Source organism: Anopheles merus, chromosome X (genome assembly GCF_017562075.2).
Source record: "Anopheles merus strain MAF chromosome X, AmerM5.1, whole genome shotgun sequence".
NCBI classification, from domain to species: Eukaryota; Metazoa; Arthropoda; class Insecta; order Diptera; family Culicidae; genus Anopheles; species Anopheles merus.
The window spans coordinates 21,636,209-21,708,297 of record NC_054081.1 but is presented as its reverse complement, the minus strand read 5'-3'; the positions used below and the strand labels follow the sequence as shown (position 1 = coordinate 21,708,297).

General features: G+C 41.6%; 3 protein-coding genes and 3 long non-coding RNA genes across 6 annotated transcripts in view; 4 read left to right on the top strand and 2 right to left on the bottom strand.

Moving 5' to 3' along the window:
• The window catches only part of LOC121592225, an 819-nt gene extending 434 nt beyond the window's left edge, over positions 1–385 (top strand). Inside the window, exon 3 of the long non-coding RNA XR_006004659.1 lies at positions 54–385. This is a non-coding gene — a long non-coding RNA (uncharacterized LOC121592225). The remainder of the gene's footprint in view (positions 1–53) is intronic.
• The window catches only part of LOC121592217 (putative fatty acyl-CoA reductase CG5065), a 141,752-nt gene extending 137,531 nt beyond the window's left edge, over positions 1–4,221 (top strand). Inside the window, exons 5-6 of the mRNA XM_041913631.1 lie at positions 3,468–3,593; positions 3,665–4,221. Coding sequence (XP_041769565.1) covers positions 3,468–3,593; positions 3,665–3,944 — 406 coding nt within the window. The 3' untranslated portion in view covers positions 3,945–4,221. The remainder of the gene's footprint in view (positions 1–3,467; positions 3,594–3,664) is intronic.
• Positions 4,222–31,938: 27,717 nt separating this feature from the next.
• LOC121599137 lies at positions 31,939–32,409 on the top strand. Its single transcript, XR_006005642.1, has 3 exons — positions 31,939–32,016; positions 32,110–32,173; positions 32,247–32,409. It is a non-coding gene; the product is annotated as an uncharacterized LOC121599137 (long non-coding RNA).
• A 557-nt stretch (positions 32,410–32,966) lies between these two features.
• On the bottom strand, positions 32,967–33,423 carry LOC121599437. The gene is made up of 3 exons (XR_006005675.1): positions 33,281–33,423; positions 33,124–33,187; positions 32,967–33,050 (listed from the first exon to the last, which is right to left on the bottom strand). It is a non-coding gene; the product is annotated as an uncharacterized LOC121599437 (long non-coding RNA).
• Positions 33,424–36,506: 3,083 nt separating this feature from the next.
• On the bottom strand, positions 36,507–38,959 carry LOC121590863. The gene is made up of 3 exons (XM_041910973.1): positions 38,585–38,959; positions 38,077–38,269; positions 36,507–38,014 (listed from the first exon to the last, which is right to left on the bottom strand). The coding sequence occupies exons 1-3, from the start codon at positions 38,957–38,959 to the stop codon at positions 36,507–36,509; spliced, it is 2,076 nt and encodes a 691-aa protein (XP_041766907.1).
• Positions 38,960–42,148: 3,189 nt separating this feature from the next.
• On the top strand, positions 42,149–42,861 carry LOC121592637. The gene is made up of 3 exons (XM_041914272.1): positions 42,149–42,169; positions 42,244–42,551; positions 42,623–42,861. The coding sequence occupies exons 1-3, from the start codon at positions 42,156–42,158 to the stop codon at positions 42,658–42,660; spliced, it is 360 nt and encodes a 119-aa protein (XP_041770206.1). The 5' UTR covers positions 42,149–42,155; the 3' UTR covers positions 42,661–42,861.
• Positions 42,862–72,089: the final 29,228 nt, after the last annotated feature.

Genomic DNA, 72,089 nt, shown 5'->3' with positions numbered 1-72,089 from the left:
TGAAATTTTGTATCATGTAAAAAACACATTTTAATACTACTGTTTATATTCAGGAGATGCTGGATATCCCTCAGAACCTTGGATAGTAAGACCTCATCGTGATCCGGATGAGGGTTCTGTGGAAGCACAAGAAAACTCAAAAATATCGTCGGGAAGAATGACTGTGGAGCAAAGTATAGGAATCCTAAAATCACGGTTCAGATGTCTGTTAGGAGCTGAAAGATCCCTGAATTACGATCCAAGAAAGGCAGGACTAATAATCAATACGTGTTGTGCGTTACACAACATGTGTATTGAACACAATATAGAGTGGCAACAGACGTTCAATAGTATTATACGTGGTATAGAAGATTCATAGAAGAAAACAGGAAAAAAGAAAAAGTAACAGTGAAATTCAATAAATTTATGAAATTTTCAATTTTAATGTAGTTTTCGAAAATTGAATCAATACAATCAATTGAATCAAATTGAATCAAGAAATTCAATACTGAGTGCCATCGCAACAACTTACTAAGCTAAACGTTTTTTCTCTAATTCTAGTTTTAACATTTGAACCTCAATTTGCTTATTAGCTATTGCTTTTTTTAATTCTAACTGGCTATTTGATATTTGTAATTTTAAATCTAACTCTTTTGATGACAAAATTTGCCTTAATTCTAATTCCTTAATTGCTAATTCAACCTTAAAATCGAATATTTTTTGTTTCAAATCCAAATCTCTTTCTGCTACCGCGCGTTTAGCATTAATGTATTCTTTTATAACACTCAAAAATGCTTTTTTTAATTCTAATTCTTCCTGTTTTATGACTGCCAGTTTTTCTGTTGTCCTATTGTACCTTTTAAATTCTAGCAACTGTAGTTCAGCAACACTTCTCTTTTTAAAGCGATGAAATTGTGTACCATGCACATTTGCTTCATCTTCATCTTCATGTTGCTGTTGTTGTAATTGTTGTTGCTGTTGTGATTGTTGTTGCTCTTGAAGCTGATGTTGAGTTCGCTGCTGCTGTTGTGAAGTTTGTTGCTGCTGTAGCAAAGGTTGTTGCTGCTGCTGAGAAGTGTGCTGCTGCTGTTGCGAAGTTAGTTGCTGCTGTTGCGGGTTTTGTTGACTTTGTTTTTGTTGTTGTGGTTGTTTTTGAAGTTGTGATGACGGCCCGGGTTGAGGCTCATATTGTAGTGAATCTACACCTAACATAGGCAGATCGGGTGTGCCTACTATGGACTGTCTTAAATCTAACAGTTCGATCACATGTTTCTCCATCATAGAGAAACTACTCAAATTACATGGACCTCCACCTGTAGCCCTATACTCTCTGTTATTGTGGGCGAGCTTTTTTTTTAACCCTGATTTATAATCTGCCCAGACCTGACAATAAATAGGATGAACATTGATATAAAAATACTAGTTCAGAAATTATAATTTACGATGTAAACTTACTTTTTTCCAGCCTGAGCCATCTTTCATAGGTGGTCCTAATAAATTTAATTGGTTGGAAACTTCCTCCCAAAATGCGGTGCTCCCCTTACTCCTATCACCCACAACATCGCTATTCTGCTCGATTAACGAAATAAGTCGCTCGAACTGAGACTTATTGGTAGTTTTTCTTTTGTCCTACAATATGTATCATACAAGATTAGAAACGATATGAAGAGATTTGCATGTGATTAGCCTTACTTACAGCCATATTCATTGAAATCACTACACTTCTTGTTTTAACAAGTGTTCCACTGCAACTAGTCAACAAAACGGCTGCTCTGGTTTGGCTATACCGTGTACCAATACGCCAAAATATTTCGTAGTATTAATAAGAGGTTCAACCAACACAAAACCCATCCGCATGGAACAGAGTACGACGGTTTGAAACGGCATGGTCAAGTGGCATTGTTTTGTTTTTCTAGGAAATTTTCAGCACGAGCTTTGCACTGTTGGTGATTTTATGAGGTTGGACCAAAATAGTAAAATATCTATCTTAAAATATCAGAAGTTAACAAAAAACGTACAGATAACCTGTTGGTTTGTTGTTGTATTGCAAAATGATATAAATTGTATAATCTGTTTGTATTATATTATACGAACATTATAACATTCTAATTTATAAATGTAATGAAAAACGTTTTGACCACACTAAAGGCCATAGTGCAGTTTCACATCGATTCTGCTCAGCGGATTGCCAGAACAAAATTGGGTAAATTATTTGAGGAGTAATTTGAGCAAATTTATTTTTTGTTCATTTAGTAATATAATATATATATATATATATGCATGCAGCATATATATATATATATATATATATATATATATATATATATATATATATATATATATATATATATATATATATATATATATAATATATATATATATATATATATATATATATATATATATATATATATATATATATATATGTGTGTGTGTGTATATATATATATATATATATATATCTATATTTAATTTATTTATATGATTACATTATTTTACCCGATATATTTTATGTTTTTTATATACATTTTCAAAACTGATGAAAACTTTTTTTTATTGGAAATAGATAACAAAACATTTCCTAAATGTTACATACCTCTAAGTTCCAATCACTTCAATCATTTAAAGCAAAATTTAAAGCAAAACGTTACATTGAAAACAACATTCGTTCCAAATCCGCAGCGCAAAACCTCGCGGATTTCTCCCCATACAAACGGGAACGTTCGACCCCGGCAGGTAAAACTCATTCTTTCGCGCGCTTCTTACGGTCTCTCAATGGTACGTTATTTTAAAATTGAGCGCCAAGTGAGCGCCTTCTGACAACCGCGGCGAACGGATCTCGTCGTTCGAAGCCTATAGTCGCCCCGATAATGATGCTAAAATTGACGGTTTAATGATTTTATCTAATCTAAATACGTATTCTTCTTGTCCTTTGGCACAACAACCGCTGTCAAGGCCTGCCAGTACCCGCTAATGAAGTGAGCTTGGCTTTCATTGACTTATTGTTACCATAGCAGGATAGTCAGTCCTACGTATAGGGGCACGGTCTATTCGGGACTTGAACCCATGACGGGAATGTTGTTACGTCGTACGAGTTGACGACTGTACCACCAGACCGGCCCAAATACGTATTCTTACCCACCCGTCAATTTGACGGATGCTCGTAGAGACAGGTATCTGAGATATGCCTAAAAACCTATGGTTAAAGTGATCCACTTATAAAAAGAGCAAATGAAAAGCGTAACTAAAGGAACCATTTTTGAACATGCGTTCCGCGTTCTCTTTTTTCCAGATCGGCAGTTTCGATTCGTACCTCAATTTTTGGAACTATTCCCATCACTTTTCTAATTGCTTCTTAAAACCCTGCTTGCTTCTTGGTTAACCCTGGACCTAAGACAGTTTAAATTACTTTTATAAACGTTATCTCCCTTTTCTCATCCAATCACGATTTTTAACGTCTTACCATCTTACCATCTCTTTGTTTTAAGCTTGGCGAAATTACAGCGGAAAATCTACACGGCGAATATTGCCCTCGAGTATTTTATTTTGAATAACTGGGACTTCAAAAATGGCAACTTTATACGCCTAGCATCGGAAATAAAACCAGAGGACAAGTAACTTTCTAAATAATCCTGTGTATCATAGCTAATATTAATTATTTTTCCTGTTTTATGTTTTATTACAGCAAAGATTTCTACTATCGCGATTTTATCGAGTTTGATGTAACACTGTACTTTCGTAATTGCATTCTCGGTGCTAGACGATATTTGCTCAAAGAAAAAGATGAAAATATTCCACGTGCGCTTACGCATCTGAAACGGATGAAAATATTGGATAAATTATGTAAATACATTATCTTATTTATCTTTCTATACGTTATTTTAATACAGTTTGATGTGCTTGGAATGATACTCTTCGTAATTTCGTACAAACCTTCTTATATTATTGATAACGAATGTACATAACTTACAGTCACGTGTGGTAAAAAGATTACGAACAAGAATCAGGTAGATTTGGCGATACTATCAGAACTATTATAAAATATTTTGTTGTGAATTAAGGCCCAGCTATAACTCTATTTTAAGAATTTTATCCGCACACAAACTTATAATTCAGGGTTGAATCTTCTGGACTGAAATAGTAGAATATTATTTCATGTAAGGTGTTTCAGGTGTTGTAGAAGGTTTCAAATAAATGGTGATCTTAATAAACATAGAATAGCAAATCATGTGGGCAACAATTATTCAACATGAATAATAGACTTTGGTGATTCATTTCGTGGCGACTCATTGTGCTTTTGAGGAAAAAATGGTGCTTTTGAAAAATATCGATAACATTATCCTAAAGCTACAATAATCAAGTTATTTTTGACAATGTCAAAGTTTCATTTCAAAACTAAAAGGTATAAAAGGCCCGGAGATGGTTAATAATATTATCACTCCGTTACTATATAATAGTCTCTACTACACTATACAAAACCGCACTGATAACAATTGAGGTGACATGATGACGTGGAGGTTTTTGCCATTAAGGCCGGGATAACGGATTGGCACACGAAAGCGCTAGACCGTGAGCGGTTTCGGACACTCCTGAGGCAGAGCAAGACATTAAGCGGTTCTAGCGCCGGATAATTAAGTACATAAGAAAGTCGGCCTCAGCACAATTTCTGGCTGTCGATCGATCTGGTTGTCATGTCGGTGTCATTTGACATTAATTTCGCCGCAAAGGTTCATTTGCTTTTTTTGCTGGTTCATTTTACTTTTTTTTTTAACTGATACAGTGGCCGGCAAAATAAAGTGGCCACTACATACAATTTAACATGTTTAAATTGTTTTCCGTGAAAAATGAAGTTATTCGGCCTCAGCACAATTTTTCGATCGAAAAAATTCGATCGATCCGGCTGTCATTTTGGTGTCATTTGACACTCATTTCGCCGCCAAGGTGTTCATTTTACTGGTCTTTTTGAAAACTGGTATACCATGACACTCACGAGCAAAATGAACTATGCTACAAAAATTCGATCGTTCTGCTTTGTATGGCGAAAAATCCGCAACTCATTGAGCTGCGGAAATTTTCGAATATTAGAAAAATGCCATAAATCAAGGTTAATGGTTTTGAAAAACGTTATGTGAAAGCAAGTGGGTAATTGTTTTGGTTCTTTTTCAATATTTTGGGTGATAAAAATTATTTGTTAGATATTTAAAAAAAATGGTTAGCCTACAATAAATACTGAACTCGATGGGAATCGACTTCATATAGGAGTATGAAAGAAATAGTTATACTGTCAGTTTTACGTGAGCGCCTATCGAATTTTTTCGATCGAAAAATGGTGCTGAGGCCGATTGTACTGGTTTATTTTTTAAAACATTGTTCTCCATATGCTTAAGAATGCTCAGTACCATGACAAAAATGAGAAGTTTGATTCAAGAAAAAATATATATATATATATATATATATATATATATATATATATATATATATATATATATATATATATATATATATATATATATATATATATACAGGCGGTCCCCGAGATACACGGTACCTCTTATACGCGGATTCGGAGATACACGGTTTTCCAAATTTGACAGTTCTTTGAGCAAATTGTACTAATTTGACAGATCCATTGTGAAATACCAAATAATTTCCGTATTGATCGAATGTGAAATACCATTTCAAAAGGTTTAAAACTGTTCAAATCAGTAGAAACATATCAAATAATTAATTTGGTGGCTTAAACTACCCCGTGCTTGCAAAATTGCACGAAAATTAGTGATATTTTGGCTGGAAATCACGAGATTCGACTTACGCGGAAACTCGAGATAAGCGGTATTTTGCGACCGTTTTCGGTCCCCATTAACCGTGTTTCTCGGGGACCGCCTGTATTAAATATCATCTCAATGACATCTTTAAACTGTCAAAATCAAAATCGTCGTACAGTCTGTTCTCGAGTTACACGGTTCTCGACTTACGCGGATTTGGAGATAGGGTAACTGTACCAGTTTTCGTCACGCTAGTGCAGCAGTTTCACAAAAACTGCTCACAAATAAACATTTTTTATTATTTTTCATGAAAGTGATGTTATTCTGGTTGATAAACTATCATAATATGTTACACTATTTTTTATTTGCCGGTTCAAAGCCCTTTTTCATAACTATTCGTGAAAATGCAAACATTGATTTTGCTCCTATTTTCGGCAGTTTGTTCCTATTTTCGGCAGGCTGTGTTCCTATTTTCGGCAGCGCGAATACGGGTCAGAAAATGTTTTTATCAATGTAAATATGTACAAAAAAATGTTTAAAGCAACTTAACACTCTTACTTTCCTAAGATTGGTGTTAAAAAGCACTTTAATTATTAATTAAATGTTGCTTATTTTGGTCCGTTTTGACAGCCATTTTGATGCGACGTTTAAACAGAGCAGCCATTGACAGTTTGATGGTTATAGCGTACGATGCGAACTGGCTTACAAATATTTGTTTTTCTCTTAATTTAGAGCATTATTTGTCGTAAAATTGGTGATATTTGGTATAAGAAAGGTCATTTTATGTGTCTACATACGCATTGTAGTGTTCTGATCAAGTTTAAAAGGAATATTCAGCCAAATCCAAGGTGTGTTATTGTTCCGAGTTTCGGCAGCAGCCCACAACATTGAGCTGTCAAAAATGAACATTTACTGTGTACCTATTTTCGGCAGCATTTAAAGTGAAAAATAACTTATTTATCGTGATTTTAAAATTCCGAGCAAGTTCGAATGAATTAAATAAGCATAAAATCTTTAATATACACCACTTTTTCATTGTTTTACTGTTCTGATTCTCTTAATCACAAAACCTGCCGAACCATTGGCTGACAGCAAAGCTGCCAAAAAAAAGCACAATTTATTTGATATTTTGAAAAATACGTAATGAAATGGTGTGAAACTTCGTATGTGAATATCAAATAATTACACTTTACTACAAAATTGTGTTTTGTGAAATTTTTTACCACATTTGTGCAGAATTTCACGTTTTTAGCTACCCTGCCGAAAATAGGTACACTGCCGAAAACTGGTACAGTTACCCTACGCGGTTTTCTAAATTTGACAGATTTAAGTGCCGATTATGTGACTCAACTGCTTGAGAAAAAGTATCAAAAATGCTCATTTTCTATTATGATCCGTATTAGAGCACTCGATTTGTCTCTGGTTTGATACATCGAACTGACCGAAGGTCATTAGCATTACCTGACTCAAACGGAGACTGTTTTTTTGTCCAACAGCTTTCCGCCAGGTTAAAGCTATGGAAAGCGGTTTTGTTTTATGGTTTGACTACTAAATTCATATTTTTAAACCACACGAATTGAATGTAATTACATTCAAAAGGGATTTTTTTGTAATTATTCACTGGAAAAAGGATGGGAACAACAGAATAAACAGAAATAAGAAAATCATACCACAAGCGCAACTTTTCATGACATTGCTAAACACATTTAAAGAACAATAATATGCCACACGTAGAAATAATTATAAATTGGTACGATACTTCCTGCGTTACGCGTTGCTGTTTGTTTTAACAAACATAGCCATTTCAGATCAATTTGGTAGCAATGTCTCGAGTGAACGAAAGAAGTCTCTAACAAGCTTGTATAATATTGATTTCATTTCAGTTCGTGTAGCGCGGTTTTGTTTGATACTTTTCCGTTTGAATCAGATAATCGACACTTTTATGTCAAATCGTTACAATTTGTTTCAAGTTCGTTATAAATTGCATTTTGGCTAACAAATTGAAACCGCTTAAAAGCCAGAAATATTAGAATTTTCTGCACGAATCATATCAAATAAATTATAAAGTGTATAAAAGTACAAAATAAAATTAAAAAAGTAAAAAAAAAGTGAAATTCGACATACGCGGATGTTCGAGTTACGCGGATTCATCGGGAACGCAGAAACCGCGTAATTCGGGAACAGACAGTATTTGCGAATCGTCGAAACTCGGGGGACGCCTGAATTTGATTTAAGTTTTTCTAGTAAATTGTGTGTAATCATTTATTAATTTATACATCAAGAACAACCGAATTAATGTATGAAAAGATGAAATAAAGTTATATTATAATATATGTGGGGAAAAGTAAGGCTCAGCCCTCTACGTTACGCTAGCGTTACGCGAGTTAGCACATCGGCATCAAACTGCTGATGCGGCGGGTTGAATAACTTGGGTATCGATATGCTGATCGATATATGCATATCGATACCGTAAGCCAACCGGTCACATTAAGCGTTGGTAACAATAATGGAAAATAAAGTCAGTTGGTTTCTAGCATTCGAAGAAACCCGCTGTGCAAAGCGACGGAAGGCGTTATGGCGTTCTGAGAATTTTATCATGCCTTCCTTTTCTCTCCAACGGCAAATTTGTCGAGCAGCTCGTCGAGCTGCCCGTCCCTGGCTCCGCCTCATTCCCCTCGCCTGAGCGCGCTGCCGAAGGTTTGGATGTGTTGGTGTGTCAGACGGCCAATCGTTGTCAGCCATCGTCCGTGCTCTTTCCCTCCCTAGCGCTATCTCTTTCTCGCGTGTGGTCAATGCTCGCGAGCTGTTGTGGCGCCAAAAATGCCGTTAACAAACATTGCGGCGATGAAGTTGTACTTTCACAAATCAAACCAAAAAAGCGCAATAAGTTCAATTGCTGCAATGTAAAAATGACTAAGGAAACGCTAGCTCACGATGGAGGGTTTGCTGTGCAATGTGCAGAATCCTAATTCGCATTAACACGTTCATCCCGGCGCTGATTTTCATCAACTTTCCTTTCCACCAGCACCTAGAACGCAGGCTGGAAAGTTCACTGGCAGGCAGTGGGGCCTGCCATCGGTCTGAACGTGTTAAGCATTAAGAATAACTATGTTACACTAAGCTTTTGCTTTCGTATGTTGTAGATTACACAGATATGCTGAGCCGTCTGCGCAAGGGTATGAGCGTGCGTGTGTGTGCAAAACTGTCGCCAAATGTGTTTTCTTCCGAAATGTTATGATCCATCGGTCAAAGAAAGGAAGGTGTTCATGAAAGGCGGAAAGACGAATTGAGGCCCCTGTCAATGGTAACTGATGACAGGTAGGAGGGGGTAGTGGCACACAGCTGTTGGGAGATTGAACAGTATACTTAAATTGCCGGCGGGAAGGGGGGTGGCCATGGGACCCCTACGATAATCGGTCACAGGCCCTAAAATTGTAGTCGCCATGGGGGGAGGGGAGGTGCAAATGGTTTTCTCCAGCCACGGAGCCCTAAAGACCATCTTTCCGGGGGCCCTTGTTGCTAATAATCTGTCCACTTGTAGACATACGGCATACTACAGACCAGAGATCTTCGGCGACCGCCTAGTCCGCCTATCGTTAGGTCTGCCGCTGGTTCATGGCCGTGTTTTTTTATCGTGGAGGTGCATCCTTCCCCCTGCCTGCAGCGTATGCATCGAGCAGGAGACAGTGTGGCAGTATGCAAGTTGCACGCTGGATAGGAGCGGGCCCGCGACACCGCCATCATTCCGCACATCTGCATGCCCGTCGTGGGTTCTAACCGCGTATGAACCGTCCGCCGTAGCAAGGGGAGACTATCCGGCTACGCGGTACTCAAGTCCTGAAAAGGCCGGCATGATCGCGTAGGCCGTAATTACAAGAATAATAATAAGAAAAAGAACTTTGAAGCGCCATCCTTACCGGGGACGAGTTTGTCATGACTTTGTTGCTGCCGGGTGTCCCGCTGTGGCGCGACATATCAACGGAATGCACTCGACCAAAACAAGAACCTACCAATCCGAACCCATTCCAAGGCATTGCCGGTCAATCGGCGTCATGATAACTACTCCAAACCAACAAGCCACCAGATTCTGGACGGACAGGTGCAGCACCATACGCGCACCGTAAAAAACAAATCCAGAATCCTCGTTTGTATGGATTCAATTCAAAATGTTGTTTCCACTTGCGTCCGCTAGCTGAATTAGAAATAAATGTGCAACATATCACACGCACGTTTACTTAGATCGTGTGTCTTTTTAATACCCCCAACAGCATAGCCGATCGCAAAGATGGTGGTGCCAATGGTTGTGTTGTATCTCAGATAGCGAGATCGAAAACAATTGAGGTGACATGATGACGTGGAGGTTTTTGCCATTAAGGCCGGGATAACGGATTGGCACACGAAAGCGCTAGACCGTGAGCGGTTTCGGACACTCCTGAGGCAGAGCAAGACATTAAGCGGTTCTAGCGCCGGATAATTAAGTACATAAGAAAGTCGGCCTCAGCACAATTTCTGGCTGTCGATCGATCTGGTTGTCATGTCGGTGTCATTTGACATTAATTTCGCCGCAAAGGTTCATTTGCTTTTTTTGCTGGTTCATTTTACTTTTTTTTTTTAACTGATACAGTGGCCGGCAAAATAAAGTGGCCACTACATACAATTTAACATGTTTAAATTGTTTTCCGTGAAAAATGAAGTTATTCGGCCTCAGCACAATTTTTCGATCGAAAAAATTCGATCGATCCGGCTGTCATTTTGGTGTCATTTGACACTCATTTCGCCGCCAAGGTGTTCATTTTACTGGTCTTTTTGAAAACTGGTATACCATGACACTCACGAGCAAAATGAACTATGCTACAAAAATTCGATCGTTCTGCTTTGTATGGCGAAAAATCCGCAACTCATTGAGCTGCGGAAATTTTCGAATATTAGAAAAATGCCATAAATCAAGGTTAATGGTTTTGAAAAACGTTATGTGAAAGCAAGTGGGTAATTGTTTTGGTTCTTTTTCAATATTTTGGGTGATAAAAATTATTTGTTAGATATTTAAAAAAAATGGTTAGCCTACAATAAATACTGAACTCGATGGGAATCGACTTCATATAGGAGTATGAAAGAAATAGTTATACTGTCAGTTTTACGTGAGCGCCTATCGAATTTTTTCGATCGAAAAATGGTGCTGAGGCCGATTGTACTGGTTTATTTTTTAAAACATTGTTCTCCATATGCTTAAGAATGCTCAGTACCATGACAAAAATGAGAAGTTTGATTCAAGAAAAAAAAAATATATATAAATATATATATATATTTACGTAGGACTGACTATCCTGCTATGGGGGGAAATCAATAAGTCACTGAAAGCCAACCCCACAAGTGGGGTTGGTAGGCCTTGACCGGCATCGGTTGTTGAGCCAAAGAAGAAGAAGAAGATATATATATATATATATATATATATATATATATATATATATATATATATATATATATATATATATATACAGGCGGTCCCCGAGATACACGGTACCTCTTATACGCGGATTCGGAGATACACGGTTTTCCAAATTTGACAGTTCTTTGAGCAAATTGTACTAATTTGACAGATCCATTGTGAAATACCAAATAATTTCCGTATTGATCGAATGTGAAATACCATTTCAAAAGGTTTAAAACTGTTCAAATCAGTAGAAACATATCAAATAATTAATTTGGTGGCTTAAAATACCCCGTGCTTGCAAAATTGCACGAAAATTAGTGATATTTTGGCTGGAAATCACGAGATTCGACTTACGCGGAAACTCGAGATAAGCGGTATTTTGCGACCGTTTTCGGTCCCCATTAACCGTGTTTCTCGGGGACCGCCTGTATTAAATATCATCTCAATGACATCTTTAAACTGTCAAAATCAAAATCGTCGTACAGTCTGTTCTCGAGTTACACGGTTCTCGACTTACGCGGATTTGGAGATAGGGTAACTGTACCAGTTTTCGTCACGCTAGTGCAGCAGTTTCACAAAAACTGCTCACAAATAAACATTTTTTATTATTTTTCATGAAAGTGATGTTATTCTGGTTGATAAACTATCATAATATGTTACACTATTTTTTATTTGCCGGTTCAAAGCCCTTTTTCATAACTATTCGTGAAAATGCAAACATTGATTTTGCTCCTATTTTCGGCAGTTTGTTCCTATTTTCGGCAGGCTGTGTTCCTATTTTCGGCAGCGCGAATACGGGTCAGAAAATGTTTTTATCAATGTAAATATGTACAAAAAAATGTTTAAAGCAACTTAACACTCTTACTTTCCTAAGATTGGTGTTAAAAAGCACTTTAATTATTAATTAAATGTTGCTTATTTTGGTCCGTTTTGACAGCCATTTTGATGCGACGTTTAAACAGAGCAGCCATTGACAGTTTGATGGTTATAGCGTACGATGCGAACTGGCTTACAAATATTTGTTTTTCTCTTAATTTAGAGCATTATTTGTCGTAAAATTGGTGATATTTGGTATAAGAAAGGTCATTTTATGTGTCTACATACGCATTGTAGTGTTCTGATCAAGTTTAAAAGGAATATTCAGCCAAATCCAAGGTGTGTTATTGTTCCGAGTTTCGGCAGCAGCCCACAACATTGAGCTGTCAAAAATGAACATTTACTGTGTACCTATTTTCGGCAGCATTTAAAGTGAAAAATAACTTATTTATCGTGATTTTAAAATTCCGAGCAAGTTCGAATGAATTAAATAAGCATAAAATCTTTAATATACACCACTTTTTCATTGTTTTACTGTTCTGATTCTCTTAATCACAAAACCTGCCGAACCACTGGCTGACAGCAAAGCTGCCAAAAAAAAGCACAATTTATTTGATATTTTGAAAAATACGTAATGAAATGGTGTGAAACTTCGTATGTGAATATCAAATAATTACACTTTACTACAAAATTGTGTTTTGTGAAATTTTTTACCACATTTGTGCAGAATTTCACGTTTTTAGCTACCCTGCCGAAAATAGGTACACTGCCGAAAACTGGTACAGTTACCCTACGCGGTTTTCTAAATTTGACAGATTTAAGTGCCGATTATGTGACTCAACTGCTTGAGAAAAAGTATCAAAAATGCTCATTTTATATTATGATCCGTATTAGAGCACTCGATTTGTCTCTGGTTTGATACATCGAACTGACCGAAGGTCATTAGCATTACCTGACTCAAACGGAGACTGTTTTTTTGTCCAACAGCTTTCCGCCAGGTTAAAGCTATGGAAAGCGGTTTTGTTTTATGGTTTGACTACTAAATTCATATTTTTAAACCACACGAATTGAATGTAATTACATTCAAAAGGGATTTTTTTGTAATTATTCACTGGAAAAAGGATGGGAACAACAGAATAAACAGAAATAAGAAAATCATACCACAAGCGCAACTTTTCATGACATTGCTAAACACATTTAAAGAACAATAATATGCCACACGTAGAAATAATTATAAATTGGTACGATACTTCCTGCGTTACGCGTTGCTGTTTGTTTTAACAAACATAGCCATTTCAGATCAATTTGGTAGCAATGTCTCGAGTGAACGAAAGAAGTCTCTAACAAGCTTGTATAATATTGATTTCATTTCAGTTCGTGTAGCGCGGTTTTGTTTGATACTTTTCCGTTTGAATCAGATAATCGACACTTTTATGTCAAATCGTTACAATTTGTTTCAAGTTCGTTATAAATTGCATTTTGGCTAACAAATTGAAACCGCTTAAAAGCCAGAAATATTAGAATTTTCTGCACGAATCATATCAAATAAATTATAAAGTGTATAAAAGTACAAAATAAAATTAAAAAAGTAAAAAAAAAGTGAAATTCGACATACGCGGATGTTCGAGTTACGCGGATTCATCGGGAACGCAGAAACCGCGTAATTCGGGAACAGACAGTATTTGCGAATCGTCGAAACTCGGGGGACGCCTGAATTTGATTTAAGTTTTTCTAGTAAATTGTGTGTAATCATTTATTAATTTATACATCAAGAACAACCGAATTAATGTATGAAAAGATGAAATAAAGTTATATTATAATATATGTGGGGAAAAGTAAGGCTCAGCCCTCTACGTTACGCTAGCGTTACGCGAGTTAGCACATCGGCATCAAACTGCTGATGCGGCGGGTTGAATAACTTGGGTATCGATATGCTGATCGATATATGCATATCGATACCGTAAGCCAACCGGTCACATTAAGCGTTGGTAACAATAATGGAAAATAAAGTCAGTTGGTTTCTAGCATTCGAAGAAACCCGCTGTGCAAAGCGACGGAAGGCGTTATGGCGTTCTGAGAATTTTATCATGCCTTCCTTTTCTCTCCAACGGCAAATTTGTCGAGCAGCTCGTCGAGCTGCCCGTCCCTGGCTCCGCCTCATTCCCCTCGCCTGAGCGCGCTGCCGAAGGTTTGGATGTGTTGGTGTGTCAGACGGCCAATCGTTGTCAGCCATCGTCCGTGCTCTTTCCCTCCCTAGCGCTATCTCTTTCTCGCGTGTGGTCAATGCTCGCGAGCTGTTGTGGCGCCAAAAATGCCGTTAACAAACATTGCGGCGATGAAGTTGTACTTTCACAAATCAAACCAAAAAAGCGCAATAAGTTCAATTGCTGCAATGTAAAAATGACTAAGGAAACGCTAGCTCACGATGGAGGGTTTGCTGTGCAATGTGCAGAATCCTAATTCGCATTAACACGTTCATCCCGGCGCTGATTTTCATCAACTTTCCTTTCCACCAGCACCTAGAACGCAGGCTGGAAAGTTCACTGGCAGGCAGTGGGGCCTGCCATCGGTCTGAACGTGTTAAGCATTAAGAATAACTATGTTACACTAAGCTTTTGCTTTCGTATGTTGTAGATTACACAGATATGCTGAGCCGTCTGCGCAAGGGTATGAGCGTGCGTGTGTGTGCAAAACTGTCGCCAAATGTGTTTTCTTCCGAAATGTTATGATCCATCGGTCAAAGAAAGGAAGGTGTTCATGAAAGGCGGAAAGACGAATTGAGGCCCCTGTCAATGGTAACTGATGACAGGTAGGAGGGGGTAGTGGCACACAGCTGTTGGGAGATTGAACAGTATACTTAAATTGCCGGCGGGAAGGGGGGTGGCCATGGGACCCCTACGATAATCGGTCACAGGCCCTAAAATTGTAGTCGCCATGGGGGGAGGGGAGGTGCAAATGGTTTTCTCCAGCCACGGAGCCCTAAAGACCATCTTTCCGGGGGCCCTTGTCGCTAATAATCTGTCCACTTGTAGACATACGGCATACTACAGACCAGAGATCTTCGGCGACCGCCTAGTCCGCCTATCGTTAGGTCTGCCGCTGGTTCATGGCCGTGTTTTTTTTATCGTGGAGGTGCATCCTTCCCCCTGCCTGCAGCGTATGCATCGAGCAGGAGACAGTGTGGCAGTATGCAAGTTGCACGCTGGATAGGAGCGGGCCCGCGACACCGCCATCATTCCGCACATCTGCATGCCCGTCGTGGGTTCTAACCGCGTATGAACCGTCCGCCGTAGCAAGGGGAGACTATCCGGCTACGCGGTACTCAAGTCCTGAAAAGGCCGGCATGATCGCGTAGGCCGTAATTACAAGAATAATAATAAGAAAAAGAACTTTGAAGCGCCATCCTTACCGGGGACGAGTTTGTCATGACTTTGTTGCTGCCGGGTGTCCCGCTGTGGCGCGACATATCAACGGAATGCACTCGACCAAAACAAGAACCTACCAATCCGAACCCATTCCAAGGCATTGCCGGTCAATCGGCGTCATGATAACTACTCCAAACCAACAAGCCACCAGATTCTGGACGGACAGGTGCAGCACCATACGCGCACCGTAAAAAACAAATCCAGAATCCTCGTTTGTATGGATTCAATTCAAAATGTTGTTTCCACTTGCGTCCGCTAGCTGAATTAGAAATAAATGTGCAACATATCACACGCACGTTTACTTAGATCGTGTGTCTTTTTAATACCCCCAACAGCATAGCCGATCGCAAAGATGGTGGTGCCAATGGTTGTGTTGTATCTCAGATAGCGAGATCGAAAATGCATGGACTTTGTAGCCTTAGCGGATGGAAATGTACGCATCAGAATCAAATAGTTTTGGGGTTTCCAAACGCACACAAACACGCGCGCGCAAACTCACACAGACACACAGACACAGACACACACACACACACACACACACACACACACACACACACACACACACACACACACACACACACACACACACACACACACACACACACACACACACACACACACACACACACACACACACACACACACACACACGCACACACACACACGCACACACACATGCACGTACGCGCGAACGCGAGCACGCACCCACGAAAGCGCGCTCGCGAGCACGCACCCCCGAAGCCGCGCACGCGAGCACGCACCCGCCACAAATCTCCCCCCCCCCCTCCCGAACGAGCGAGTACGGCTACCTTATCGGAAGAAAGGCTGGTTCAGCTATCATGTAGCGCATCCTCATCCCTAGCGCCGGGCGGGGTGGGGAATCGCGACATGATAGAGTGAACGGTCACTTTCCCCGCGCTGTGTGCGTGTGTGTGTGTGTCGAGACCCAAAAACTGGAGACAGATTTCGGCACATTAAAAAAATAAAATTTATTGCCACTATACATCGTGCTACATGATGCTTAGAAGGTCGTTGAAGCATCAAACATGTTCAAATTAAAAAAATATTAGATTAGTGTTAGACGTTCTCCTACGCTTGTTTTAAATAGGCTTCTTCACCCTCAATTGGCAGGGGCATCGAATGGTCTCATCAGCAGCGGCACGAAATAAAATAAACCATCAATACACCGATAACACTTTAAATCCCAATCCAGCTTCTCCCACAGCGTCTCAAGGTCACACACTAATTAATAAATGCTAATAAACACCCACCAATAACAATACATAACCGCAATGCACATATAAGTATCAACGCATACACCACAACACCCAATCAGCTGGCGGCGGAAGGCACGGGCTGAAGCTCAAGTAAGGCAAGCCAGGGTGAAGGATGGAGAGGAGAGGAAGAAGCGGACGAAAAAATGGGCGCCATTATATTTTTTTAAATTTTTTTACCGTTTTTATTCTTTTGCTCCGCCGCCGCCCGAACTGCCCGAACTGCCCGAATTGCGCGACCCAGCGCAGGAATCGCTGAAGTCCAGCGCGTGAGACCTGCCAAAATCTGCGCTGGCCAGCGCAAATTTTGGTACATTTTCTGCGCTGGAAACTGCTCGAATTTGCGCAGCGGGAAGAAAAATAACTCGCGTAACGCCTGTTTATCGCAAACCCATGGGCGCAAAATGTTTAGCGCAAACCCGCAAAATTCTGCAAGCAGAATTTTTGAACGCCTCCCGCCGTGCAAAGCGACGGAAGGCGTTATGGCGTTCTGACAATTTTATCATGCCTTCTTTTTCTCTCCAACGGCAAATTTGTTGAGCAGCTCGTCGAGCTGCCCGTCCCTGGCTCCGCCTCATTCCCCTCGCCTGAGCGCGCTGCCGAAGGTTTGGATGTGTTGGTGCGTCAGACGGCCAATCGCTGTCAGCCGTCTTTTTCCCTCCGTGCTTTTTCCCGTGCGTGCGTGTGTGTGCAAAACTGTCGCCAAATGTGTTTTCTTCAACCCCTACGATCATCGGTCACATGTCCTAAAATTGTTGCCGGCGGGGGGGGGGGGGAGTGCAGAAGGTTCTCCAGCGACGGGGCTCCAACGACCATCTTTCCGGCGGCCCTTGTCGCTAATACTCTGTCCACTTGTAGACATACGGCATACTACAGACTAGCGATATTCGGCGACCGCCTAGTCCGTCTACCGTTATATCCGCCGCTGGTTCATGACGGTGTTTTTTTTTTTTGTTGTGGAGGTGCATCCTTCCTCCTGCCTGCAGCGTATGCATCGAGCAGGAGACAGTGTGGCAGTATGCAAGTTGCACGCTGGATAGGAGCGGGCCCGCGACACCGCCATCATTCCTCACATCTGCATGCCCGTCGTGGGTTCTAACCGCGTGGGTTCTAACCGTCCGCCGTAGCAAGAGGTGGCCATCCGGCTACGTGGTATTCAAGTCCTGAAAAGGCCGGCATGATCGCGTAGGCCGTAATTACAAGAATAATAATAATAAAAAGAACTTTGAATCGCCATCCGTACCGGGGAAGGTTTTTGTTTTGACTTTGGTGCTACCGGGTCTACTGCTGTGGCGCGACAAATCAACGGAATGCAATCGACCAAAACATGAACCTACCGATCCGAACCCATTACAAGGCATTGCCGGCAATCGGCGTCATGATAACGAATACAAACCAACAAGCCGCCAGACTCTGGACGGGCAGGTGCAGCACCATACGCGCACCGTAATAAATAAATCCAGAATCCTCTTTTGTATGAATTCAATTCAAGTTTTGTTTCCAGTTGCGTCCGCTAGCTGAATTAGAAATAAATGTGCAATATATCACACGCACGTTTGCTTAGATCGTGTGTCTTTTTAATACCCCCAACAGCAGAGCCGATCGCAAAGATGTAGACATACGGCATACTACAGACTAGCGATATTCGGCGACCGCCTAGTCCGTCTACCGTTATACCCGCCGCTGGTTCATGACGGTGTTTTTTTTTTTGTTGTGGAGGTGCATCCTTCCTCCTGCCTGCAGCGTATGCATCGAGCAGGAGACAGTGTGGCAGTATGCAAGTTGCACGCTGGATAGGAGCGGGCCCGCGACACCGCCATCATTCCTCACATCTGCATGCCCGTCGTGGGTTCTAACCGCGTGGGTTCTAACCGTCCGCCGTAGCAAGAGGTGGCCATCCGGCTACGTGGTATTCAAGTCCTGAAAAGGCCGGCATGATCGCGTAGGCCGTAATTACAAGAATAATAATAATAAAAAGAACTTTGAATCGCCATCCGTACCGGGGAAGGTTTTTGTTTTGACTTTGGTGCTACCGGGTCTACTGCTGTGGCGCGACAAATCAACGGAATGCAATCGACCAAAACATGAACCTACCGATCCGAACCCATTACAAGGCATTGCCGGCAATCGGCGTCATGATAACGAATACAAACCAACAAGCCGCCAGACTCTGGACGGGCAGGTGCAGCACCATACGCGCACCGTAATAAATAAATCCAGAATCCTCTTTTGTATGAATTCAATTCAAGTTTTGTTTCCAGTTGCGTCCGCTAGCTGAATTAGAAATAAATGTGCAATATATCACACGCACGTTTGCTTAGATCGTGTGTCTTTTTAATACCCCCAACAGCAGAGCCGATCGCAAAGATGCCAATGCCAATGGTTGTGTTGTCTTTCAGGTAGCGAGATCGAAAATGCATGGACTTTGTAGCCGCAGCGGATGAAAATGTACGCATCAGAATCAAATAGTTTTGGGGTTTCCACACGCACGCACACACACACACACACACACACACACACACACAAAAACACACACACGCACGCACGCACGCACGCACACACACACGCACACATGCACGTACGCGTGTACGCGGGCAGGCACCCGCGAAAGCGCAAACGCAAGCACGCACCCACGAAAGCGCGAACGCAAGCACGCACTCCCCCCACCCCACCAGACAACCCCCCCCCCCTCTCAGCATGATCGATTACGGCTACCGTATCGGTAGAACGGCTGGTTCAGCTTTCTTGTATCGCATCCTCATCCAAAGCGCCGGGCGAGGTGGAGGATCGCGGCATGATAGAGTGAACGGTCACTTTCCCCGCGCTGTGTGCGTGTGTGTGTGTGTCGAGACCCAAAAACTGGAGACAGATTTCGGCAAATTAAAAAAAATATATAACCTAGTGGTGTGCTGCATCACTGTGCTACATGATGCATAGAAGGTCGTTGAAGCATCAAACATGTTCAAATTAACAAATATTAGATTAGTGTTAGACGTTCTCCTACGCTTGTTTTAAATAGGCTTCTTCACCCTCAATTGGCAGGGGCATCGAATGGTCTCATCAGCAGCGGCACGAAATAAAATAAACCATCAATACACCGATAACACTTTAAATCCCAATCCAGCTTCTCCCACAGCGTCTCAAGGCCACGCACAAATTAATAAATGCTAACACCCACCAATAACAATACACAACCGCAATGCACATATGAGTATCAACGCATACACCACAACAGCCAATCAGCTGGCGGCGGAAGGCACGGGCTGAAGCGCAAGTAAGGCAAGGCAGGGTGAGGGAGGGAGAAGAAGCGGACGAGAAAATGGGCACCAATAATTTTAAATTTTTGGACCGTTTTTTTGCTCCACCGCCATAAATAGTTCGTCCATTTCGCCAACAGATGGCGCTAAACTTGCTCGACCCAGCGCAGGAATCGCTGAAGTCCAGCGCGGGAGACGGGCCAAAATCTGCGCTGGCCAGCGCAGATTTTTGTACATTTCCTGCGCTGGAAACTGCTCGAATTCGCGCAGCGGGCTATTTTTACCGCCGTGGATTGTCAAATCAATGGATAATCATATCCTAATATTGATTATTTTTATATGATAATGAGAATAGCAACAATTTTTGAACAAACATAATGTACTTTTTATTAAAGACAAAACTCATAAACTCATTCATGAGTATAAATAAATTGTAATATTATTATTAGGCTATAATTTTGAACAGCAATCAGAGTTGTAACAACTTGAAGAATTATAATTATAACATTCTCATACATAAAAAAAGTTTAAGAAAAAAAAAAAGATTATTTATTTATTCACCAAGTTATTAATAAATTAGGATGATGAAATACATGCAAGTATTAATTAATTTCATTTACCTCTTTTTAAAAAAAAGCTTTCGCACCTATAGTAATGTTTATTCAAAATGGCCGGAATAGGCTATAATTATATTTCATTTATTTCATGTATTTATAAATATTTTTAATATTTTATATTTTCGGGTTTTATCAACTTTATTTTATACGGGTTTTATTTATTTTACTCCTACGTTGTGTAACACATCACATGTTTTAGTGACCCGCTGCGCAAATTCGAGCAGTTTCCAGCGCAGGAAATATACCAAAATCTGCGCTGGCCAGCGCAGATTTTGGCTGGTCTCCCGCGCTGGACTTCAGCGATTCCTGCGCTGGGTCGAGCTAGTTTAGCGCCATCTGTTGGCGAAATGGACGAACTATTTGTGGCGGTGGAGCAAAAAAAAACGGTCAAAAAATTTAAAAATATTGGCGCCCATTTTTTCGTCCGCTGCTTCTACCTCCCTCACCCTGCCTTGCCTTACTTGCGCTTCTGCCCGTGCCTTCCTGCCGCCAGCTGATTGGGTGTTTGTGGTGTATGCGTTGATTCTCATATGTGCATTGCGGTTGTGTATTGTTATTGGTGGGTGTTAGCATTTATTAATTTGTGTGTGGCCTTGAGACGCTGTGGGAGAAGCTGGATTGGGATTCAAAGTGTTATCGGTGTATTGATGGTTTATTTTATTTCGTGCCGTTGCTGATGAGACCATTCGATGCCCGTGGCAATCGAGGGTGACGAAGCCTATTTAAAACAAGTATAGGAGAACGTCTAACACTAATCTAATATATTTTTAATTTGAACATGTTTGATGCTTCAACGACCTTCTAAGCATCATGTAGCACAATATATAGTGGCAAAAAAATATTTTTTTTTAAATGTGCCGAAATTTGTCACAAGTTTTCGGGTCTTGACACACACATGCACACAGCGCGGGGAAAGTGACCGTTCACTCTATCATGTCGCGATCCCCCAACCCGCCCGGCGCTTTGAATGAGGATGCGCTACAAGATAGCTGAACCAGCCGTTCTACCGATAAGGTAGCCGTACTCGCTCGTGCGGGAGGGGGGGGGAGGGTTTGGTGGAGGGTGCGTGATCGCGTGCGCGACTTCGGGGGCGCGTGCTCGTGCGCGAGCTTTCGTGGGTGCGTGCTGGCGTGCGCGCGTACGTGCATGTGTGCGTGCGTGCGTGCGTGTGTGTGTGCGTGCGTGAGTGCGTGCGTGCTGGCGTCCGCGCGTTCATGCATGTGTGCGTGTGTGTGTGTGTGTGTGTGAGTTTGCGCGCGCATGTTTGTGTGTTTGTGTGTGTGCGTGCGTTTGGATACCCCAAAACTATTTGATTCTTATGGGTACATATTCATCCGCTGCGGCTACAAAGTCCATGCATTTTCGATCTCGCTACCTGAGAGACAACACAACCATTGGCATTGGCATCTTTGTGATCGGCTCTGCTATTGGGGGTATTAAAAAGACACATGATTTAAGCAAACGTGCGTGTCATTTGTTGCACATTTATTTCTAATTCAGCTAGCGGACGCAAGTGGAAACAACATTTTGAATTGAATCCATAGAGGATTCTGGATTTGTTTATTACGGTGCGCGTATGGTGCTGCACCTGTCCGTCCAGAATCTGGTGGCTTGTTGGTTTGGAGTAGTTATCATGACGCCGGTTGACCGGCAATGCCTTGGAATGGGTTCGGATCGGTAGGTTCATGTTTTGGTCGAGTGCATTCCGTGTATTTGTCTCGTCACAGCGGTAGCCCGGCAGCAACAAAGTCAAGACAAACTCTTACCCGAGTGTGGACTGCTATGCTTAGTTCTTTTTATTCTTATTATTATTATTATTATTATTATTATTATTATTGGCGTAATAGCCAACGCCCGGTCGTCGTAGAGCCGGTCTGGTGGTGCAGTCGTCAACTCGTACGACGTAACAACATGCCCGTCATGGGTTCAAGTCCCGAATAGACCGTGCTCCCATACGCAGAACTGACTATCCTGCTATGGTAACAATAAGTCACTGAAAGCCAAGCTCACTTTACTATTGGGTACTGGCAGGCCTTGACCGACAGCGGTTGTTGCGCCAAAGAAGAAGAAGAAGAATAGCCAACGCGATCATGCCGGCCTTTTCAGGACTTGAGTACCACGTAGCCGGAGCCGGTGACTAATCCCTTGCTATGACGGACGGTTCATACGCGATTAGAACCCACGACGGGCATGCAGATGTGCGGAATGATGGCGGTGCTGCGGGCCCGCTCCTATCCGGTGTGCAACTTTCATACTGCCACACTGTCTCCTGCCCGGTGCATACGCAGCAGGCAGGGGGAAGGATGCACCTCCACAGTAAAAAAAAAAAACACCGTCATGAACCAGCGGCGGATCTAACGGTAGGCGGACTAGGCGGTCACCGAAGATCTCTAGTCTGTAGTATGCCGTATGTCTACAAGTGGACAGAGTGTTAGCGACAAGGGCCCCCGGAAAGATGGTCATTGGGGCTCCGTGGCAGGAGAACCATTTGCACCCCCCCCCCCCCCCCCCATGGCGACTACAATTTTAGGGCCTGTGACCGATGATCGTAGGGGTTCCATCGCCAATCCCCCCCCCCCACCACGCCAGCAATTTAAGTATAATGTTCAATCTCTTAACAGCTGTATGCCAGTACCCCCTCCTCCCGGTCATCAGCTATCATTTACAGGGGTCTCAATTTGTCTTTCCGCCTTTCATGAACACCTTCCTTTCCGATGGATCATAACATTCCGGAAAAGCATACATTCGGCGACAGTTTTGCACACACACGCACACTCACACCCTTGCGCAGACGGCTCAGCATATCTGTGTAATCTACACCATACGAAAGCAAAAAAGCTTAGTGTAGCAAAGTTATGCTTAATGCTTAACACGTTAAGTTCGATGGCAGGCCCCAGGGACTGCCAGTGAACTTTCCAGTATACCGGTTTCACAATCAGCTTGCGTTCTAGATGCCGGGGGAACGGTAAGCTCATGAAATTCAGCGCCGGGCTGAATGTGTTAATGCGAATTAGGGTTCTGCGCGTTGCACAGCAAACCCTCTATCGTGCTAGCGATTCCTTAGTCATTTTTATATTGCAGCAATTGAACTCATTGCGCTTTTTTTGTTTGATTTGTGAAAATGCAACTTCATCGCCGCAATGTTTGTTAACGGCATTTTTAGGCGCCACAACAACTCGCAAGCATTGACCACACGCGAGAAAGAGATGGCGCTATGGAGGGAAAAAGCACGGACGACGGCTGACAGCGATTGGCCGTCTGACGCACCAACACATCCAAACCTTCGGCAGCGTGCTCAGGCGAGGGGTATGAGGCGGAGCCAGGGACGGGTAGCTCGACGAGCTGCTCGACAAATTTGCCTTTGGAGAGAAAAGGAAGGCATGATAAAATTCTCAGAACGCCATAACGCCTTCCGTCGCTTTGCACAGCGGGGAGGTTAAAGAAAAATGGCTGAACCAAATCCGTGGTGTTTTAAGTGTTGCGCACAAGTACGTCTTTCTCTTCGCAAGTTCACGAAGCGTCTGTCTTCTCCTTACAAAAAAGTGGTAGTGACGAGCGTCACAGCAGAATCGATCATTCCGTGCAAATCGGAACTTTATCCCTCACTAAACTGTCAAAATATGACCCAACCCAAGGTATAATATAGAGGAGTTGTCTTCTTAGCGTTTGGCATGTTGCCATTTTGAGATTCAGTTTGACAACAGCCGTCGATATTTGTTTACAGGCAGCAGCCCCAATATCATTCATTCACTCTCTCCGCTTGGTGACGCACAGACGTGGTTTTGATCGCTCCTGCTTATTCCAGTGTTTTAACGCGGCTTGATTAATCGCCCTGTGGCTGGCAAAATATTTTATCGCTTGTGACTTTTGCACACATCTGCTTTGCGATATCACTCGTTGTGTGCCTGCTTTCCAGTGTAACAGTGTCATCATAATGACTATCTGTGCAATTTGCGCTACGGCAATTAATCCAAATGGTGATCCATTACACTTGTCGTGTTCGGGGGTGTGTGGCCGTTTGTTCCATGCTCACTGTGCCGGTGTCTCTGAATCCACGTTAAGTGAATTGTTGGCAGATTGTGGTCTGTGCTGGCTATGCAAACAATGTGATGCCTTGCGTAAATCGAAAAAGCCTGTATTGTTTCCGGAGATTGAGGTCGCCTTGGTCAATTCAATGGATGGCATTTTCTCGTCTCTAGGAAACGCCATTAACTCGATAAGAGCGGATCTGCTTCACCGTCTTAAGCAGGATCTATTTAGTGAGAGTACCTCGTTTGATTCTGCATATGGTAAGAGAGACGCACGGTGCCCTCTCCGAACATCACTACCCCTCGATCTACCATCTCGTCACCTCCCTCCGGCTCCCTGGCCGGCAGTGCCTCCTGCGCCTGCAATGCAACAAGGAACGGGATCGGGGAGTACATATGATCCAGTATTTGTGGCTCCAAGGCCACAGTCATTGTCGTGGATTTTTATGTCGCGCTTCGACACATCTGTAACGGATAAGCATGTCATTACCATGGTTACAAATCGACTTGCGCTTGCTCCATCGGACGTTGTGGTGCGTCGTCTCGTAAAACTTGGCGCCAACGTCGAAACGATGTCATTCGTATCGTTTAAGGTCGGTGTACCTTCCAGCAAGCGCGAAGAAGCTCTCTCTCCGGCCACTTGGCCTCCGTCTCTCGTGTTCCGAGAATTCATCGATTACCAAAATCGTCATCTCCCTGTAGTGTCAGTGAACGACACGCTTACAGATGAGTCGGCCATAAATATCGATAGTGCAAGCAACACTAACACCGTTAAATCTATCGTCGCCCGATTGGATGCTCCCGTAAACGATCCATCTAACTTCGGCTCTCTGAGTACACCACGCTTGGCCAGCATGCCTTCTCAGAGTGCTTCTCTGCCTTCGGCTCTCTCTCATCCACTGAGTGACACCTGTTCCGAGCCTACTTCCGTGCTTCCTGCTCTTCAATCAACCTCGTCGATTCCGTCATCGTCTTCATCGGTGTTCATTCCTGCGAGAACGACTGGATCCTCTCGTAAACCTTCGGATCGGTCGCCTCCAGACAACCTGCCTGCCCCTGTTAAGCGTACCCGTGGTGATTACGCCAGACAACCGTCGTTGTCAAATGAACCAAATGAATAGCTAAGTATTTACTATCAGAACACTCGTGGGTTACGATCAAAATGTACTGATTTGAGGCTAGCGGCCGATGCTGCTGATTTTAATGTGATTGTTTTCACTGAAACCTGGGCTGATGATTCTTTACCCAATAGTATGCTCTTTAGTAGTGATAAATTTATCGTTTACCGTTGTGATCGTAACATAAATAATAGTTCTCGTACTCGCGGTGGCGGTGTTCTCATTGCTGTTTCGACCAGTTTAGCATCAGCGCCTATTTCTGTAAATGCCGCGCCGCTTGAGTGTGTGTGGGTTGTGATTAAAAATGAGTGCTTTAATATATATATAGGTGTTATCTATGTCCCACCCTACTTAGCAGCTGATATGCGTACGTTTGAAAAACTTTTAGAATGCGTTCACGATGTCAAAGCCCGCTTGCGTAACAAGGATCAACTTATTCTTCTTGGTGATTTTAATCAAACTTCTCTGCAGTGGATAAATTCTGTTAATTTAACGACACCTTTCCAGCACTATACACCTCATAATGCGTTGCTATGTCATGCACCTTTTGTCGATTTATTAACGTTATGGAATTGTGTCAACTAAACAATATTCCAAACCATAATGGTCGTGTGCTTGACCTTATACTATTGTTTTCTCTTAACTTCACGCCGTGTTCCGTTTATGAGGCAGATCTTCCTCTTGTAAAAATTGATAACCACCATCCTCCGTTTGTTTTTGAAATTGAATATCTATCCACTGCCAACTTACCTGTTTCTGTGCAAAGTGTTAATCTTAGTCCTATTTATAATTATAAGAAGGCTGACTATGCTAGGCTGCGTGTAATTTTGTCCTCTATTGATTGGTCATTTTTGTTTGAATGTACGTCCATCAATGAGGCTGTAACACAGTTCAATGCTATCCTTATCACTTCCTTAAACTCCTGTTCTCCTCTCTTCAGACCACCTCCTTCCCCACTATGGTCCGACCGCCATCTGCGCTCTCTGCTTAGGGATCGAAATCGGGCTACACGTGCTTACCGGACTTGGCGTTCACCGTACACGCGTAGGTTATTTAAATATGCAGCATCCGCTTACAGATCATATAACAGATATCGCCATAAATTATATGTTTTGCGTCTTCAATCTCGCTTCCGTTCAAACCCTCGAGCGTTTTGGAATTACATAAACTCTATGAGAAACAATAATGGCCTCCCTACTAGTATGTCACTTGGTGATGTGCTTGCTACGTGCCCGAATGACATTCGTTCGCTTTTTGCTGATCATTTCTCGAGTGTCTATGAAAATGGTGTAGATAACTCTGCAAGCTTTGAGGCCAGTCTTTCATTCACCCCTCTCAATGTCCTGAATGTTGAATTTGTTTCTGTAAGCACTGCATCTGTTTTACGTGCGTTAGGTAACCTTAAACCATCCTCAGTGCCGGGTCCCGATGGTATTCCTGCTGCTTTACTCGTTCATTGTCGTGAAGCACTAGCCCTTCCTGTGTCTTTCCTTTTTAATCTTTCTTTGTCCACGGCTACTTTTCCGAATATTTGGAAACAAGCATGGATAAGGCCAGTTTTTAAAAAGGGTGATCGTGGTTGCGTCTCTAACTATCGTGGCATATCTATTTTATCGGCGTTCAGCAAAGTTTTTGAATCTGTTATTCGTTTACCTCTAATGGAAATGGTGAAATCGTGGATTATTCCAAATCAACATGGCTTTATGGCTGGCCGCTCCACCACTACTAATCTTATGGAATTTGTTTCCTCAGCACTCTTAAATCTGGACTCTGGCATGCAGGTTGATGCTGTGTATACCGATTTCAAAGCTGCGTTCGATAAAATCCCCCATTCTCTGCTCATTGCTAAATTCAAGAAACTTGGCTTCTCTCCTTTCTTTCTTGAATGGCTACAATCAGTTTTATCGAATCGTTTTTGCTGTGTTAAATTGAATGACGGTTTTTCTTATGAGTTTCATTGTTCGTCGGGTGTACCCCAGGGTAGTGTCTTGAGTCCTTTACTTTTTATTTTATTTGTCAATGATGTGTGCTCTGTTCTTCCATCCGATTCCTTCCTTATGTTTGCAGATGATTTAAAAATATTTTGTCCTATCACTGACTCTAATTCATGTGTCTCTCTTCAATGTCTGTTAGACTCCTTCTCCTTTTGATGTTCTGCTAACTTTCTCTCCCTGTGTATCGATAAATGTGCTTGTATATCTTTCTCTCGGAGCTTAAATGTGTTGTCTCATAATTATTCACTAAACTCTGTTGTATTAAATCGGGTTAATGTCATTCGTGATCTTGGGGTTCACCTTGATGCAAAGCTGTCATTCAATCATCATATTGAGCGTACCATTAACCATGCCAATAGTGTACTAGGAATGATTTGTGCTATGGCAAATGATGTGCGTGACCCTATATGCCTTAAAGCCCTTTTCTGTAGCTTAGTCCGCCCTATTTTAGAATATGCTAGCACTGTGTGGTGCCCAGTCAGCTCGGTATGGATTGAAAGGGTTGAAAGTGTTCAACGCAGATTCACCCGTATTGCCATTAGGCGTCTTTTAGGGCAATCGGGTGCTTCTCTTCCCCCTTATGTAGCCCGATGTCGTATGCTTGGATTGATGACACTGCATGATCGTCGCTCTGCTTCTCAAGCTTTGCTTATCAGTGGTTTGCTTCGGAACGAGATTGATTGTCCTTCACTTCTCAACAGAATACCGCTGTACGCGCCTGCTCGCTTTCTTCGACGCCGCGATTTCCTTCAAATCCCGTCGAGAAGAACGCTGTATGGCACCAATGATCCGTTTTTTTTCGATCCCTCCATCGCTTCAACAGTGCCTCTGGTGTGTTTGATTTTCATATTCCCCCTCAATCCCTTCGCCCCCTCTTCCTTCAGTTCTTTGACTCCCTTTTTGTATCCCCATCCTAATTCTTTCATTTTACTTGTGTTGGCTGTGTTACAAATTGCTTGCTGTCTAGTATATGTTTGTCTAGTTAGATTTAAGTATTTGTTTGTTATCATTAATTTTAAGTTTTAGTCAGTAAGTTTCCCTATATTTAGCCCTCTGAGGCAGATATTTGTATCGTAATAAATAAATAAATAAATAAATAAAATATCACGTTGGAAATGCCGATTTAAAAAGTATGTATGCAAAATACAAGTTTTTTGTGCTATACAAATATTTATTAAACGAAAACAATTCATTTATCATACCCGTGTACCAGCAACATTAGCCGCATTTGACAACTGCCGTCGATCCTGGTTTTGTGCTTTCTTCTAAAACCTTGATGGCCTAATGTTCTGTATGACGTCACCTCCTTTCTACTCACTTTGGACGCAACCCAAATGACAATGGGACCCCCTAAAAAATGGCCAAAAAATGTAAATTTTTTGACAGGATCGGATTTTCGATCGGATTGAATAGAAAATCCGATCTTCTGCCAGTGAGGCGAACCAATGAGTGAGAAGTGAAGAGTAAGTAGTGGGAGAATGTATGTCAGTTGCACCTCGATCTGGGTCAATACCGTTGTCATCTCAGGACAAGAAAGTCTCAGGTTGCCCAGCACCTTCCGCAGGATCCGCTTAGCAGACTTTAAGGCCACCTCCTTTAAACCATCGAATTTCGGAGCATATGGCGGGATGAAGTGCAACTCGATGTCTTCTTGGAGAGCTGCATTCTGGATACGCTGTTGATTCTCTGGTTCGTTCAGGAGTTCATACAACTCTTTCAGATCACTGCTGGCGCCACGAAAGTTGAGTCCATTATTCGAGTACACCTTGGATGGAAGACACGCTGGGAAACAAACCAACGAAACGCTGCCATAAACGCTGCCGTCGATAAGTCCTACACTTACTCCAGATGTATCCAGATGTATGGAAAAGCAAACGAAGACTGCCATGTAACTCTTTTGCGCCGCCGTCCGCCGATGCACTGGTCGCAAATAGAATGATCCACAATAGTCCATGCCAACTACGGATAACGGTCGAGAAGGTTGTGGCGTTAGTGGCGCATTACGGCGCGGTTCCGGTAGCTGTCCTGAAGGTTGTGTCATTATTGTGGGTACCGCTTTGAAACAAATAACACAGGTTCTGCAAACGCCGTTCACCACGCTCCTCCCGTTGATTGGCCAAAATTTCCGTCTCATAGCTGCCAACGTTGCTCTCGGACCACCATGCATAGCTCGTAGGTGGTACACACGTGCCAGTAACTTCGTCTGCTGTGCGCTGCCAGGTAGAATCAGAGGATGCTTCTCCGTATAAGGCATTGCTAGTTGTGACAAACGTCCATTTAGAGCTCGGTGGAATGACACGGCCACTCGTTAGCTCCTTTATCTCCGCTACGAACTGTTCTTGTTGAAGCATCTTCACTAAAGCCATCTTAGCTGCAACGATTTCAAACATAGTTAGACACTTACTTGGATACACTTCGCCGGGCTTTCTGCATCCTTTTATAAATCTGAGGCAGTAGGCTGTTACTTTGAGGCATCTTCAAAACTGCGAAAACCTCTCAGCCCATTCCTCAGTCCTTTCGCTGCTAACTGCTACCAAGATATTTCGCTTCCTTTCTAGGTTGCCTTCGTCAGAGGGATACAACGGCATCGACTTCATCCACTTGTCCTCTGAAGACATCAACCAAGAAGGACCGTGGAACCAAGAAACTGATGCAATCATTGCACTCGGAAGCGCTCCACCAGAAACGATGTCCTCCGGATTCTCATTGCCTCTGACGTGTAACCATGTATAGCCCTTTCCATTTTCCTGTACCGCCGAGACGCGGTTTGCCACAAATGTAGCCCACGTGTAAGAAGGTGATCGCAGCGACTGTAAAACAATTGTGGAGTCCGTCCGCATGAAGGTTTCAGCCTCATCCATCTTGAGCGCTCTGCCGACACACTTTCTCTAGTTCGTAGCTAATACTGCTCTACACTGCTCTAGTCTGGCATAACTACTTTTCTTCAAAGGGGCTGGCCTGGATTTCGCTGCTATTAGTTCCACTTTGACGTTACTATCGCCGTCCATCGATCGAAGGTACACACAGGCACCATACGCCGCCTCTGAAGCATCAGAAAACAATGAAATTGTGAGCCCGTCCGCATGAAGGTTTCAGCCTCATCCATCTTGAGCGCTCTGCCGACACACTTTCTCTAGTTCGTAGCTAATACTGCTCTACACAGCTCTAGTCTGGCATAACTACTTTTCTTCAAAGGGCTGGCCTGGATTTCGCTGCTATTAGTTCCACTTTGACGTTACTATCGCCGTCCATCGATCGAAGGTACACACAGGCACCATACGCCGCCTCTGAAGCATCAGAAAACAATGAAATTGGACACTCACCGGATTGCTGATAACCACATGCCGCGCAAATTTGATTTCCTTCAAACGGGGTAGCTGATCCTGGAGATAGTTCCACAGGAGCTCTATTTGCGTCGGTATTGGTTCGTCCCAATCGTCGGTAGCTATCCACAAAGCCTGCATCTGGATCTTCGTCCATGCGGTAACTGATGCTAGAAGGCCAAGAAGGTCGAACAATCTAGCCACCATGGAGTATACCCCAACTGGCATTATCGCGCGATTTATATGTGTATCTATCATTTTTCTCATTCTAACATTCACAAAATTTTTCATTCTGCCTCGCTCTTCTGGGTGTTGGTCTGTATTTGCTTGCAACTTGGCTGTGTCGCATCAACGATTCCCATGTTTCATTTAGCTCAACCCATTCCATCGTTACAGAGAAACTCTTGCGTCTCGCTTTTCTGGACTTGTCCAATTTCGCTTGCTACATCAATCGTTCACGCAAGCGTTCTCCTCTTGCCCGCTCTTTGTATCATTGTACAGGTACTCCCCGATATACGCTATCAATGTGGACCGGAGGCAATAGCGTATCTCGAATATTAGCGTAAGTCAAATTTCGAGGTTTTCAGTCAAACTATTGCTAATTTTCGTATAATTTTGCATGAAGTGGTAGGTTTTAGCCACTAAATTAGTTATTTGAAATGATTTCAACTGAAAATTACAATTGTACACCTTTAAAAATGGTTTTTAATATTCAACCAAAAGGCAATTTATTTTGCATTTGACATTCGATTTCTAAAATTAGTACAATTTCCTCAAAGAACTTTCAAATTTAGAAAAAAAGCGTACAACAAAATTGCGTATATTGAGTATGGCGTATATCGGGGAGTACCTGTATAGCCACCCGAGGAAGGCGCTGCTTCGCGTTCACATGAAAAAGTGGTAGTGTAAAATCAAGTTTGCAAGCGGAAGCACGCGTCGATGCGTGCTCGTTTTTCCTCTCGTGAAACCAGCACGGAAAAAACTATCTGGTAAGTACAGCTTTTAATAAAGGTTATATCAATCTGTATCAAACTGAATGGTATTAATAATTGATGATATAAAATCAATTTCGTTTTCTATAGCAAATCGTAACACACGCACAAACGGAAGTGAGCACGGACCACGATAGAATTAATCAAGTGGTTGGTAAGTATTATTCTTCGCGTTGAATGGAACAGCGGTTTTCAAAATAGATAATATTTTCCTCTGTCACCAGCAGTGCCAAAAACAAAAGGACAGGAGAGGCAGGAACGATCATTCAACGCGTTAGCGCCGGATGCAGGAGAAACGGCAGGAAGGCAGGAACGATCATTCAACGTGCTAGCGCCTGGTAGCGGAGAGGCGGCAGGAAAGTAGGGACGATCATCCAGCACGCTAGCGCAGCATACGGGAGCAGCGAGAGGGAGGCAAGCTGGAACCGACCAACCGACATTGTTACGTTGCAACCGGTTTTTTTTTGTATTGAAAAAGTGTTCTCTATAGTGCGGTCAAATCGTTCTCGATAGCAGAACTATAGAGAAGGTTTTTGCAACGGTGCGACATCTTGTATCATACATGGATTTCTGTATGCTACATTATTGTTCAATTTCTTTCATTCTCTCCTTTCTCCCAAAATAAACTCAGACTCTCTGTCATTTTTCTATTCCACACATTCGCTCTTTATTTTTACCTCTTTACTCGCACATACACTTTTCATTACTCACACAATTCACACTGCCGAAAACTGGTGCGGGATATACACGTACCCGTCGTGCCTGTCTTCTCTCCTCGTTTCTCCTTTCATCCAGCGTTGTCTTCGTCGAATGGTCTGCGCACGTTATCAATTCTTCCTGCTTGCCTCCCTCTCGCTGCTCCCGTATGCTGCGCTAGCGTGCTGGATGATCGTCCCTACTTTCCTGCCGCCTCTCCGCTACCAGCGCTAGCACGTTGAATGATCGTTCCTGCCTTCCTGCCGTTTCTCCTGCATCCGGCGCTAACGCGTTGAATGATCGTTCCTGCCTCTCCTGTCCTTTTGTTTTTGGCACTGCTGGTGACAGAGGAAAATATTATCTATTTTGAAAACCGCTGTTCCATTCAACGCGAAGAATAATACTTACCAACCACTTGATTAATTCTATCGTGGTCCGTGCTCACTTCCGTTTGTGCGTGTGTTACGATTTGCTATAGAAAACGAAATTGATTTTATATCACCAATTATTAATACCATTCAGTTTGATACAGATTGATATAACCTTTATTAAAAGCTGTACTTACCAGATAGTTTTTTCCGTGCTGGTTTCACGAGAGGAAAAACGAGCACGCATCGACGCGTGCTTCCGCTTGCAAACTTGATTTTACACTACCACTTTTTCATGTGAACGCGAAGCAGCGCCTTCCTCGGGTGGCTATACAGGTACTCCCCGATATACGCCATACTCAATATACGCGATTTTGTTGTACGCTTTTTTTCTAAATTTGAAAGTTCTTTGAGGAAATTGTACTAATTTAGAAATCGAATGTCAAATGCAAAATAAATTGCCTTTTGGTTGAATATTAAAAACCATTTTTAAAGGTGTACAATTGTAATTTTCAGTTGAAATCATTTCAAATAACTAATTTAGTGGCTAAAACCTACCACTTCATGCAAAATTATACGAAAATTAGCAATAGTTTGACTGAAAACCTCGAAATTTGACTTACGCTAATCTTCGAGATACGCTATTGCCTCCGGTCCACATTGATAGCGTATATCGGGGAGTACCTGTACAATGATACAAAGAGCGGGCAAGAGGAGAACGCTTGCGTGAACGATTGATGTAACAAGCGAAATTGGACAAGTCCCAGAAAAGCGAGACGCAAGAGTTTCTCTGTAACGATGGAAAGAGAAGAGCCATATGAAACATGAGGATGTTTGGTGTGACACAGCCAAGTTGCAAGCAAAACCAGACCAACACCCAGAAGAGCGAGACAGAGAGAAAAAATTTGTGAATGTTAGAATGAGAAAAATGATAGATACACATACAAATCGCTCGATAATGCCGGTTGGGTAGAGAACACTTTTTCAATACAAAAAAACCGGTTGCAACGTGACAATGTCGGTTGGGACGCGTCACCGGGTCCATCCAGGTCCATGACAAAATGTCGCGCGACATCCATGCTTGAACCCTCTTGGCAGAAATCGCCTGTACAGTCTGCCTCTCGCTACCCCCGCTCTACACTTGCGAGCAATCTTACGACACACTCGCACACTTCCATACGTCTCCACCCCTCAACGCTCCCATCGTTGAGATGTTAAGCAAAAATTTGCTCTGAGCTTGAGAGACACACTCGCACTCCACCAACCCCCCATGACCGATTGCTCCCTTCATTGCGATGATGGGTTATTGTTACATTTGTGTGTGAGATCCTCGCTCGCACTCCGCCATGCCTTACCAACCTACTTCATGCCGCAATGCTTCCACATTTGTGGTGTTGGTAAAATTTTCAATCTGATGAGAGAGCGAAAGAAACTATGGGCGGATCATAGTTCTAATTGGCAAAACAGAAATAAAACTGATAAGCATAATTTAATGATATTTACTACAACACACAATAATTTACAATTAGTTTAAAAGTTATAATGATTCAATAAACGTGTGTTGTTTTTTCCTGGCAGTTTAAAGTAGTACACAAAACTATTCTAAAAATTTGGACAAGTATTGAAGCTGTCCCAAAGTGATAATAGTTGTTTTTCTTCATCTGTGGTTCGCCTCCCTCGTTTGACAGATATCAGTGTTGACAAAAATTGGCTTGGTTTGGTTCGGTGAAATTCTGGAGTTATTTATGATGTTAAACTAATATTATTTCAATAAAGTATAGTTTAAATTGTTTGTGCTTACCGCGTATATAAGTTCAGTTAACCTTAATAGGTCTTATTAAGACTTATAGTGTGAGAGTGTGCGCAAGCGTAAGGGCGTTAAATTGGTTTAAACTAGCAGGTAAGTTGTGTAAAGTGTGATGATTGCTGGTGTTTTTTTCTTTTTCAGTTTATAAACCGTATATTGTTATAGGATCCAGATATGGCCTCGAAAAAAATGCGTCGAGATGGCACTCTCTCGAAAAGAAGCAGGAAAATTATGGAAGAATTGGACCGCGAAGCTGAAGAGGAGTGGCGGCAAGCTCAAATTGCTGGTCCAAGTGGAATATCTGCTATGCTGAATCTAAACGTTGAAGGAAAGTTACTTATTTATACATAAATTAGTGATAAGTTCCCCAAATCGTACCGAGGACTGCGAAGCGCTCCCGAACGTTTCCATTTCGGCCCTGATTCCCGCTTTATCAAACTGACAGTTCCGGTCTGAGCCGGCTGAAGCCGCTAGTGGGCAGCTATGCCGGTAGACTGTAGCTGTCGCCGTCAGAACCGTGGGAGCTGTCTAAAGTCGTTTGGAGCCATTTGGAACCGTTCGGAGCCGTTTGTCGGCTGTTGCGGCTGGTTCTGAACTACGACGACTCCCAATAACCCATGCGGTTGTTCTTGAATCTACCCGTCAATAATATTATACTGTTTTGCAAACATATTATGAAATTCATAATATTTCACAGACAAACCATCAAGCAACAGCCCAGCTCAAATAGATTCTAACAGCTTTGCCGAAAAAGATCATCAATCTCAAGATGCATTCCGTGGTGGTGAAGATGTTGGCCATAGTGATGCAGTATTGGATGCAAATGCTGAGAATTGTTTGCTGGATGATAACTGTAAACACAGTTTTGAGAGCGAGAGCGAACAGCCACAAGGTGAAAGTTTTAGTTTTAACTATTTATTCTCCTGAAGACAAATACAAATAAATCCAAATAAAATAGCAAATAACTTTAAAACGGTGTCACCTGCTGCTCGCTTCGTTCGCTACTGCCCTGAAGCGCGTGCAACCGTTTCCCTGTCATTTCAACTGTCACTTTCCTTAGCTGTCATTTCACTTCATTTCGTTTATACGTCCGGTTGGACTCATCTATAGCACTGCCTTTCCTAACATTCCCCCGCCCGTGACCAACCACATTTGGTCACCCTAAGTTGCTATGTGCTAGCTTAGCTACTGGCCTCCTAACTGCTCCTGTATTGGTGCGTACCCACGCTGGCCTTATATGACCATCAGGTCCTGCCATAATTCGCTCAACTATTCCTTTCTTCCACTGGTTCCGGATTGTTCCATCCACTACCAGCACCAAATCTCCTTCCCTAATCTCCCGCACATTTTCAAACCACTTACTCTGCCGCGAGATCACCGGTAAATATTCCTTAATCCACCGCCTCCATATTCCGTCGAGCATATGCTGCGCTAACTTCCAATTTCCCTTCAAGCTATCCCTATAGTTCGTAGGTAACACTGGCTGCTGCTTTACACCTGAAGAACTCCCCAACAGGAAATGATTCGGTGTGATTGCCTCTTGGTTCTCCGGGTCCAAGGGAATATAAGTCAACGGTCTAGAGTAGATCATCGCCTCTCCATCTTAGATCACTGTCTCAAACGTCTCGTCGTCGGGTGCGTGCCTGTATCACCGTGCTAATCGCCGCTTTTAAGGAGCGTACCATACGCTCCCACACGCCGCCCATGTGTGGAGCGCCAGGCGGGTTGAAGGTCCAACGGGTGAGCGCATTCGTGAAAATCGCCGCCAGAGTTTCATTGCGCTCCTCGATCTCCCTCCGCAGCTGCCTGCTAGCACTCAAGAAATTGGTCCCGTTGTCGCTGAAGATTTCTACCGGTGCACCTCTTCTAGCCACAAATCGTCTAACCGCCAAAACGCACGATTCCGTCGATAGACTGTGCACCACCTCCAAGTGAATCGCGCGCACAGTCAGACACGTGAATAAAGCGATCCAACGCTTCTCGTTCGATCTTCCTCTCTTGACCAACACTGGTCCAAAGTAATCTAGCCCGACGTAGCTGAATGGCCTAACAAAGGGCGTGAGCCTCTTCTTTGGTAACGGCGCCATTGGCAGCACTTGTGGTAGTGACCGCCTGATCTTACAAAAGACACAGTTCTTCACCGTTTTCGTTACCAACGCTCTCAGCTTCGGGATCTGAAATTGTTGCCGCAACTCATTCGTCACTGTTTCGTTGTTCGCATGACGATACAATCGATGATACCGCTCTATCATCAACTCAGCCAGTCGGGAACCCCTCGGCAGTATAACGGGATACTTAGCAGAATAAGGAACATCCACCGATGCACCTATCCTCCCTCGCATTCGCAATACGCCTTCATCGTCCACAAACGGCAATAGATGGTAAATGTGGCTTTGCTTCGATACCGTTCTTCCTCCAGGTTTTCCATTGTTATCGTCCAAACTCAGAATGCGAACTTCTTCCGGATAGTACTCGAGTTGTGTCTGCCTCCACAGAATCTTATCCGCTTCATAGAGTTCTTCTTGTCGTAGAACTCCTCCTAGAATAGGTTCGCCACGATACTTTCGTCTCAGATTGCCTACATACCTGACAACCCAGCCAATCATCCTTTGTAGCCTCTCCAATCGACTGAACCGTTCATACCGGATAGGTAATAGTCCGGTGTTAGAGTCCTCCACGTGAAGATTTACCTGTCGTATTTCTTCTGACGGGTTGTCGCTGTTGTGCCTCTGTGATGGCCAATCATCCTCCCCATGGAGTAAGAACTCTGGCCCTTGAAACCAGTTGCCACCAAAGTCGAAATTCGGCTTTCCCTTCCACTTCGTGGCCTCATCTGCCGGGTTGTGGTCAGTAGGCATCCATCTCCACTCGTCAGCCGATGTGCTCTTCAGTATTTCGACCACCCTATGAGCCACGAAGGGTTTGTAGTTTCTTGGATCCGACCTTATCCACGACAGCGCAACTGTGCTGTCCGACCATAGCACTCGTCGTCTCACATTAATCGGATGATGCTCCTGCGTGTAGCGTAAAAATCTCGCTCCCAACGCGCAAGCCTGAAGCTCAAGCTTCGGAATAGTAAGTGGCTTCAGTGGCGCCACCTTAGCTTTCCCCCGATGAGTGTACACTGAGGTTCCCCAGCATCGTCAAATATCCTCAGATATAAGACGCATGCATAAGCGTGCTGACTTGCATCGACAAACAAATGCCATTCGCCATTCTCGTACATCTTCCTCGATGCTGCCGCAAAGTAACTGCCTGGAATGCGTAGGTCTGCTATTACCGGAAGCAGATCAATCCATCTACGCCAATGTCTCACCTGTGTGTCGTTAATCTCTTCGTCCCACTGCGTGCCAGTTCGCCAAAGATCTTGTATCAGGATCTTGCCGTGGATCACGAACATTGCAAGCAGCCCAAGAGGATCATAAAGGGACATCACACATCGCAATACCTCTCTTTTCGTTGGAATCCTCTCTGCTATCAAGAGGTCAGACACCGCCGTGCACGCCCTAGTGCAAAATCCAAGCTCGTCAGATGCAGGGTTCCATCGCATTCCCAATACTCGTTCCGCCTCATCTCCCATGGATGATAAACATTTGATGTCGCCATTTGCTTCGCCAAGACATCTCATCAATTCCATACTGTTTGAGGTCCAATTCCTCAACTCGAATCCGCCGTTCCTAAAGATCTCCCTTACGTCATGGGATACCTGACATGCTTCTTCTTCCGTCTCGAAGCTGTCTAGAAAGTCATCTACGTAAGTGCTTTCAATAATTCCCTCCACCGCTTGTGGGAATTGTTCCATGTGCTCTCGTGCGTTTCGGTTCTTGACATACTGCGCCGTTGCGGGTGAACACGCAGACCCGAACATTACAACATCCACGATGTAGGTTTCCAACTCGTCCGTTGGTTCGTAACGCCACAAGAAACGCTGCGCATGTTTGTCTTCCTTTCGTATCATAATCTGCAAAAACATCTCCTTCACGTCTGCACACGCCGCCACTGCGTACAGACGAAATCGGAAGAGTACGCCAAGTAACGAGCTCAGCTCGTCTGGTCCCTTCAGCAGCATGTCGTTAAACGATGTTCCATGCGCCTTTAGCTGCCGCGTCCCAAATCAGCCGAACCTTTCCAGGTTTATTTGGGTTGGTAACCACCCCTATTGGTAGATACCATACGCGTCGCTGGTCAGCCTCCTCCAGCTCACGCAACGTAGCCTTGTGAACGTACTGCTTGCTCAACAAATCTCGAACCTGGCGATGTACTTGTTCCTTAAGATGTCCATCTCGCTCCATCCTCCTCTCCAAACAATTGAACCTACGACGCGCCATGGCGATGCTAGGAGGTAGCTCGATGTCATCTTTCCTCCACAGTAATCCCGATGCGAATCGCTTCCCGATTCGTACCGTGGTAGCGTCCAGAATCTGCTTCGCACGCCGCTCATCTGGATCCTATTCGACGTCGTGTGCAGCACCAATCAACTGCATGTCGAAATATTCCCGAATCGTCTCGTGAATGCTGCCTCGGTCGTTGCACTCTCAGATATGCAACAACCGCTCACACTCCAGATTCGCCGGTTTTCCGTAAATACACCATCCAAGACGTGTCTTTACTGCAATTGGATCACCAACGCCTCCCTCTTTCGTCCTGATAGGAACCGCCAACCGCAAATTGTCCAACCCAATAAGCAGCTTGGGTTCCGCATCCCGATATTGCCGAATCGGTAGCCGCTCCAAATGTTGCCATCTCCCTTCGTCCTGCACGAAGGATTGTCGAGGTGGGTTTAGCCCTGGCACAGTCCGTACCGAGTGGATGGCAAACCGCTTTGTAGAACCAACAGGTCCCACCTTCAGGTTTACTCGTCTGGATCCAGCCTCGACCCTTGTAGTGTTGCCTGTCCAACGGATGCAAAGTGGCTCCACCTTGCCCTCAACACCTAATTGTTCAGCCAAATCGTCATCCACCAGCGTCATGGACGAGCCTTCATCCAAAAACGCAAATGTCGTCACCGTAGCAGCCGGTCCATACACGGTGACAGGCACTATTCGAAAGAGCGCCTTCGATGACGATGACACGTATTGGTGATGGTTACTCTCCGCAATGACACCACCATCGATTCCTCCTTCACGGCTTTCTATATTATTCTGCTCGCAGCCGATCTCGGGAGACTCCTCAGCGCCGTGTAGCAACGCATGATGTCGGCGCGTGCACCCACCAATGCTGCAAACCGCTCTGTTTTGGCACGTCCGCCAGTTGTGCCGCTCCAGACAGCTAAAACATAAAAAAGTGCACGGGCCTTCCGCCAGCGGTCCTTCACCGCCATTGCTTAAAACACGAAGCATTTGCTCAGCACCGTTTGTTACACACAAAACAAGATTGTCCTACCTGGATGGCTCTTGATGCCGATGTGGTCGCTCCGTGGTTTTCCACGTACGCATGCACGTAGCCCTTGGTGTTAGGTTTCTTCCTGTCTACTGCTTTCAATGAGGGTGAATCCAGCCTGGTTAACGTTTCAGCATCGTCCATCCATTCCGTCATGAATTCGCCAAACACGATAAGATCCGGTTCCGTCACGCCTCGTATGTGCCATGCCCAGCTGTACTGCTCGCTCATCGGCAACCTTTCCACGATCTCTTGCAGCAGCAACGGGTTGCTCAAGTGTGCCCGTAGACCAGCAGCCTGCATGTGATCTACCATGCTCCGCACTGCCTCGCTGAACGCCACAACAGTATCGGGCTTCTCCCTGCAAGGTACAGGCATCCGACGCATTTTCCCAATCAGCGCTGAAATAAGATGTTCCGGCCGACCATAGCGCGATCGCAGCGTCGCAATCACTTGTGGCACCACCTCCGGTAGCACTAAACGGCTTCGCACAACTTCTAGCGCAGGTCCTTTGAGCGCCTTCTGCAGCCGTATCATGTTTTCCCAGTTGGAAAAACCACATTTCTCCGTTGTGTAATCGTAGTGCGCAATAAACACGGCCATTCCGCCGGGTCCCCTGAAAACTCAGGTAATTCGGTTGGCACGTTTCGATGAACACTTTCCAGTCGCGGGGCGGGACTACGCTCATCCCGCTGCGAGCCTCGCATCGATTCTCCATCCGGCCGGGACGGTGTCACAGTCGATGCTCCCGAAATCGCAATCACACCCAACTCCTCGGACAATAAGTCCTCCTCATCCTTCACAAACTTCAGCTGCAACTCGAGCTCCATCCGTTTCCTCTCCGCCTCCTGCCCCGCTTCATAATGGCTAGCCGATTAGCCACACTGTCGGATACCTTAGCAGGAGTGAGGTTAAGTTTGCTCACCGCGTTGTAGCTTGTCCCACTTGAAAAAGGCATGGGTGTTTCTGCCGCTTGTTGGATAACCTCAACCAGTTTGAGGTTATGTTTCTCAGCCACGTTTTGCGTAACCTCCTCCAGATTGAGGATAGCATTTGCCGCTTCCCTTTGTTCTGCGTGCTTGACCAGCGTCCTCTGAATCAAGCCGGACCGTTCCTTAGCCTGGCAAGCCACGCCCAACCATTTCCGCTGTTCCACAGCTTCCGCGGGTTCCGTCAATCCGGCGCACGAAAAATGCCACCATAAATTGCACTTGTCACATGCAACAAAATCCGGATCATCCCGCTGATCACCGCAAGCCTGACAGTGATCGTTCCTTTTTGGGCCCATTTCACCTTTGGAACCGTTTCAAAGGCTTTTAATGTAAACACAGTTTTGAGAGCGAGAGCGAACAGCCACAAGGCGAAAGTTTTAGTTTTAACTATTTATTCTCCTGAAGACAAATACAAATAAATCCAAATAAAATAGCAAATAACTTTAAAACGGTGTCACCTGCTGCTCGCTTCGTTCGCTACTGTCCTGAAGCGCGTGCAACCGTTTCCCTGTCATTTCAACTGTCACTTTCCTTAGCTGTCATTTCACTTCATTTCGTTTATACGTCCGGGTTGGACTCATCTATTGCACTGCCTTTCCTAACAATAACGTCGAAATCGCGGATGACGACGTGGAAGATGTGTATGTAGAGAGAGACAGCACATACAGTTTTTTCGACAATATCACCCTCAAGGAAGGTCTACGTTATATTGCTATAACGAAAAATCTACCTCGGTCCACGATAAACATGCTGTTGGCACTGCTTCGCAGGAAGCTTAAGCTTAGACTTCCAGCAGACGCGTGGACTTTATTGAAAACGCCAACCCAAGTAGGTTTAGAAATTCAACCTATCTTGGGCGGGCATTTCTGGCACCAGGAAATAGAATATGTGCTAATGACAAATTTTAAGTAAGTAAAATTTGTTATTTTTTTCTTTTTTCAACTAAGTTCTCCTATTAAATAAATGTTCTTTATCCTTACAGTAATACTACTCCACGCGTCGACCGGTTTAGAGCGCAGATATTTATTGATGGGCTCCCATTATTTAATAGTTCAGCTAGGCAGCTTTGGCCAATCCTAATGAAGGTGATGGAATTACCGGAAGCACCGGTTATGTTACTAGGGGTATTTTGCGGTCAGACAAAGCCGGATGATGTGGAAGGTTTTTTGCGGCCCCTGGTAACAGAAGCTAACGGCCTACAAAAAAGAGGATTGCAGTTCGGTGAAAAGAATGTGCGATTCAAATTACACATGTTTGTTGCCGATTCCCTTACTCGTTGTTTTACCAAAGGTATGAATTTAAATATCGTGAAGTATTAGGTTAATGATTGTTTTAATATGTACATTCATTTTTCATTTTAGCTACGATAAGTTACGTTGGCAGAAACAGCTGCTTGTAATGTACTTGTGAAGGGACACAAGTAGGAAGCAAGATTGTTTTTGAAGATGCAGATGCTCAGTTGCGTACTGATTTAGGTTTTCGTGGAAGAGAGGACCAGAAACATCATAAAGCTTGGAAATCGCCTCTAGAGGATATAGATGAGCTTGATATGATAAAGGATATAATCATTGCCGATGGTTTACATGTGAGAGATTTAGGAGTGTCAAAGATAATTGCTACAGGGATTTTTAATCATACTTTTGCTCGATTCGGTAAATGGACGGATACGCAAAAGGAAACTGTTTCTTCATTTCTAATGAAAATCCAGCATCCAGGGGAAATTCAAAGACGTTTTAGACAAATAAAATTCAGTGGCTTTTGGAAAGGAACTGAATATAGATCATTTTGGTTTTACGCTAGTGTTATTATATACAAGGATTTTATGTGGGAAGAAGCGATTCAGCATTATTTGCTATATTTTTGTGCACATACAATTTTTGCCACGAAAACTCATAAACACTTTTGGCCTCAAGCCAAAATGATGTTTAAAGAATTCCTCAAAGGTTTCGCAAATATTTACGGTCGTGAACACATAACAAGCAAAGTTCATAATCTCATTCATATTTATGACGATTGTGAGGTTTGGCTCCATGGAGGAGATTTCAACGTATGATTTTGAAAATCATTTATAATTACTGAAGCGTTTAATGCGTTCGGGTAATAGATGTACCGAACAGGTAATTACAAGATCAAGAGAAATCGAAACTTCAGGCCATGGGTATTCTCAACGCTCATTTTATCAAGCACTCATGAGTGCTTTTGAGAAACCCTCGTTCTCAGCGTTTATCGAATCGGAACAAAATCGGTTTTGAGAATCTTTGAGAATCTTTGAGAAAGATGAGGATGCAGCGATTGGCTAATTGAAATAGGAGCAATTGTGCTATTCGTTTTTCGGTAATCACTTTGGACAATGTATTCAATGTTTATAATTAAAAAAGTTAAAAAAAAAACATGCGATTAATACATATTTTCTATTTAAAGCTTCAAACAAAGCTTGAGTGGCTATATCAGTTTCTCAGAGTGAGAAAAATAGACGACGGCCACGGGCTCGCGCCTGAGAACAAGTTTTGAGTGCTTTAGAAACTTAAATGAGTGCTTGAGAACGTTTTCTCAGCTTGAGAAAGCCCCATGGCCCCGCGGCCAAAGAAAGCAACAAATATTGTTCCACCAAAATTTCCTACGCTTATAGGAACTGGGTCTGGTTTACGATTGAGATGCGATTTTTATCTGATGATGGGATTCAGAAACGCATGGTTTCTCGCTACAGATAACCATGTTGTAGAATTTTTATCAGCTAAAGAAGTTTCTAATTCTTATTTCACGATAGAAGGATCACAGTTCGAATCAAACGAGGAGTTGTTCAATGTGCGTTAAACGGTTGATAATTTCCCAATACAGTTATCGTATAGCGATATTTTCATATACAAAATTTAAAAAAAAACACTCCTCGCAGTAGGGTTCAGCTTTCACACCATAGCATAAAATGTAAATTAGTTGCTGTGAATCTACCTTCCAAATCTCTTGCCAGGCACCACGCAGGATCCCCGATTCTTTATGCCCAGTATGCATTTTTTGCATGTAATATATTATTTTTTGATAATCTCATAATCATAATGTTTAAGGAAGCATTTAAACTCATATTAGTAGTATTACGGTCGTCTAAAATGTTTTTTAATCACTGGCTCATAACGATAACTTTATGTAATTCGTATACTACTCAAATCCATGCAACTGAAAATTGTGGAACATTTGCGTCATTTGTTTAATTTACATGTTGTTAACAGTAACGTAACACTGGTCCCCTCCCCAGCGGCGGATCTAACGGTAGGCGGACTAGGCGGCCGCCTGGGGCCCCGACTATAGAGGGGCCCCGTCAAAGTTTATAATATTCTGTTTTCGTACAACCCCCCCCCCCCCCCCCCCCCCCCGTTGGTTAAACTTACGTATGTGCTATCCGGTCCCGCAAAAACCAGGAGTGTGCTCCAGTGAAGTTCTCTGGTTCCGGGTATCACCGATCAACAATACTGCACCAAGCGCAAGCCACTGTAGCTTACGAGGCGGTTGCCTTGTGCTATTTCACATCAGCTGGCATGCCTTCTCGCTCCAGCGTGCATAAATCTCAACAAAAACGAGTTGCTGTTTTGCTGCGGGCCCCGCGAGCCGTATCATAAAAAAAATCTGTCGTAAGAACCGTTTTGGTTTGCACCACAAATCCATTAACACACACATTGATCTGGCATGTCACACTATACCACCAAAGAAACAAAGATTAACTGGCTGGGGGCCCCGACACACGCTTCATTTCTCTAGAATTTCATTCCAAGTTACCAATACGATCCTCTCCACCAGTTTTAACCGGTTAGGGGCCCCTTCTGGTTTACTCGCACCCACACCGAAAAAAAACTGTAGCACTGACACGCGACGGAAGGTAGCAAAAGTTTTTCGGCTGATCAAAAAAACCCACTGCAAACCATTTGCACACACATTGATCTGGCATGTCACACTATACCACCAAAGAAACAAAGATTAACTGGCTGGGGGCCCCGACACACGCTTCATTTCTCTAGAATTTCATTCCAAGTTACCAATACGATCCTCTTCACCAGTTTTAACTGGTTAGGGGCCCCTTTTAGTTTACTCGCACCCACACCAAAAAAAACTGTAGCACTGACACGCGACGGAAGGTAGCAAAAGTTTTTCGGCTGATCAAAAAAACGCACTGCAAATCAGTGGTTTTCAACCTTTTTGTAGCTTTTTTCCCATGTAGGGTGCATATATAATTTCACTTCCCACTTTCATTTTTCACAAGCTCATGAGCTGGGAAAGATCGCATCAAACTATCATATTTATCGAAATTTTGATAAAAAATTCAAAATTCCTCCCTAGGTTGAAAACCTCTGCTTCAAACCGTTGGCTCCCGTGTAAAGATTAGCACAAGCTCATATACACTTTGCCAAACCTCCATAGGCAATTTTTTCCTGATAATTTTAAGCTGCGTACACAGCCATACAGTAAATTCATTTTCAGTTGGTTCAAGGCAGCAAAAAGGTTCAGTTTGATCGCAATTTATTGGTTCAAGTCGAAAGAGTGAATCGTTGTGTAACATGTGCTGAAAAGAAAAGTTTGCTCGCGTATTTCATATTAACACTAGCTCGGTGCGTGTGTTCAATAATATTTTATGTGAACTTAGTTCGTTGTTTGATTTGTTGTGCACGGTTTATTGTGTTTTGGTCTCAAAAATTTGTTTAAGTTTGATATGTTAAATGTGTTGAAAACAAAAGTGTTCTCAAGTACTTTTGCTTAAAGGTGCTCAGTTCATGTGCTACATTTGGTTTTTCTTGTATTTTTGCCTTTTTATACATTTTTTTAAATTTAATCATACACTATTAATAAATTTAAATTACCTCAAGGTAAGTAAGGCCTGACAATTAGTGTAGGAGCGTGAATGTGCTGGCGAATTTAAGATTAACATTTTTAATTATATTAAATTTCATTATATTAAAATTCTGTGTATATTTTTATGACCATTTTTTATTGAGGTAAATTTGAAACGGTAAGTATTAAACAAAAAAAAAACATTACAAATTAAGTTGGTGTTTCGTTCCCAATAGGAATAAAAAAAATGAAGCGTTATCAAAGCGGCGCAGAAAAGCGCAAAAAATTAAAAAAGAAGAAGAATTTATTAAAACGCAAAAAAATGCCTTAGACAAGTTTCTCTTGCCAAAGTCATCTTTGAATGCAGACGAAAATAATGATGTTTTTCCGTCTACATCCAAGCAATGTTCAACATTAGAAAACAATCAAATCTTTTCGAAACCAATGAAACACAGAATAGTCCATTGGAAACACATGATAGTCCGTCCACAAATATGTCCAATATTAATGATATTGCATTGTGGAAACGTCCCTTTTCGGATGATTTCATCAATAAGATTGTTAAAACGAAACCTTCAAACTATGGCGACATTGCAAGTTCAAAAACACTTTATACATCTAACGATCAACCCTATTATCGCAGTCTCACCAAAGATCACTTCTACAGGAAAAAAAATAAAGGTGGTATCGAAGAGAGAACTTGGCTTGTGTTCTCAGAAACTTCAAAATGTGTTTATTGCTATCCGTGTTTACTTTTCTCCAATTCTTCATCTAAATTTGTCACTGGGTTAAATAACTGGAAATCTATTACCAGCCTTTTGACGACACATGAAACATCCAAAGAGCACATAGGTTCAATGTGCATTCTTTATAAAAGATCCCATATATTAAATAGAATCGATACCGACTTAGAATTAGACATAAGAAAAGAGGAAGAGTATTGGAGAAAAGTACTCACACGTGTAGTTAGTACAATAAAATTGTTAAGTAGATTAGGAATAGCATTTAGAGGACACGACGAAAGTGAACAAAGTGAGCGGAAGGGAAATTATTTATCTTGTCTAGAGTATTTGAGTGAATATGACAGTTTTTTAAAAGAACATTTTGAGAAACATGGTAACCAAGGGCGTGGAAAAGTCAACTATTTATCGCATCATATTTGCGACGAGTTTCTAGACATAATGAGTGAAAGCATAAAAAATAAAATAATCGAAGAAGTAAAGTTAGCCAAGTATTATAGTATAATAGTAGATTCCACACCAGACATTGCTCACATAGATCAACTAACTTTCATCATACGTTTTGTTGCATCTTGTGGTAAAGTCAAGGAACGTTTTTTAGGTTTTATTCCGATTGACAAACATAATGCGTCTTATCTAGAACAAGAAGTATTGGGTAAGTTAGATAACTTAGGGTTGACTATTTCAAACTGTAGAGGACAGTCATTCGATAACGCATCGAACATGGCCGGTAAATATTCCGGACTACAAGCTCGCATTAAACAACATAGTGCAAGTGCTGTATTTATTCCTTGTGCTAATCATTCTTTGAATTTAGTCGCTAATTTTGCAGCCGAAAATTGTAAAGCAGCTGTACACTATTTTAACTTTTTGCAAAAGCTGTATACATTTTTCTCCTCTTCAACCCATCGATGGAAAGTTTTAACCGACAATTTAAAAAAACACCCGCATCAGCCACCCGTATTGTTAAAAAGATGTTCAATAACCAGATGGTCAGCAAGGGCAGATGCTGTTCACGCGTTGAAAGAGGGTTTCAAAAACATTAAAGATGCTTTGTCAGAAATCTATTCTGATAAAGATGAAAAATATGCGACATTAGACGAAGCAAATGCACTTCTAAAACAAATGGCAAAACATGAAACAGTGCTAATGACCGTTATTTGGAACACACTTCTACAAAGAATCAATGCTGTGAGTAAATCACTGCAGACGGTAGAATGTGAACTATTGAAAGGGGTTACATTACTGAAGTCACTTGTTAAATTTGTAGATCATTTTCGTGTTGATTTTACAAAAGTTGAAGACATTGCCAAAGAGGTATCTGATATATCTTCATTTTTTACCACAGATAGGCGCTCCCGTAAACGAAAATTGTTTTTTGATGAATCTCAAGAAAATAGTTATGAATTTTCAATTAGGGAGGACTTTATAGTAAATTCTTTCTATGTGATATGTGATAATGTTAAAGCACATATATCACAAAGGGCTGAAAAGTACGAGGCAGTTCTGGAACCATTCAATGTTTTTTATGATTGGGATTTGTCAGAGGAAACCAGAAAAAAATCTCTAAACAAACTGTCTGAAGCATATAAAAATTATATCGATAGTAGTAATTTGCACGACGAGTTCGACCATTTTTTTATCTTTATTAAAGATAATGAAGGTTTGGCAAAACCACGTCAAATAGATACAGATGGAAATGATTGCAAGGTGAATTTACATGCTATGTATGAAGTGGCTAAAAACATGTCGTGCACTTTCCTAACATGGAAACATTGCTTCAAATACTTTTAACAATTCCAGTTTCAAATGCATCTGGTGAAAGATCGTTTTCAGTGTTAAAACGAGTAAAATCTTATTTGCGAAATTCCATGGGTGAAAAAAGATTGAATAGTCATGCGTTGTTGTATATTGAGCAAGATTTGATGAATGAATTGGAAACAGAAAAACTTATTGACGAATTTGCCTCTAAAAAGAGTAGAAGAAAACATCTCTAAATTATAAGAAAATGTTTGTTAAAATATGCAAAAAGTTAAGTTTGTCAAACTAAAAGGCCTGGTTACATTGATCATACTTGCTGGTGTAATTTAGATTTTCATTAGCGCACCTGGCGGCGGTTGGTAGAAGCTTTTTTTGGTCATCGAGGGAATGGTCGTGCTGGATCTCAAAATAAAGTAGTTTTTCCATCGTTTTTTGTCATGAAAATGGATGCAATGCGTGCAGAACATTTGCATCTACCGTTTACAAAACTTTTCTTGTCCGATTTAAGTAAAAAACATGGATAATAAATATATTTTCTGAAGTGGCTCCAAGTTGTTTGGCAAATTGCTTCGGTCAGCCGCCGCCAGATGCGATAGTGAAAATCGAAATTTCACTACGAAGTACGATCAATGTAGCCCGGCCTTAAAACAATAAAAACACAGTATTTCGGATTCCTTTGTCACAGGAGAACTAAGTATCATGAAATTTATTTCCAACGAATCAAAACAATTTATTTGCTCAAAAAAAAAATCATTGAATATTAGAAATTTAACAAGAATTCAACACTTATGAAAAAAACACCGCTTTTCATAATTTTTTGATGAGGCATAAAGTATAAAGGCCGGGCTACATTGATCGTATTCCGTAGTGTGTTTTGGGTCGAGGAGGCTATAATTTTACCCAATGTAGGATAGATATTGGAAGATGGGGAGAAATGTTACCCAGCGCTTTGTATGAATGACGATTTGTCCAACAACAACAATTAACAGCCTACTTTGTTGCAATTTATGGACGTTTATAAACATTTCAAACGGCATTCAAGTAGCCTGGTCGAAACTTGATTAGACACCAAGTATGAATAATTTTGACACGTAAATTATACCGACATCTAGCTTGCGCTGGTCGTCGCCAGATGCGCTAGTGAAAAAAAATTACCTTAGCGAGTACGGATGATGTCCCCCGGCCTTAATACAAATGATGGCAAGATAAGGGTGGTTTTAACTGTGCTTGTACACCAAAGGGTAGTCTATCATGAGCTACTTTTGCTAGCTAGCAGTTTCTGTTAGTAAGCTAGCAAGGACTCTAGACATATATACTATTAACAAGTTTGTATGTAAAATCAGATTTGTGAAAAATTAACAAAAAATCTCATGGCATGCCGAAAAAAAATTCATTGCATAGAATCATAAAAATCATTGCATGATTTTTATTTGCATAGAAAAACGTGCCAACTAAAAAGTACATATTCAATAGTTTACAGGGAATCGAAGTTCAACCAGTGAGTTCGGACTGTACATACAACTTGGTGTGGAGTTATTGTTTCATCGTCTCAGGATGGCTCTATTGTTGGTTTGTGGATTAGCTGTATTTGGAGGCGTGTCAATCCTAAACATTTGAGTTGTTTAAAAGACGGCAAATGTGACGATTAAAAAGAGCGCAGAAAAATGTTACTCTCAAATCTTAGTGATCCATACTAAAATGCATCACAATGGCTTCTTTGCTTAATAGCTTCATGGTAATCACACCGGTGTTTCTTTCTTATGAAATCTACCTCGTAGGCTGGAGACGATCCAACTATTCACGTGCCAATTAGTGAACAATCCAACTAAATAAGATCCAACCTGTGAGTCTATAATGTATATATCAGGTGGGCTTATGGTGTTCTTCCTTACTAATACAATGGCACACGATTTGACAATTCGTTCTATGACAAAATCTAGTGTGTCTTGAAGATGAAATGGTGTCTCGCAGAAATGGATGACGGCCAGTTTTTGGATTGATATCAATATATGCAGGTCACCACATACCAACAAAATCACTGTTTCGTAATATATGATGCAAAGGAAGTAAATTTTAATTCGTTTAGCCAGAAAACAAGGAGTAGTGTGCCAACCATACAAAACACGGTATTACGCTTATGAAGAGTTGAAATCAATAGCTTGTGAATTGTAAAAATGTAGGTCAATTTTAGGAGTGAGTATTGTGTAAAATCATCAAACTAACTGTCAAATCGGGGTTTCTTTTTCTTTTTATTTTTAATCGACTGGTTGCTTTGATGATTTTACACAATACTCACTCCTGAAATTGACCTACATTTTTACAATTCACAAGCTATTGATTTCAACTCTTCATAAGCGTAATACCGTGTTTTGTATGGTTGGCACACTACTCCTTGTTTTCTGGCTAAACGAATTAAAATTTACTTCCTTTGCATCATATATTACGAAACAGTGATTTTGTTGGTATGTGGTGACCTGCATATATTGATATCAATCCAAAAACTGGCCGTCATCCATTTCTGCGAGACACCATTTCATCTTCAAGACACACTAGATTTTGTCATAGAACGAATTGTCAAATCGTGTGCCATTGTATTAGTAAGGAAGAACACCATAAGCCCACCTGATATATACATTATAGACTCACAGGTTGGATCTTATTTAGTTGGATTGTTCACTAATTGGCACGTGAATAGTTGGATCGTCTCCAGCCTACGAGGTAGATTTCATAAGAAAGAAACACCGGTGTGATTACCATGAAGCTATTAAGCAAAGAAGCCATTGTGATGCATTTTAGTATGGATCACTAAGATTTGAGAGTAACATTTTTCTGCGCTCTTTTTAATCGTCACATTTGCCGTCAGTCAAACTACCTAATTATGGACTGCAAACTCACAAGTTGGCAAGCTATCGTATCCAAACCAGTGAAGTCATATTGTATGCAGATGTGTGTGTGTGAATCTCCCATACTGCTTACAGCAAATTACATTAAATCTTGTCACTCAACACTAGCCATGTCGTTTGAGTTGGAATATTCTGTGTATTGAGTTTACATCCCAGAAATGAAAGTGTACACAGAGTTGTTAGTTTACGTCCCACAGTTGTGGAAGCTAAGTTAGCCTTAACAAAGTAAGCCTTAGATTACGCTGACGATAACGCCCAAGATCTATTAAGGAGAACAGGTCGATGCAAAGCTCGTTGTTAGGTTGCCATTTTCAGCTCGCTTTTGACAGTTTCATGAAAAGTGTTTACATAAAATGGCTAATAGTTAACGTGGAAAAGTTTTGACAGCTTCATGAAAAAGTGTTTACATAAAATGGCTAATAGTTAACATGGAAAAGAAGACGAAGTTACTATTAGGAAGATTATATTAGTTAAATTTCTTGCGGTCAATCACTTGTGGAGAATAAAGGAGAAGTAATTGCAGTGCACTCTGTATATAGATAATCTCATTGCTTGCCATTCCATGACCACGAATCACTACCGTTTGCAACGGTCCTGCTGGAAGAACAAAAAGTTTAATAGGCATAAAACAGCACTTTATATGTTGCAACTGGGTTAAAAGAAGTCCTATTTACTTTCCGTTAAACACTGAGAGTAAAATGAAACATCAAATCGGCACACACAAGTACAATATGCATACCGTCTTTTGCTTATAACCCGGCGACGAATGATAAAAGAGATCCTTGGATTGTATCAGCCATGTAATATTCTAATTTGATTCTAATTCTTGTAAGATTATAAAAGGAAATGAGTGCAAAATGCTGAACAAAACTCTCATTCACTCCATAGCAACGTCCATCGCTAAACATAGACAATGTTCAATTTAACTGTCAAAATTTTCCCATGGCTTTCTGTCAATTTACTCTAAACACATTGACATGTTCTCCTTAATAGATCTTGATAACGCCCTTAAATCCTCAGATGTGCATCCGGACAATGCCAAGATAATTATAGTACAGAAATTAAAAAACGACTGTTCTATGCGTTTGACGCAGCTATGTAATGGGTTCTACAAAAGTGATTTAGGCATTTGTAGGGGAAGGTAGATAAAGACGGTCACTGCGGGTAGGATGGACACTTCTCATAAATGAATGGAAAATGTTAATATCGAATTATTCAACAATGAAGCATCCAAACTGAAAGTAAAACAACACATTTGAGAACGTTTTTGGGATAATATATCCATTGGTTAAATTCAAGAAACAAAACAAATTTTCAATCGTGCGCACCCCTTGTAGATGTAATTTGACTACTGCGCATCTTAAGCTCTGTAACTTGCATTTATTTATATTTTTAGAAGTTTTATTACATGAATGTGTTGTGGTGGTTATTAAGCAAAAAACTGGTGGAAGAATGAAATCGAAAAATTCAAACATATTGTTTTCTGGTGGTTTATAAATTCGGACACCCAAGCGGGAAAGACGGACACTCTGTTGCAGCGAAAGATGGACACCGAATTTTATAATTTATTTTACTTCTTATATCAATTTGCGATGAATCTATTTCATTCAATACGTTTAATAAGTGTATTTCGAAGATATAAACCTTCCAACGACCAGAGAAAGTATTGAAATTAACGAGAAATGAAGCGCCGGTCAAAATTTTAATCATGCGTTATGCTATTACTCGCTTGACTCTAGTGAGGCACTTAAAAAACTCAATATCTTGTCACGACATGGACAATTTTAATCCACAAAAAGAGGGAGCACTGGTAATGAAGTCGTTAAGAAATAGATGAGAGATACTATGGGTTGTCAACTCGTACGACTTAACAACATGCCCGTCATAGGTTCAAGCCCCGAATGGAGCGTACCGCCATACGTAGGACTGGCTATCCTGCTATGGGAGGAAATACATAACTCACTGAAAGCCAAGCCCAGAAGTGGTACAGGCAGGCCTTGACCGACAACGGTTGTAAAGCCAAAAAAAAAAGAAATAAATGGGATTACAAATACAAAAAGCTCAATTTTCAATGGAAAAAATAGCTTGAAAATGAAAAATTTACTAGTCCCTCGAACATGCTGTGGTCGCAGAATTTTCGCGGAGTAATTTCAAAGGTAAGGTCTAGACTGTTGTTGTATAAGCTGGAGAAACGTCAGTTGTTATTGCCCGATATTTCAATAATGGTTTAGATTCTGCATTCTACGAAGTGTTAGAAGAGGCGCTTACAATTCCTAAGTTAACGACTGAACCGTCGTTGCAATTGACCAAGACTTAGTTTATGTACGTGCCTAGACGTGGAAATTAATGTGATATGTAAAAATATTATAAACCTTTTCAATTTCCAACGTTTTTTTCGGGTGTCCATCTTACCCTTCATGGTGTCCATCTTTCCCATATCAGGCCGAAAATACACGGATCGGAATTTCGCGTCCGCGGAATTCCTCATGCTGTCAAGTTTGCCCATATACAAAGTTTCAACGGCTACTTTTCTGAACTGCCATATCCATACATTTTTCAACAGGCGGTCCGGTCCGTGTATTTTCGGCCACAGGTGTCCGTCTTACCCGAATATTTAAAAACTGCACAAAAAACATGTTTTTGTTTGATGAAAACAAAAACATGAAAATCGATAAAAACCAAAAATATTCAACACATTTTATGATCAAAGACGAGTTTAAGATAATGTATGCATATTTTCATGATCCGTTTTTACCTACCTTCCCCTGTTTAAAATTTATTCAAAAAAGAATACAAGAATGAACAAAACATCTGGCTTTATTTATAGCAGGTTTTTTATTGAAAACTTTCGCTCAAACTTTCTTGTCAACTCTTCCGTATGAAGTATTTATGATCTACAAAGAAAACTCCAGGTGCGCTAATGCTTAATTTTTTAATCAGTAGTATATTCGATTTGATATGAATAATGTTCAATTGATTTTTGTAAGTTTCGTGTTTTCATTTCTTCTTTTTAAGCGTTAACTGGAACAGGACAAGCCATCTTGGCGGCCACATTTATTTACCTGAACCGTAAGTACATACAAATATTACGATAAAAGCCAAGAAATATGCCAAGTAACAAAACGAAACAGTCATTTAAAATGCTGTAAATTTAATTTAAAAATTATGTAACGATACGTAAATGTATGTTGTAAACTATATAATTTCTGGCTAGTATGAAAAGTATTATATTTGTAGCAATTATTATTGATTTAATCCATAATTGTTTTCTGTTTCCAATTCATTCATCAAATCTTGCTCAATATACAACAACGCATGACTATTCAATCTTTTTTCACCCATGGAATTTCGCAAATAAGATTTTACTCGTTTTAACACTGAAAACGATCTTTCACCAGATGCATTTGAAACTGGAATTGTTAAAAGTATTTGAAGCAATGTTTCCATGTTAGGGAAAGTGCACGACATGTTTTTAGCCACTTCATACATAGCATGTAAATTCACCTTGCAATCATTTCCATCTGTATCTATTTGACGTGGTTTTGCCAAACCTTCATTATCTTTAATAAAGATAAAAAAATGGTCGAACTCGTCGTGCAAATTACTACTATCGATATAATTTTTATATGCTTCAGACAGTTTGTTTAGAGATTTTTTTCTGGTTTCCTCTGACAAATCCCAATCATAAAAAACATTGAATGGTTCCAGAACTGCCTCGTACTTTTCAGCCCTTTGTGATATATGTGCTTTAACATTATCACATATCACATAGAAAGAATTTACTATAAAGTCCTCCCTAATTGAAAATTCATAACTATTTTCTTGAGATTCATCAAAAAACAATTTTCGTTTACGGGAGCGCCTATCTGTGGTAAAAAATGAAGATATATCAGATACCTCTTTGGCAATGTCTTCAACTTTTGTAAAATCAACACGAAAATGATCTACAAATTTAACAAGTGACTTCAGTAATGTAACCCCTTTCAATAGTTCACATTCTACCGTCTGCAGTGATTTACTCACAGCATTGATTCTTTGTAGAAGTGTGTTCCAAATAACGGTCATTAGCACTGTTTCATGTTTTGCCATTTGTTTTAGAAGTGCATTTGCTTCGTCTAATGTCGCATATTTTTCATCTTTATCAGAATAGATTTCTGACAAAGCATCTTTAATGTTTTTGAAACCCTCTTTCAACGCGTGAACAGCATCTGCCCTTGCTGACCATCTGGTTATTGAACATCTTTTTAACAATACGGGTGGCTGATGCGGGTGTTTTTTTAAATTGTCGGTTAAAACTTTCCATCGATGGGTTGAAGAGGAGAAAAATGTATACAGCTTTTGCAAAAAGTTAAAATAGTGTACAGCTGCTTTACAATTTTCGGCTGCAAAATTAGCGACTAAATTCAAAGAATGATTAGCACAAGGAATAAATACAGCACTTGCACTATGTTGTTTAATGCGAGCTTGTAGTCCGGAATATTTACCGGCCATGTTCGATGCGTTATCGAATGACTGTCCTCTACAGTTTGAAATAGTCAACCCTAAGTTATCTAACTTACCCAATACTTCTTGTTCTAGATAAGACGCATTATGTTTGTCAATCGGAATAAAACCTAAAAAACGTTCCTTGACTTTACCACAAGATGCAACAAAACGTATGATGAAAGTTAGTTGATCTATGTGAGCAATGTCTGGTGTGGAATCTACTATTATACTATAATACTTGGCTAACTTTACTTCTTCGATTATTTTATTTTTTATGCTTTCACTCATTATGTCTAGAAACTCGTCGCAAATATGATGCGATAAATAGTTGACTTTTCCACGCCCTTGGTTACCATGTTTCTCAAAATGTTCTTTTAAAAAACTGTCATATTCACTCAAATACTCTAGACAAGATAAATAATTTCCCTTCCGCTCACTTTGTTCACTTTCGTCGTGTCCTCTAAATGCTATTCCTAATCTACTTAACAATTTTATTGTACTAACTACACGTGTGAGTACTTTTCTCCAATACTCTTCCTCTTTTCTTATGTCTAATTCTAAGTCGGTATCGATTCTATTTAATATATGGGATCTTTTATAAAGAATGCACATTGAACCTATGTGCTCTTTGGATGTTTCATGTGTCGTCAAAAGGCTGGTAATAGATTTCCAGTTATTTAACCCAGTGACAAATTTAGATGAAGAATTGGAGAAAAGTAAACACGGATAGCAATAAACACATTTTGAAGTTTCTGAGAACACAAGCCAAGTTCTCTCTTCGATACCACCTTTATTTTTTTTCCTGTAGAAGTGATCTTTGGTGAGACTGCGATAATAGGGTTGATCGTTAGATGTATAAAGTGTTTTTGAACTTGCAATGTCGCCATAGTTTGAAGGTTTCGTTTTAACAATCTTATTGATGAAATCATCCGAAAAGGGACGTTTCCACAATGCAATATCATTAATATTGGACATATTTGTGGACGGACTATCATGTGTTTCCAATGGACTATTCTGTGTTTCATTGGTTTCGAAAAGATTTTGATTGTTTTCTAATGTTGAACATTGCTTGGATGTAGACGGAAAAACATCATTATTTTCGTCTGCATTCAAAGATGACTTTGGCAAGAGAAATTTATGAACTGAAAAAAGGAGCAAAATTCTCCTTGATACATGGCTGCCCACGATTGATTTGTCGGTTCCCACATCTTCTTGGGCTCATCAAACGATTTGTTCGTCGTATCCCATGGATTTTTTTATTTGTTTCCACTGTTTATTGGTATCTAGTAATTAACCTGCATTAGAATTCAAAAAAATGGGAAATGCCTAAAAGATCTTGGGAACACTTACAAAAATAAAATTGGGAAGCAATCAAAAACCTTAGGAAACCCTGTGTATGATATACCTGTTTGCACCAGAAGTGTTTCTCTTAAAGTCGTTGTAGCGTCGTTGTCGTTGTAGATAGTCGTTATTAATAAAAATTTAAGTTTAAGGTTTGCTATAACCGATTGGTTATTGTGATCTGCTGTGTTTGCTGTTTAATGCTTCCTCGGAAAGCATTCGACAGCGTAAAACAAAATTGTTCTTGGCATATCGTAATATTTGTGTGCACTTATTCTTTGTATATTACTTATGAATTATGAACTTAGGATAAATTTGTCAACTTTATGATATATATATATATGTATATATATATATATATATAAATATTATATAATATATATATATATATATATATATATATATATATATATATATATATATATATATATATATATATATATATATATATATATATATATATATATATATATATATATATATATATATATATATATTTGTATATTCATATTAAAAAAACCCCTCCCCACTTCGTGAACCAAATAAGAGATGGGGGCCCCCGGCATTAGTTCCGCCTAGGGCCCTCAAAAGGCTAGATCCGCCACTGCCCCTCCCTAATATCATATTACCTTAAATATTTTAGGAATTCTCTCTATTATTTTTTACATATATTTAAAAACATGTTTTCAATAGAAATTTTATAGTTCAATCACATTTTTATTTACCAATTCTCATAATCAATTCATGCCTTTAATGACTAATATAAAGGAACTTCATGGAACATTTCACAGCATTGCAATCACAAGTAGTACATCAAAAATAAACTATCTACTCAAAGGTTATATAACTATCTACAATATTTACATTGGTAGATTGGTCTTCAAGATTCTTTTTCTTTTAGAAAAGCTTTTATGCACTACAGTCTGGGATTTTCGTTTTCCCTTAGCATGGCTTACATTTGCTATGGCTAATCATTTACCGTTTTTTCCGATACTTCATTTAAGCCATTGCTTGCCATGCATTTAAATAGGCGTAGCATATTAATCTTATCATGCCACGGTATTTTTGGTCCAGGCCTACCTTCTCCGCTCCAGCTGCACTTAGTAAGTAAAATAGGGCAAAAAAGAGTGTACAGCGTATCGTGCATGCGCTGCTTGTAGTGTGTGGCCTTCATACCACGATTCAATCGCTTTAAAACATCTTGAAAATAATCAGCCGAAGACAGAATTGCATTAAATTCCACCAGCTTTTCTTGTGTGTCTATTTGGGTTATCGACTCGTTCTCTATTGGGGGTTCTTCATTTTGGTTTTCATCCAAACAAACTGAACCAGAAGCTTGAGGAGTGGCAGACGGTGGGGCCAACAGATTGTCAGTCAAGATTTCTACCTGGGCTTTCAATGAACTTGTTAGCTTCTTGAGTTTGAATAGCTCTAAACTATTTTCATCAAGCCGCGCCATCATAGTCGTTTGGAAGGACAAAATTCTATCATTTTTTCTTCCAATGAAGCAAGACATGAACATGCGTTATTTTCCATGACTGAAACAGAAACACATTTTTTAAAAGAGCTAAGCAATATTATTATACTGTATTACCTTTTATTCTTTCCCAGGTCTTATTATTTATTTTCACAATAACGCAATAGCTCGAGCAAAAAGTTTTACTGACGCTTCGTGTAGTTGCCACTGTGTAGTTTTGAATGCCAATAAGCTTTGTTTAAGCTACGAGTTTAAGCCTACATGTCGCACGATTTCTGTCAGAAGGGAACCAACCGAAAACGTACAACATAAGCAGGAACAGTTTATGTATTATAACCCAAAGCAGGAACAGTATAAGCATTAAACCCAAAACAGGAACTTAGTGACAAGAACCATCGTTATTGTCAACAAAAGACAAACGTGAAAACAATAACTTTCCAACATACAACCCGGAACCAAATGTGAGAAACCCTTAACTTCTTTTGAGTATAAATAAAACCAACTCCGATCATGGCAAGTCAGATTCGTTCGGACTGTCAGGATAGGACTATGCCCATCCTACATCTATCGACTTCTCATTTAAAGAGTTTAGTTATGTCCCCCTGCCTAAGGTAAGGCCTCTAAACTCCAACGTTTCCAGTAAGGTAAGGTTTCTATGATCACCTGGACGATCAAGTGTCGAAAGTCCGCTTCGAAACAGTATCCACCTCAGTTCTGCTTACTTCGGCAAGCGATGACCTTCCTCAAACAATGTTTGAAGGCCACCCTGGCCAACACGAGTTCAAAGTTACTATATGGCAACCGTCCCGAAATCGAACATACCGTGACTATCTCAAAACATACCACATGGCGACCGTAACAGTCACTAAACATACCACATGGCAACCGTGACAGTCTCCAAACATACCACAAGCTTCCCCACAGCCGCAACAATTGAGGCGAAAGCAGCTTGAAAACCGACCTGAGCCCCGATCTCTTTGACTGATCGGCAGCGCAGATTTTTTAGGATATTGGTACACCCAGTGCAGCTCCAGTGTACATCGAAGTGAGTCAGGACCACATAAATCAGCTCGGAAAGTAGCCTGTAACAACCGCGGTGAAAAGTAGCCTCACAGTACGCCCAGCCGACGATACAGTCGGCAGCATCCAGTGGCATAGCACACGCGAAACAGATAGCCGCCATCACGAAATTAGGCGCGGTTTTGATCACACCACCGTTAACCCGGATTAAAAACGTTAATACTCAGTCGCGGGTCAATGAAATAACACAGTAACACGCAACAGTAACAGGAAGCAGTTTGGTAGTCAATTGGACAAGTATTAACTGGGTACGTTAGAAAATACACTTAAATATTTTTGAAATAACGTGGAGCACAGCGATATGCGACCGAGCAGTTAGACGTCAAACGAGCAGTGTTACAAGAAAAATTCGAGAATTGCTTCGAAATCGTGACGAATAGTTTTATCCTTATTTTTCCTTTAAAGTATGAAGAAAACGCTACATTTGCATAAAAAAGATCTTGATTTCAAGAATAAACAACTGACTTACAGGCAATTGTCTATGTTCCAATTCTATCTGAAGCAAGCTTTAATTTGTGCTATATATTATTATTATTTACAAGTAATAGAACTCCACCTTTTGGTCCTTCTAGTCTATCTAACCTATATGTGTGGTAATTTGGCAAGCTAAAGCGCAGACTGGGTTTTAGAAATGTTTCTGTTATTGCCATAATATCTATTTCATTTGTGTTGAGAAAATTAATTAGGTCTAGTTTTTTCTTTCAAATGCTATTGCATTCCAGTAGGAAACTGTCACACTTGCTATATTGTCCATTTTACGAGAAGCAAAACTTTTGAACGATTTAAAAAACGACCATTATTTGATCTTCTTTCGAAGGCTAGCGAACGTATCTGTTATTATTATTGCCTGTTCATCTGAACTAAACAGATCATTTGTGTTTGTATTTGTGACATCTGCGTACGATGTCGACGAGGGCATACGGGTGTTAGAACGTTAACTATCAGGTCTATGGGCTTGCGCTTGGGATAAGGACGGGAGCGGTAAGACGGAGAAACTATTGCTTGAAAACGTTACCTGTATTTGGTTGTGTTGCGTTTTTTGACTTTCGCCTTTTCCTGCCTCAAACTGTTTACGATTTGGACAACGGGTGTATTTGGCCGTGTGGTTTACTCCACAATTTGCACATTTTAGCTTGTGCGCTTGTAATATTCCTTCGGTGCATGTTTTAGCCAATGGGCAAGTTGAAGACGTGTGGTTATCGCCTCACTTGATACATTTAGGGGACCTGTAGCAATTGTCTTCTCCGTGTCCAAAACTCTGACAATTTTTGCATTCCATTAATCCGCTTTTATTGTTGTAGTATTTTCATACTTCATACTTCATACTCGCTGATGCTCCAGCGCCGTTAATGTACCTAGTACTTTTAGAACGATCATGACTTTTAGCAAAATGCAGAAGATAAGTAGCTTGCTCATCATACCGTTTGTTTTTCATTGCTAGTTTTTTAATCGCAATTGGGATTAAATTTTCCTCTTTTAACACTTGTTGCAGGTGTTCAATCGGCATTTCGATGAGTCCTAGTAGGACGATTTTAGTAGTTTTGTTTTCATCCAATTGGTATGAGTGAAAACTGACGTTGATCTTTTGGAAGTAGGTCAAGAGCTTTTTATAGTCTTCCACTGTAGTCGTTCGTACTACGGTGCCTTTGAGCGTGACAGTGGTTGTGTATCGTATGACACCCGAGGCAATTATTTTTCTATGTATGTCGGAGACATTTGTACTTGCCACTGTTATCGGTGGTGGTGGTTTATCTGTCTGAGCACTTCTCGTGTGCGTAATGGGATTAACTTCTATTTCACTATTTGCAATTGATTCTAGAACCTCAAAAGGATTTGTTACTTACTTACTTATCCGGCGCACAATTTTTGTGCTCCACACAATTTTTGTGCTCCGCACAGTTTTTGTGCTCCGCACAGTAACTGTGCTCCACACAGTAACTGTGCTCCACACAGTAACTGTGTTCCACACAGTAACTGTGTTCCACACAGTAACTGTGCTCCACACAGTAACTGTGCTCCACACAGTAACTGTGCTCCACACAGTAACTGTGCTCCACACAGTAACTGTGCTCCACAAAGTAACTGTGCTCCGCACAATTTTTGTGCTTCCCATTCTTTTTGTGCTCCAAACACTTTGTTTGATCTGCACAACTATTGTACTCCACACAGTTGTTGTGTGCGCACAATTACACCGCGCTCTGACACCAATCGAACAAGACTCCAAGAGATTTGTTTGGAATTTGATCGGTTCGAGACGATGTTTGTCTTGTTTGTTCGAGATGTCTAAGGGGAAATCCTCACGTTTGTTCGACTCTGATTTGCGGTTTATACCAACTGTACACGAAGCGTAAACTCAAAAAGTTCACGCTTGATTTGTATGGGAGAGCGTAAACTTCCCGTCAAAAGATTATAGTTGTATGGCTTAAATCTAGTTTACGCCAAAGTTTACGCCTCGTGTGTCGTCCGTATGATGTCTGGTTCGATTGATGCGAGAGCGCGGTATAACTGTGCGCGCACAATAGCTCTGTGGAGCACAATAGCTGTGCGGAGCACAATAACTGTGTGGAGCACAAAAAGTGTGCAAAGCACACTAACTGTGCGATAACACAGTTGCTGTGCGGTAACACAGTAACTGTGCGATAACACAGTAACTGTGTGGTCGTACTGTAGCTGTGTGCGCGCACAACAGCTGTGGTACCACACATTAAATGTGGTACCACGCAAACACAGCACAGTAGACTGTGCGTGGTACCACAGCATGACACAGTGAAAAGTGCTACTTGACCCATCACTAGCTACAACCGCTTTGCGGTCTTGGCCTGCCTCAGGAGTGTCCGAAACCGCTCACGGTCTCGCGCCTTCGTCTGCCAGTCCGTTATCCTGGCCCTAATGGCGAACGCCTCCACGCCATCTTGCCACCCCAATTTGGGCCTACCACGCCTCCTCTGTCCTTGTGGACGGCCTAAAAAGATTTTACGGGCTGGGTCGTCCGTTTCCATGCGTACAACATGGCCAGCCCATCGGAGCCTGGCGAGCTTGATACGCTGCACGACAGTGAGGTTGCCGTACATCTCGAATAGCTCGTCATTATAGCGGCTCCTCCATTGTCCTTCCACACATACGGGGCTAAATATCCTTCTGAGCATCTTCCTCTCGAACGCGGCTAAGAGGGTTTCGTCAGATTTGGACAGTGTCCATGTCTCAGAGGCGTATGTGAGTACTGGTACTATATAAGTACTATATAGTCCCAGCTTCGTCCGTCGCGAAAGGTTCTTTAAGGTGAACTGATTTTTCAGGCTGTAGAATGACCGGTTGGCAGCCGGCATTCTTGCGCGCAATTAAGTTTCCATGCTATTGTCGTTGCTGACCTTTGACCCCAGATATGTGAATTGTGGGACGACTTCAAAAGTGCGTTCACCTATCTGTACGTCACGCCTACGTATATTCTGATTATTTATTGGTAGGTCCGCTGATGTTGCCGCCATCAGTTTGGTCTCTGCCTCGTTTATCTGCAAACCGAGGATCTCTGCCGACTGCTCGATCCCTTGGTAGGCTTCTGCTACATAGGAGAGCCGCAGACCAATGATGTCTATATCATCAGCGTATGCCAGGATCTGGGTTGACTTATAGAAGATGGTTCCTGTAGTCGCCACCTTCGAGTCGCGGATGGCCCTCTCTAGCGCCAGGTTGAATATGAGACAGGCAAGCCCGTGCCTCTGACCCAGACCCTTGGTGGTAGCAAAAGGTCCTGAGAGTTTTCCATCCACCCTCACCTGGCATGTGACGTTGGTCATAGTCATTCTAACTAGCTTTATCAGTTTGGCCGGGATTCCAAAAGAGCTCATAGCGTCATAGAGTTTTACCCTGGCTATGCTATCATATACGGCTTTGAAGTCAATGAAGAGATGGTATGTGTCGTGTCGAAAAGGATTTGTATCTGCGTTTTTAAACGCCTTAGAAGGATAAGTTTCCTTCGGTTTGAGAAAGGTGTTAAGAGGTACTGAGGCAAGCCTCTTATTTTTAGATCCTTTTTAGACGGGAAAACGGGGGACAATTTTTTTCTTTTTAGTCACTTTGTGGGTGTGTGTTTGTCGGTTCTATGTAGATACTGCTAACACGTCTGTTCGCTATCGAGTGTGAATGCGGACTGCGTTTGGGTTGTAAGCCAATTCGTGCTTTACGCTATAACCGTCAAGCTGTCACTGTTCTTCAATTGCTGCTCTGTTTAAATGTCAAATCATAAAGGCTGTCAAACCGGGCTACAAAATCAGCATAAATTAATAATTCAAGTGGTTTTTAACACCAATATAAGAAAAATAAGAGTGTTAAATTGCTTTAACATTTTTTTAGCTATTTACATTGATAAAAACATTTTCTGACCCGTATTCGCGTTGCCGAAAAAAGGAACACAGCCTGTCGAAAATAGGAACAAACTGCCGAAAATAGGAGCAAAACCATTGTTTGCATTTCCACAAATATTTGTGGAAAAGGTTTTGAAACGGAAAAATAGCGTGATACATAATGATACTTTATCTACCGAAATTCAGTGGAGTGCCGTGGGTACCTTTTAGCCGGCTATCCATTTATCCGTGCGGTTTAGAAATGATAGTTCATTACAAAGGTGACATTGCGTTATGAAGAGGATATTTGAAAAAAAAAAAAAGGTTATCAAAGCACATTGTCAGAACAAAAACACTACAGTCTGTTCCCGAGTTACGCGGTTCTCGGCTTACGTGGATTCGGAGATACGCGGTTTTCTTAATTTGACAGATCAAATGTCAAATCAGTACAATTTGCTTCACGAATTGTCCAATGAAGTATAAATTGCATTTTTGCTAATAAATTTAATCTCAAAAGTCAAAAATATTTTTTAAATCTGATTGTCCTTGACAGCTCGTTGTTTTGATTAACATTCCGACTGCTGATCTACACGAGGTAGATATCGTGCCAACATACATTTAACAAAAAAAATACGGAATAATCAATTGTATTTTGGCCAATAACCGTGCAATTCGACATACGCTGATATTCCAGTTACGCGGATTGCTCGGGAACGCAATCGGGATTCGGGACTGTAATTCATGGCAAATTTCAAATTCTCTTTAGAAAAACATGAAGTTAATAAAAACTTGGTTATTTGTATAAAAAAATAAGACAATTTTTCTAAAATTAATTTGAAATTTGTGATTGACTATATCATTTCACTCATTGTCCATGTTATTCGCATATCCGAGGTCGAGGCGAGGTCGAATCTCGATGAGTCCGGATAAACGGCACTCTAAAGTATTACCACTTTCATGACAAAAAAATGTAGGTGTTTGAGCAGTGTTTGTGAAACTGCTGCACTAGCCTGCCGAAAACTGGTACAGTTACCCTATCATAGATTTCGACTCATCAACTTCCATTGTAAAGTTTATGTTGCCAGATATTAAACTTACGACTTTTTCGACTAACGCTTTGCTTTGGGACATTTTAGGTCCCAATTTTAGTCGTACAGTATCGGACATAATGATAGGACCCTGGTTTTTTTAACGCAGCATGCACCCGTTGGGCCAGGTTTATGTGTGGTTTGTATGTGTTTGTGTGTGTGTGTGTGTGTTGTGTGTGTGTGTGTGTGTGAGTGGTGTGTGTGTGTGTGTGTGTGTGTGTGTGTGTGTGGTGTGTGTGTTATGTTTGAACGTGTATTGGTTTGTGTGTGTGTGGTGTGTGTGTGTGTGTGTGTGTGTGTTGTGTGTGTGTGTGGTGTGTGTGGTGTGTGTGTGTGTGTGTGTGTGGTGTGTGTGTGTGTGTGTGTGTGTGGGTGTGTGTGTGTGTGTGTGTGTGTGTTGTGTGTGTGTGTGTGTGTGTGTGGTGTGTGTGTGTGTGTGTGTGTGTGTGTTGTGTGTGTGTGTGTGTGTGTGTGTGTGTGTGTGTGTGTGGAAACCCTAAAACTATTTGATTCTGATGCGTACATTTTCATCCGCTGCGGCTACAAAGTCCATGCATTTTCGATCTCGCTACCTGAGCGACAACACAACCATTGGCATTGGCATCTTTGCGATCGGCTCTGCTGTTGGGGGTATTAAAAGATATTATATATATATATATATATATATAATATATATATATATATATATATATATATATATATATATATATATATTATATATATATATATATATATATATATATATATATATATATATATATATATATATATATATATATATATTATATATATATATATATATATATGTAGGATGGGTGACGAATGAACCACCCTGTGGTTCGTGATGACAGCTCAGATGAGAGCGGCGTGACTCGATTAACCGAGAGGACTGAAGAACGGACAGCGGATGCGGACAGTCGCACACGGGGACTGAATTGAAACACACATATGAAGAACTAAAACATTTTTGTGAATTTTGAACACTTTGAATAAAGCACTCTTTTCTCTTTAATCCTACGTGGGGGCTCAACCGGGATATTAGAAAAGAGTTGCGTGAAATGTACAGTGCGTAAAAGACGTGCGCCTGTATGTGAAGACGCGCAAAGAAGTGTACAGTGCGTAGAAGATGTGCGCCTGTATGTGAAGACGTACAGAAAAGTATACAGTGCGTGTAAGACGTGCGCCTGTATGTGTTAAGACGTACAAAGCATTACGCAGCGCGTGTAAGACGTGCGCCTGTGTGTGTTAAAGAGGATGAAGTTAAGTACAGTGCGTGTAAGACGTGCGCCTGTATGTGCTAAGATGTACAAAGTGTGTGTTAGAGAGGGAAAGAAGCGCAGTGCGTGTAAGACGTGCGCCTGTGTGTGTTAAAGAGGATAAAGTCAAGTACAGTGCGTGTAAGACGTACGCCGGTACGCAAAAAAAAAAAAAAAACGACGCGAGTTGCACAAAAGACAACAGAAGTGTGACTTTTGTGTTAGTGTGACGATTAAAGACGAAAAGCATCGCGTAGTGCGTGTAAAACGTGCGTTTAGAGAACGCAATCAACGAGAAAGAGTTAAGTGTGTGTGAAAGTGTGCGTCACAAGGGAAAGAGGTAGACGTATATACTGCGTGTGGGGCACGCGCTTGTGTTGGTGAAGGCGTTACGAACTGTCGATAACTGCTGAATTATCGTGAAATTCGCATAATGGACAACGAAGCGCGGATCCTCGTGTTGCTAAACGATTTAACTCGTCCGGGTTTAGTTAGGAGGTGCGCCGCTAGAAAACTAGCTACCTCGGGTACAAAAGAAGAGTTGGCCAGGCGACTAGTTGAAGAAGGAAACGTGGAAATAATGGATGAAACCATGAATACGGACAATTTTGCAGAAGCAGAAATGCGTAGCAGTACAAACGATGAAGCGGTCTTGCCAGAACACTCGGATTTGATGCGCACGCCGTATTCGTTTCGTGATGTTGAAGACGGTTTAGAAACGTACGGGAATGATCTATCCCAAGACTTTAGTGTGTGGCTAAACGAATTTGAAGATATTTCAAAGATGGCACGTTGGACGCAAGATCAGATGCTGGTAATGATGCGCAAAAAGTTAGTTGGTGTGGCGAAAAGTTTTGTGATGATCAAACGCGAAACCAATTCGTATACCGCGTTGCGTGCAGCTTTACTGGAAGAGTTCGGTACTGTAGTTCGTGCAAATGACGTACACCGTAAGCTGGCAACGCGTAAGAAGAAGAAAGATGAATCCGTATTGGAGTTTATCTATGCAATGCAACGCATTGCGCAAGGCATCGATTTAGATGAAGTCAGTTTAGTGGAATATATCGTCGATGGTGTTACAATGGACACTCGAAGTCGAGCAAGTTTATACGAAGTTGTGACAGTAAAAGATTTGAAATCGAAGCTACTGTTCTGGGAACGTGCGCAAAAGAAAGATGAGCCAACAGAAAAGAAGAAAGAACAAGTGCGACGCGTGGTGGAAAAAGTAGAAGAAAACTCAAAACGACGTTGCTACAATTGTGGTGATCTTGGACATGAAACACGTACATGCGCAAACAAACAACGTGGACCCAAGTGTTTTGTTTGCAATGAATACGGACACCGTGCGAAGGAATGTCAGAACAAAGCGCGACATTCGTCGAACATGCCAAGGCAAAACAATGGTGACACCACGAATGTTCTTACAGTGAAAACAGCGGAACAGAACGATGTGTCCGAATTAAAACGAAATGGACTGATCACAAGCGCATCAAAGTGAACAATATGAATTGTGTGGCTTTTGTCGATCCTGGCAGTGAAGTGTCGTTATTGCGGAAAGATTTTTTCGATGAGTTGCCGTTTAGTGAAATGGTGCCAGTTAAAACAGGTTTTCAACTCCATGGTTTCGGTGGGAATTGCAACACGCCACACGGCAAAACAAAAATAAGTATGGAAATTGACGAATTGAAGCGATCGGTCGATGTTTTTATAGTGTCAGTGAATTCTATGAACTCAAAAGTGTTGTAAGGTATGGACTTTTTGCAAACGACAAAGTATACGATAACGAACGATGGTTTGAAAGTGGAGGAAGTTGAATCGGTAGAAAACGACGAACGATGGATTTACAATATAACAGCCGCGGATGTGGGAGAGTTAACGGTTCCTTCAGAATATCGCGAACAAATAGAGTGCATGATAAAGTATTATAATCCCAACGAAAACCCACAATCGGTCGAGACCTTAGTAATCAAGTTACAAGATGAAAGTGTAGTTCGTGAAAATCCTCGTAGGCTTGCTCCATTAGAAAGGCGTGTGGTTAAAGATCAGGTACAGGAATGGCTAGACAAAGGTGTCGTGAGATCATCGTACAGTCCATACGCAAGTGCTGTGGTTGTGGTTCCTAAAAAGAATGGTACGTACAGAGTGTGCATCGATTACAGGGAGCTGAACAAGAAGATGATTAGGGATAAATATCCAATCCCTAACATAGAAGATCAAGTAGAGCAATTGGCGGAATCTCGAGTTTTCACGACATTGGATCTTGAAAATTCTTATTTTCACATTCCAATAGACGAAGATAGTCGGAAGTTTACAGCTTTTGTTACTCACGAAGGGCAATATGAATTTTGCCGGGCTCCATTCGGTTTGTGCACCAGTGGAAATGCATTTTGCAGATTTATTAATTCTGCATTACGAGAGCTCATAAACGAAGGAGTTATTATAACGTTTGTGGATGACATTATAATCCCAGCTAAGAGTGAGCAAGATGGTATCGCATCTTTGAAGCGTGTGTTTGAGATGGCCGAGAAAGCAGGTTTAAGATTCAATTGGAAGAAGTGTGTGTTTTTTTGCAGAGGCGTGTGGAATATCTGGGGTATGTTGTGTATGACGGTCGAATCGAACCAGCAGAGCAGCAGATTGATAAAGTGAAGCGGTATCCCCAACCTAAAACCACAAAGCAGTTGCAGCGATTCATAGGTCTTGCAAGTTATTTTCGTAAGTTCATACCGGGATTTGCGAAGATAGCTCGTCCTTTAACGATGATGTTAAAAAAGGAAAATCAGTTTGATTTTGGTATACGGGAAATTGCTGCGTTGGAAGAGATAAAATCAGTGCTAGTGAATTATCCGGTATTGCGTATTTACCAAAGTGGTGCAGACACTGAAATCCATACAGATGCAAGTAAGGAGGCATTGGCTGGAGTGCTCATGCAACGTGCGGTAGATGACGGGATGTATCATCCTTGTTATTACTACAGCAGACTAACCAACCAAGCTGAACAGAACTATCACTCTTTTGAGTTAGAAACATTAGCGGTGGTAGAATCTTTAAAGAAATTCCGGTGCTATTTACTGGGACAAAAGTTTAAAGTGGTAACCGATTGCTTTGCCTTCAAGCAATCCATGGCTAAGAAGATACCGAACGCAAGGGTTAGTCGTTGGATGGTGGTCTTAGCAGAGTTCGAATTTGAAGTCGAACATCGCAGTGCCGAAAGAATGCAGCATGTGGATGCTCTATCCCGTGCCAGTATAATGTCAGTGTCTACAGCGATTTGTGAGCGTATGAGGAAAGAGCAGCAGCGTGATCCAAAATTGGCAGAGATTCTTTTAAAGTTGTGCAGTGGTGAAGAAATCGATGGCTATTTTGCAAAAGATGGTGTGTTGTATAAGGGTGATGTCTTTTCATCCAGATTGTGCGTACCAATCTCGATGGAAGCAGAAGTTATTAAGAATGCTCACGATCAAGGACATTTCGGAATCAAGAAAACTAAGGAACGTTTAGTGAGTGATTATTACATTCCAAGTGTTGACGAGAAGATAGAGAGGTGTATTTGTTCTTGTGTGAAGTGTATTCTTGGTGACAAAAAGAGGGGTAAAGCGGAAGGATTATTAAACCCTATTCCAAAGGGCGAGGTACCTCTCGATACGTTTCATATCGATCATCTCGGCCCTATACCGTCGACGAAGAAATCTTACAATTACATCCTGACGGTGATCAACGCGTTCAGTAAGTTTACGTGGCTATTTCCTACCAAATCAACGGCGGGTGACGAAGTAGTAAAGAAGTTACAGGTCATCGTAAGTGTTTTTGGCGAACCCCGACGAATAATTAGTGACAAAGGAGCAGCTTTTACATCGTCGATGTTCGCGAGTTATTGTGAAGAGCGTGATATCGAACTACACACGATTGTCACAGGTGTTCCAAGAGGCAACGGGCAAGTGGAACGAGTACATCGCACCATTATTCCGGTTTTGACTAAGCTGTCTATCGATAAACCGGAAGAGTGGTACCGACACGTGAATGCGGTGCAGAAGGCGATCAACAGCAGCTGGCAGAGGGCAATCCGAACCAGTCCGTTTGAATTGCTAGTTGGAGTCAAGATGAAAGATGCTGACGGTAACACGTTGCGTGCCATGGTTGAAGCAGAGTTGCAACAGTCGTTCCAAGACGACAGAGACGAGCTACGCAAAATGGCTAGAGATGGAATCCAAGCCATCCAGGACGAAAATCGACGAAGCTACAATCTACGGAAGCGACCGGCGCGTAAGTACGAAAAAGGTGATCTGGTGGCACTTCCCATGACGCAGTTTGGACCGGGGAGAAAGTATCGGCAGCGGTTTTACGGTCCGTACGTCGTGAAGGAGATTCTGGAGCATGACCGTTTGAGTGTGCGGAAATTGGATGACGATGCTGAAGGACCATCGCAGACGACTACGGCTTGCTCAGCCGTGAAACCATGGGTACATCCGGGCCGGATGTAACATCAGGAAGGGCCGTGTAGGATGGGTGACGAATGAACCACCCTGTGGTTCGTGATGACAGCTCAGATGAGAGCGGCGTGACTCGATTAACCGAGAGGACTGAAGAACGGACAGCGGATGCGGACAGTCGACTGAATTGAAATTGAAATTTTGAACACTCTGAATAAAGCACTCTTTTCCTACATATATATATATATATATATATATATATATATATATATATATATACGCGGTTGTTTATTGTTTTTATTGGAGGGTGTTAGCATTTATTAATTTGTGTGTGGCCTTGAGACGCTGTGGGAGAAGCTGGATTGGGATTTAAAGTGTTATCGGTGTATTGATGGTTTATTTTATTTCGTGCCGCTGCTGATGAGACCATTCGATGCCCCTGCCAATTGAGGGTGAATAAGCCTATTTAAAACAAGCGTAGGAGAACGTCTAACACTAATCTAATATTTGTTAATTTGAACATGTTTGATGCTTCAACGACCTTCTATGCATCATGTAGCACAATGTATGGTGGCTATAATTTTTTTTTTTAATGTGCCGAAATCTGTCTCGAGTTTTCGGGTCTCGATACACACACACACACACACACAGCGTGGGGAAAGTGACCGTTCACTCTATCTCTTTCTTCCGATAAGGTAGCCGTACTCGCTCGTGCGTGTGCGTGGGTTCGTAGGTGCGTTTTTCGCGTGCGCGCGTTCGTAGGTGCGTTATCGCGTGCGCGCGTTCATAGGTGCGTTATCGCGTGCGCGCTTTCGTGGGTGCGTGCTCGGGTGCGCGCTTACGTGCATATGTGTGTGCGCGCATACGTTCATGTGTGTGTGTGTGTGTGTGTGTGCATGTGTGTGTGTGTGTGTGTGGTGTGTGTGTGGTGTGTGTGTGTGTGTGTGTGTGTGTGTGTGTGTGTGTGTGTGTGTGTGTGTGTGTGTGTGTGTGTGTGTGTGTGAGTATGTGTGTGAGTTTGAGGGCGCGTGTTATTGTGTTCGGGTGTGTGCGTGTGTTTGGAAACCCCTAAACTATTGATTCTGATGCGTACATTTTCATCCGCTGCGTCT

Excerpts from the sequence above, each read along its gene's own strand:
- LOC121590863 (XM_041910973.1), bottom strand. The coding sequence starts at position 38,959 with ATGCTGCTGAAGGGACCAGACGAGCTGAGCTCGTTACTTGGCGTACTC. Across the intron at positions 38,270-38,584 it reads CATGTCAGGTATCCCATGAC|ATCCTGATACAAGATCTTTG; the intron begins GTAAGGGAGATC and ends ATCCACGGCAAG. Across the intron at positions 38,015-38,076 it reads GCATTTGTTTGTCGATGCAA|TGTACACTCATCGGGGGAAA; the intron begins GTCAGCACGCTT and ends GGGGAACCTCAG.
- LOC121592637 (XM_041914272.1), top strand. Across the intron at positions 42,552-42,622 it reads TACTCGTTGTTTTACCAAAG|CTACGATAAGTTACGTTGGC; the intron begins GTATGAATTTAA and ends TTTTCATTTTAG.